Raw genomic sequence first — 72,089 nt, forward strand, 5'->3', positions numbered from 1 at the left:
ATTCAGGTGTGAGAGATTTTTTATTTGCAACACATGTAAACACGCCTGAAAAAAGCAGGTCTATTTTTTTGCCGCTTTTTTTTAACGAATCACAAAAAAATACGACCGCTTTTGAGCACTCAGAGACTAACACCCAAATACGAATGAATAGTGAATTCCCGTATTGTATAAAATAACAGCCGCGTTTGACCGATGGTCTATTCATTCGTATTTTGGAACGTTTTCATTCAAACCATTACGAATAGTCCAAACTCTGCCGAGATTGGTGCTTAGTGAATTCTCGGATTGGGACTTAGACAAAAAAACACAAATCGGCCAAACTCCGATTTTTAGTAAATACTGGCCATGGAGTGGTACTGTGGGGTTTTCTTTTCCAGCCATTTGAGATACCACTGCCCAAAAGCAATTATATATCAAGAAAAGACTAATTGTTACTGATAAATCTTCTCTATTCAACGTCAAACCCTGTTTTTGGACTAAACAGAAAGATGGATTTAAAGAAATGGACACGTCATGACAGTTACATTGGATACATGTCAAGGATTCACAGAGGACAACTGTGAAAGACTGTATAACTGAGGTTGATAACAGAAGTACCAAGATCCAGCATTGATGGAAAAATGGATGATGACCAAAGCACTCACAAGCAGGGGTTAAAGTGAGCTGGCACGTTCTCCAGTTCCACTTGGAGATGGAATGCAGTTCTGCCTCCTCTGGTTTACCTAACCCAATGTGTGCCTGTCACCACAGGTAGATGCCGGGTGCCCGCCGAGATTAATTTACCAGCGGGTCCCCGACTTCCTCTCCACAGTGGAAGCCGGCGTCAGGAGCTTACTACTGAGCTCCCTCTCCGACTCCGTGTGCGCTGTGGGAAAGACATCATGACATCTATCTCATATTGCTGAGGAGCAGATGCCAGGAGGATCACAGCGGTCGGACGTGATAGCGGGTCTTGGTAAGTATGGTGTTTTTTTATTTTTAAGCATACTATATGTTTGAGTGATTAAATTGGTATCGGGTTATATCGATGAGCGGGTTCGGTTCCTCGGGATCCGAACTACCCCGAACTTCACCTATTTTACACAGTTCCGAGGCAGCCTCTGATCTTCCCGCCTTGCTCGGTTAACCAGAACGCGCCCGAACGTCATCATCCCGCTGTCGGATTATCGCAAAATTTGTATTCTATATAAGGAGCCGCGCGTCGCCGCCATCTTTACTCGTGCTTTGGAGATTGAACAGAGAGGACGTGGCTGCGTTCTCTCCCTGAAAAGCTCCATAATCTGTGCTCAGTGTGCTGAAAATATCTGTGCTCAGTGTGCTGCAAATAATCTCTGCTCAGTGCGCTGAAAATATCTACGTTCTCTGCCTGAAAATGCTCCATATCTGTGCTCAGTGTGTTGCAAATATCTGATCAGTGTGCTGCATTGTGGGGACTGGGGAACACCAGTATATAATATATATACTTTTCTATAGCTTCTATACTGCTTGTCAGGACACATGGTCACAGTTACAGTGCTCTGTACTGATATATACAATAATATATATACTTTTCTGTAGCCTCTATACTGCTTGTCAGGACACATGTGTCACAGTTACAGTGCTCTGTACTGATATATACAGTAATATATATATACTTTTCTATAGCTTCTATACTGCTTGTCAGGACACACATGTGTCACAGTTACACCGCTCTGTACTGATATATACAATAATTTTAAATCATTTTCTATAGCTTCTATACTGCTTGTAAGGACACACGTGTCACAGTTACACTGCTCTGTACTGATATATACAATCATTTTAAATCATTTTCTATATCTTCTATACTGCTTGTCAGGACACACATGTGTCACAGTTACACCGCTCTGTACTACTACTGATATACAGTAATATATATACTTTTCCATTGCTTCTATACTGCTTGTCAGGACACATGTGTCACAGTTACACTGCTCTGTACTGATATATATACAATAATATATATACTTTTCTATAGCTTCTAGTATTACAGTGCAGCATTTTGGTGACCGACAGAATACATATATAGTACAGTACAGTAGGCCATTGCTATTGATATATTACTGGCATATAATTCCACACATTAAAAAATGGAGAACAAAAATGTGGAGGGTAAAATAGGGAAAGATCAAGATCCACTTCCACCTCGTGCTGAAGCTGCTGCCACTAGTCATGGCTGAGACGATGAAATGCCATCAACGTCGTCTGCCAAGGCCGATGGCCAATGTCATAGTAGAGAGCATGTAAGACCCAAAAAAAGTTCAGTAAAATGACCCAAAAATCAAAATTTAAAGCATCTGATGAGAAACGTAACTTGCCAATATGCCATTTACGACACGGAGTGGCAAGGAACGGCTGAGGCCCTGTCCTATGTTCATGGCTAGTGGTTCAGCTTCACATGAGGATGGAAGCACTCATCCTCCCGCTAGAAAACTGAAAAGACTTAAGCTGGCAAAAGCACAGCAAAGAACTGTACGTTCTTCTAAATCACAAATCCCCAAGGAGAGTCAAATTGTATTGGTTGCGATGCCTGACCTTCCCAACACTGGACGGGAAGAGGTGGCGGCTTCCACCATTTGCACGCCCCCTGCAAGTGCTGGAAGGAGCACCCGCAGTCCAGTTCCTGATAGTCAAATTGAAGATGTCACTGTTGAAGTACACCAGGATGAAGATATGGGTGTTGCTGGCGCTGAGGAGGAAATTGACAAGGAGGATTCTGATGGTGAGGTGGTTTGTTTAAGTCAGGCACCCGGGGAGACACCTGTTGTCTGTGGGACGAATATGGCCATTGACATGCCTGGTCAAATACAAAAAAAATCACCTCTTCAGTGTAGAATTATTTCAACAGAAATGCGGATAACAGGTGTCAAGCCGTGTGTTGCCTTTGTCAAGGTGTAATAAGTAGGGGTAAGGACGTTAACCACCTAGGAACATCCTCCCTTATACGTCACCTGGAGTGCATTCATCAGAAGTCATTTGTCACTGGCCTAGACTGAGGGTGTTGTGAACTCGGGGATTCTTCCGATGGTTGGGAAGAGGAACCACAACTGAGCCGGAAAAGGGGAGGCCTAATATAGGATTTCCTCATACAGGACGCTGACAGTGGAGTTTGATGAAATATTGAAGAATTTTATTGCAGGGAAAACAACTTAAAGTCAAATAACAAAAGGGATAAATGAGGGAAATGTCCAGACCCACTGAAGGGTTTTATGAGCAGGATTAGAGATGCTGGTAACTGAAGAAACTGTGGGTGATGTTTAAAAAGTCACTGATAACTTATAAATGATGATAAAGGCACAGATGGATAAAGAACTTGTGAGCGGTGACAAAGACGCTGATGATGTGAAGAACTGAAGTGCAGGGGTTTTAGACGCTGTTAATTTGTAGAACTTGAGAACGGTGACTGAGACGCTGATGATGTGAGGAATTGAAGTGCAGGGGTTTTAGACGCTGTTAATTTGTAGAACTTGAGAAAGGTGACTGAGGCCCGCAGCCACGCTGATTCCTAGGAGCACTGGTGACTGAACCGCAGAGAGATATACCGGCCGCTGAGTACATTAGAACCGGTGCAGCGAACTGGTAAACTGGAACTGCCGGAGACACTGGGGTACAACTGCAGAGATCCTTGCTGGGAACAAGAGCACTGGCATCTACGTCAGGGAAAGATGATACTCAGGCACTAAGGGTCCGTCCGGCGTCTGACTTTGAATTCCCCGCCACCGCTGGATTGGCGGAGCAGTCTAATGACGTCACCCGCCACCCGTCCATGTGAAGCCGGGCGACATGGCGGCGCCCATGCCCCAGAGAACCGCCGGGAGCCGCGCCAGCCAGGTGCCGGACCCCGCGGCCCACCGAAGGAAGAGGCCGCAACACCGACCAGCAGACATGCAGGGGTAAGCCTCTGGTGTGTGACATCATTGACAAGTTCAAAAACTTTGGGTGACAGTAGAAGCAGTCCACTGACAACTAAATCCCTTCCTCTTGTACCCAAGCTCGTGCAAACCAAACCACCAACTCCCTCAGTGTCAATTTCCTCCTTAGACAGGAATGCCAATAGTCCTGCAGGCCTTGTCACTGGCAAGTCTGACGAGTCCTCTCCTAACTGGGATTCCTCCGATGGATCCTTGAGTGTAACGCCTACTGCTGCTGGCACTGCTGCTGTTGCTGCTGGGAGTCGATCGTCATCCCAGAGAAGAAGTCGGAAGAGCACTTGTACTACTTCCAGTAAGCAATAGACTGTCCAACAGTCCTTTGCGAGGAAGATGAAATATCACAGCAGTCATCCTGCTGCAAAGCGGATAACTCAGGTCTTGGCAGCTGCAGTGGTGTTAAACGTGTGTCCGGTATCCACCGTTAATTCACTGGGAATTAGAGAATTAATTGAGGTGCTGTATCCCCGGTACCAAATCCCATCTAGGTTCCATTTCTCTAGGCAGGCAATACCGAGAATGTACACAGACGTCAGAAAAAGAGTCACCAGTGTCCTAAAATATGCAGTTGTACCCAATGTCCACTTAACCACGAACATGTGGACAAGTGAAGCAGGGCAGACTCAGGACTATATGACTGTGACAGCCCACTGGGTAGATGTATTGCCTCCCGCAGCAAGAACAGCAGCGTTGGCACCAGTAGCAGCATCTCACAAACGCCAACTCAGTCCTAGGCAAGCTACGCTTTGTATCACCGATTTCCATAAGAGGCACACAGCTGACAAACTCTTACGGAAACTGAGGAACATCATCGCAGAATGGCTTACCCCAATTGGACTCTCCTAGGGATTTGTGACATCGGACAACGCCACCAATATTGTGCGTGCATTACGTGTGGGCAAATTCCAGCATGTCACATGTTTTGCATACATTAAATTTGGTGGTGCAGAATTTAAAAAAATACGACAGGGGCGTGCATGAGATGCTGTCGGTGGCCAGAAGAATTGCACGCCATTTTCGGCATTCATCCACCACGTGACGAAGACTGGAGCACCAGCAAACACTCCTGAACATGCCCCGCCATCATCTAAAGCAAGAGGTGGTAACGAGGTGGAATTCAACCCTCTATATGCTTCAGAGGATGGAGGAGCAGCAAAAGGCCATTCAAGCCTATACATCTGCCTATGATATAGGCAAAGGAGGGGGAATGCACCTGACTCAAGCGCAGTGGAGAATGATTTCTACATTGTGCAAGGTTCTGCAACCCTTTGAACTTGCCACACGTGAAGTCAGTTCAGACACTGCCAGCCTGAGTCAGGTCATTCCCCTCATCAGGCTTTTGCAGAAGCAGCTGGAGAGATTGAAGGAGAAGCTAAAACGGAGCAATTCCGCTACGTATGTGGGACTTGTGGATGGAGCCCTTAATTCACTTTGCCAGGATTCACGGGTGGTCAATCTGTTGAAATCAGAGCACTACATTTTGGCCATCGTGCTCGATCCTAGGTTTAAAGCCTACGTTGTATCTCTCTTTCTGGCAGACACAAGTGTGCAGAGGTGCAAAGACCTGCTGGTGAGACACTTGTCAAGTCAAGCGGAACGTGACCCGTCAACAGCTCCTCCTTCACATTCTCCCGCAACTGGGGCTGCAAGGAAAAGGCTAAGAATTCCAAGCCCACCCACTGGCGGTGATGCAGGGCAGTCTGGAGCTAGTGCTGACATCTGGTCCGGACTGAAGGACCTGCCAACGATTACTGACATGTTGTCTACTGTCACTGCATATGATTCTGTCACCATTGAAAGAATGGTGGAGGATTATATGAGTGACCGCATCCAAATAGGCACGTCAGACAGTCCATACGTATAGTGGCAGGAAAAAGAGGAAATTTGGAGGCCCTTGCAGAAACTGGCTTTATTTTACCTAAGTTGCCCCCCCTCCAGTGTGTACTCCGAAAGAGTGTTTAGTGCAGCCGCTCACCTTGTCACCAATCGGCGTACGAGGTAACTCCAGAAAATGTGGAGAAGATGATGTTCATCAAAATGAATTATAATCAATTCCTCCATGGAGACATTCACCAGCAATTGCCTCCAGAAAGTACACAGGGACCTGAGATGGTGGATTCCAGTGGGGACAAATTAATAATCTGTGAGGAGGGGGATGTACACAGTGAAAGGGGTGAGGAATCGGACGACGATGAGGAGGAGGTGGACATCTTGCCACTGTAGAGCCAGTTTGTGCAAGGAGAGATTGATTGCTTCTTTTTTGGTGGGGGCCCAAACCAACCAGTCATTTCAGCCACAGTCGTGTGGCAGACCCTGTCACTGAAATGATGGGTTTGTTAAAGTGTGCATGTCCTGTTTATACAACATAAAGGAATGTGGGAGGGCCCAAGGACAATTCCATCTTGCACCTCTTTTTTTTATTTATCTCTGCATCGTGTGATGTTTGGGGCTAATTTTTTTAAGTGCCATCCTGTCTGACACTGCAGTGCCACTCCTAGATGGGCCAGGTGTTTGTGCCGGCCACTTGGGTAGCTTAGCTTAGTCATCCAGCGACGTAGGTGCAAATTTTAGGACTAAAAATAATATTGTGAGGTGTGAGGTATTCAGAATAGACTGGAAATTAGTGGAAATTATGGTTATTGAGGTTAATAATACTATGGGATCAAAATGACCCCTAAATTCTATGATTTAAGCTGTTTTTGAGGGTTTTTTGAAAAAAAAACACCCAAATCCAAAACACACCCGAATCCGCCAAAAAAAATTCAGGAAGGTTTTGACAAACGCGTCCGAATCCAAAACACGGCCGCGGAACCGAATCCAAAACCAAAACACAAAGCCCGAAAAATGTCCGGTGCACATCTCTAATATTAAGCTGGGGGAGGGACATGGAGTGGTACTGTGGGGTTTTCTTTTCCAGCCATTTGAGATACCACTGACCAAAAGCAATTATCCATCAAGAAAAGACTAATTGTTACAGATAAATCTTCTCTATTCAACGTCAAACCCTGTTTTTGGACTAAACAGAAAGATGGATTTAAAGAAATGGACACTTGTCATGACTGTTACATTGGATAAAAGCACAACTGCAAAAGACTGTGTAACTGAGGTAGATAACAGAGGTACCAAGATCCAGAAAAATGGATGATGACCAAAGCAATCACAAGCAGGGGTTAAAGTGAACCGGAACATTCTTCTGTTCTACTTGGAGATGGATTGCAGTTCCGCCTCCTCCAGTTCACCTAACCCGATGTGTGCCTGTCACCACAGGGAGATGTTGGGTGCCAGCTGAGATTAATTTACCAGCGGGAGCCCGGCTCCCTCTCCAGAGTGGAAGCCGTAAACAGGAGCTAACTACTGAGCTCCCTCTTCCGACTCGGTGTGCGCTATGGAAGAGACATCATGACATCTCTCTCACAGTGCTGAGGAGCAGATGCCAGGAGGATCACAGCGGTTGGACGTGGGAGTGGGGCTTGGTAAGTATGGTGTTTTGCTTTTTTTGAGCATACTATATGTTGAGTGATTGTATTATCGGTGCGTTTACTGGTGGCAAGCTACTGGGGGCAAACTACTGAGGGAAAGCTACTGAGGGCAGGCTACAGGGGGCTAACCACTGGGGGCAAACTACAAGGGGGCAAGCTACAAGAGGGCAAACTACAAGGGTGCAAGCTACTGGGGGCAAACTACAAGTGGGAAAATACTATGGGCAAACTTCAATGGGGATAACTACTGGGGGCAAGCTACTGGGGCAAACTACAAGGTGGCAAGGTACCGGGACAAACTACAAGGGGGCAAGCTACTAGCGGCAAGCTACTGGGGGCAAATTCAAGGGGAATAACTACTGGGGCAAACTACAAGGGAGTAAGCTACTGGGGGCAAACTACAAGGGACATAACTACAGGGTTGCATTATTGCTGGGGCATAACTACAGAGGGGCATTACTATTGGGGGCTTTAATACTTGGGGGCAAACTACTGGGGGCATAAGTACAGGGGCTAAACTACTGGGGGCATTACTACTTGTGGGCTAAACTACAGGAGGGCTAAACTACAGGAAGGATAAGCTACTAGGGAATAACTACAGGGGGCATTACTATTGGGGGCAAACCTACAAAGGGCCAAACAACATGAGGGCTAAACTACTGGGGGCTAAACTACTGGAGCGTTATTTCTTGGGGCAAACAACTTGGGGAAAACTACATGGGGCTAAACTACAGGGGCTAACTACTGGGGGCTAACTACAAGAGGTAAGCTACTGGGGGCAAGCTAAAGGGGCACATTACTACTGGAGGCATAACTACAGGGGCACATTACTACTGGAGGCATTACTACTTGGGGGCATTACTACTCATGGGCTAAACTACAGGAGGGCTAAACTACAAGGGCAAATCACAAGGGGGTATAACTACTGGGGACTAAACTACTGGGGGACAAACTACTTGGGGCATTACTACTTAGGGCAAACTACTTTGGGCAAACTACATGGGGCTAAACTACAGGGTCTAAACTTCTGGGGGCATTAATACTGTGGGGCTAAACTACTGGGGGCATAACTGCAGGGGTTAAACTACTGGGGGCATTACCACTGGGAGGCTAAACTAAAGTGGGGGTAAACTACTGGGGTCATAACTGCAGGGGCATTTCCACTGGGGGTATAACTACTGGGGCTAAACTACAGGTTGCAAAATGACTGAGGGCATTACTACAGGCAACATTACTACTGGGGGCAATACTACACAGGGGCATTACCATTAAGGGCATTACTAATGGAGGCACTACTAATGAGAACATTTGTAAAGGGGGCACTTCATAAGGGGCATCACTCCTAGGGACATAAGGGGCATTACTACTGGGGCATTGCATAAGGGGCACCACTACTATGGGCTCTATGTAAGGGGCATTACCACTGTGGGTACTACCAGTACAGTGGACATTGCATAAGGAGCACTACTACTGTGGGCATTGTAAAAGGGGTGCTACTGCTGTGGGTATTGTGTATTATGGGGTGCTACTACTGTGGGCATTATGTGTATTAGGGGTGCTACGACTGTGGGCATTATTACTATTGTGTGACCACTCCCCTTTCTTTTTGAGACCATGCCCCTTTTTTGGGGTGCGCGCAATACCTGTATTGCATGGGCAGTAGGTGAGGGGGGTGAGTTCCACCACTTCTCTAGGACCACTTTAAGCAATGCTCACAAGGTTCCCACTTGTACATGGAATCCAACTGCCTCCATATTGCAAATTTAATGCATCTCCAACAGCAAAGCACACAGATGACAGTCCTACCACAGCAAATTACTGCTAGCACAGTACAGAAGATGGACACAGATAAACAACAGTATAGCTATGATTCAGCTGTGGTATGGTGTTTCAGATGTCTGGGTGGGGAAGGTCTGTGGTGTTGCTTGGTGCCACTTTTCAAATGAATACAGAACCATAAGTAATGGTCATAATAAATTCACAAAAACATATGCTAAAATGGACAAATACCTATACATATCAGTTAATCTGTCAAATGTCAGATCACGGACAAAGGTGCATTTGTAAGAGAATATTTAATATCGACCATTTTAGATATATAAGACTACAAGATATGAAGGCTATAATCATAGAGCCTTGATCTAATCTAAATTAGGGTTCCCTGTAGTGACAGGAAACTATAGGGTCATTCAAAAGTCGCAGTACACCCTTTTGTTTCAAAAGCTGTGCAGAAAATAGGAAAACTGACTTAGAATCAAGATGGCATCCATGTTCGGTACATACCCTAAAAGATAGCCCACCTCACCCATACCTTACTGGAGTATTCAGTTTTCCCATTTCCTGCAAAGTTGTTGAAACCGAAGGGTGTACTGCGATTTTTGAATCACCTTGTCATTTGCGGTATTTTACAAGGCTGTCAATAGCCAGAGAATACTGGTTATTTCTAGATCTCACCACACTGAGAAAAAGGCAGTTAGATATATATATGGTATAGAGCATAAATATTAGGCTGTTCTCTGCAGTTTAGTTACGTGAGTACTGAATGTAGGATGAAGATGGAGGAGACACACAAGGCTGTGGGGATGGAAGTCAGATGGACTCGCAGGGTAGTAGATATGTATCATATGTTTCCCCTATATGATGTATTTTCCCTACTGTAGTAGTTATATAATGCATATAATATGTATCTTACCTCTCTCTTTCTAATCTCTTTCTCCCACTCTCTCTCTCTCACACACAAACACACACACACACACACACACACACACACACTTCTTTCATACTCTCTTGTATTTATTTCTTATATAGTTTAAACTTGTGCAAATATTGTAAGGTGATTAACAATGTGCAAATACTGTTTTATGATATATGTGAACTTTTTGAGCTTCAGTTGTAATGAAAACACATTCTTTCTAAATCATGTGTGCAAATCTTTCTTGATTGTAATTATCTTGATGATTTTAGAGGTACGAAGAAATGGGATTGTATCTGCACACACACAATTTTATTATACCAGATTTGGAACTATATAGAGCTCTGAAAAATGACCCCTATTGCATTTAGGTATTCACCATTATTTGTGGGGGTGCTACCGACTAAAGCTAAGATTAATCAAAAGAGAAAAAGAAAAAAGGACTGTATTGTCGATGCACAAGAAGAAGGGTGACCTAATTATCACAACCATCTGAAAAAAATCCTAAAATGTAACTTTTATTGATATCGAATTAAAATAGTGTGACGATAACTAACACACAAACTACGAGTATAAACGAAACATAGAGGTTAAAATCAAGACATATACAACATATACCACGAGTGCAATGAAATAATAAATGTGATTAAAGATTAAAATATGTGTCCGCGTGTCTGTTCTTATGTCCAATTATGTAGTATTGCTCTCAATCTTAACTCAGTCTGATAATCGTTGTCAGCAGTTGGTCTCCATATATTCACATGACCATTTATTAGTATCTATAATGTCCGGAATATCCCACTCCTATGTTTATAATTATGGCTGACAATATAATTCCAATAGTATCTATAATATATTCTACGAGTATCCACACTGTGTATATCTTATATTATAGGCAGAAGGATCTGTCTTGTTTCCCACTCCCAATGAAGTACTTTAGTAACACTTGGATAGGTCCCACTCAGTCTAGACTGTTCATGTCCAAATATGCAGCCTTATTAGGGTGGAATATCATTTACTGTATATATATCATTTATTCAGTACTAGATACATCTTTTCTGAGCCTTCTAAGGAGCATTCATGGAAAATACAGGTTGGATTCTTCTGCCTGAGAAATAGCACATTCACTATATTGAATAGTGCTTGTGTGTGGATTTTTGTTATGGACCGTGCTAGTAGGCTACAGTATACCAGTGTTTCTATGTAATTGTATTTGATGTACTCTTGGTTTTAATGAGACTCCCTGTAATCACGTAGTGCAATTGTATAAGAAATCATGCCATTTCGTATAGTGAGAGTGAATACCTTCCTCACGCCTCAGTGTAAATGTTATAGATGTACAGCAGTATACTATATTCTAGTGCCCCTCTTAAAGATGGCACCTTCTGTACTACCAGATTCAATATATCTGGGTTGGAGAGGGATAATTATGTCCCTTGTCGATTATGGGTAACCAGCTAATTATTAATTGTAAATTATACAATGTTGGCTTATATTACTGCCTCTAGAGATGTATACGTACTAAATTAACTGTGCTAATTATTTCTCAAATAGCACAGGTTCTGAGGTATTCCTTATAATGTCAATGTACCTGCTGCATAAGTTGATATTGAGACACTTGATCTATTGGCATTTATTAGATTGTATCATAAGTGTCTCCACATGCCTTTTAAATTATAGGTAACCAAACAATTGTAAGTTATGAATTGAATGTCGCTGGCTTGATTGCTGCCTCTAGAAACATAGGTATGCTAAATTTTCTGTGCTAGTTATTCTCAAATAGCCCAGATTCTGAGGTATTTCCTATGATGTTCATGTATCTGCTGCACAGGTTGATACTGTAATGTTTGATCTATTGGCATTTGTTAGATTGTATCATGCATGTCTCCACATGACTATCAGGTGGCCTGAAGAATTAGCTATGAAACATTGTTGCATTTCTGTCTGTTTAAACCACAGCACTATTAGTTACTACTTTCTCACTGACATAGATATACTACATATGTCTACTGAATTCAGGCACTAGCTTTCCCTTCATAGGAATACAGATCTCTATCATTAATTAATCCGTCTGCCTACTATTCAGTGCTGTAGGTGCTATTGGAATCTAACTAATCACATAATCAGAACTAGTTATACATTGAATTAATATATGAGCAAGGACATAGACTGACACGCGGACACACGCTGCCCACACGCGTGTTCCGCCGTTACTCTGACAGCTTCGTCGACGCGTTGGAGACATATACTGATCCTAATTCCAAATTGCTACAACCTCTATACACGGAGCGCAGAACGCTGAATCAATTGCAAACAACCGGGTCACGTGACCAGGAAGTCCGGGACGCGACTGTGCAACCAAGCAACCGCTGGACGAGAAGAAGAAGAAGGAGGAAGTCATTGGTGGAGCCTCGGTGACGAACGAGAAAGGACGGCAGGTGAGTGTCCGTAGGAGGCAGGAGGCTACACAGTGTGCGGCTCTGTAGAGCGCACTCCGGGTTTCCTCCCAGCCTCAGACAGGCTCCACTTACAGACCGACCGACACCCAGGGGGCGGCTGTACCAAGACGCACCACGGGCGGCGGGGTTTGGGAAGCAGGAGCTAGTCCGGATCCCCCTCCATCTCCATTTTTCTGTATTGTTAACCTGAGGCTCTGCTAAACGTGAAGACCGGGTGTTTAATTTTTTACAGCTGGAATCTCTTTTGCATCTGAAGGATTGATAGACTTGCCATCTAACGGATTTGCGGGACGCCGCAATCCGACATTTGAGATTAAGCTATATACATTTTTATTTAAGAGACTATTAGTTCCAAGCGGACTTTAAGCGGACTTTAAACAATAAATGAGCCATTAAACAGTGCTCAAAAAGGATCTGTATTGGTCAATCACTCATTTCTACATTTATATTCATATATATATGCTGGTCATTGGGATATCTCCTATTCACACATTTTGTGCATTATACGGTTCCTGGTTTAGGACACATACCACGACCTTCAGTAGAAGCTCATGACAACTTTTTTAGGTTAAGGGGGACGGAGAGATAAGGGTACACTTCCTGAAAGAACTAACACTAAAAACGACTAACACCCATTATTTCCATTCAAACATTAGGATTGAGCGCAGCACTAATAAATCTATGTTTGCTGTTATTTAGGTTGGTCACCTTTAAGTGCAGCAGCTCATCCGAACACTAGAGGGCCTCAGTGCGCAGTTAACTCCAAATAAATATTTTAATCTTTAATCACATTTATTATTTCATTGCACTCGTGGTATATGTTGTATATGTCTTGATTTTAACCTCTATGTTTCGTCTATACTCGTAGTTTGTGTGTTAGTTATCATCACACTATTTTAATTCGACATCAATAAAAGTTAAATTTTAGGATTTTTTTCAGATGGTTGTGATAATTAGGTCACCCTTCTTCTTGTGCATCGACAATACAGTCCTTTTTTCTTTTTCTCCTTTGATTTTAGAGGTAACCTTGCAAATACATTAAAAGTTACAAAATGGTATAAGAATAATACATTTGCTTTAGGAACATGAGGTTAATAATAGAAGGACGAGCCAGGACAAACTGCTGTGGTTATGGTTCTCAAAGACTTAGAGAATTAATAATTAAATGCAGCAAACCTAAATATGAATGCATTTTTAGATAATTTATTTGTCATATTTCTGAAGCAAATTAATGTAATTGGAAATTTATTTAGGTATTTTTTTCGGTTGAACTGAACTGTATTGTAAATATTTTTCAATGTTGTGTGCTGATGTAATGACACAAATTTTCTAATGCATGTTAGTAAAATAATGCTTTATATAGGAACTGGTATTTAACACCAATGTGAGACATGATTTGAATTTTTCACCCTCTGTTTTTGTGCTAAATGTTTGAGTACCAACGTAAAGGAGTGGCACTGCAGTGGCAGACAGGATGGCAGATTTAAAAAATAGGCCCCAAACAGCATATGATGCAAAGAAGAAAAAAAGAGGTGCAATGAGGTAGCTGGGTGACTAAGCTAAGTGACACAAGTTTGCGGCACAAACACCTGGCCCATCTAGGAGTGGCATTGCAGTTACAGACAGGATGGCACTTAAAAAAACTAGTCCTCAAACAGCACATGATGCAATGAAGAAGAGGTGCAAGATGGGATTGTCCTTGGGCCCTCCCGCCCACCTTTATGTTGTATAAACAGGACATGCACACTTTACCAAACCAATCATTTCAGTGACAGGGTCTGCCACATGACTGTGGCGGAAATTACTGGTTGGTTTGGGCCCCCACCAAAAAAGAAGCAATCAATCTCTCCTTGCACAAACTGGCTCTACAGAGGCAAGATGTCGACCTCATCCTCATCCTCCGATTCCTCACCCCTTTCACTGTGTACATCCTCCTCCTCACAAAGTATTAATTCGTCCACACTGGAATCCACCATCACAGGTCCCTGTGTACTTTCTGGAGACAATTGCTGGTAAAGGTCTTCCCGGAGGAATTTATAATTCATTTTGATGAACATCAACTTCTCCACATTTAGTGAAAGTAACCTCGTACGCCGATCGCTGACAAGGTTACCGGCTGCACTAAACACTCTTTTGGAGTACACACTGGAGGGGGGCAACTTAGGTTAAATAAACCCAGTTTGTGCAAGGGCCTCCAAATTGCCTCTTTTTCCTGCCAGTATACATACGGACTGTCTGACATGCCTACTTGGATGCTGTCACCAATATAATCCTCCACCATTCTTTCAATGGTGACAGAATCATATGCAGTGGCAGTATACATGTCAGAAATCGTTGGCAGGTCCTTCAGTCCGGACCAGATGTCAGCTTTCGCTCCTGACTGCCCTGCATCACCGCCAGCGGGTGTGCTAGAAAATCTTATCCTTTTCCTTGCAGCCCCAGTTGGGGGTATAAATTGAAGGACTAGCTGATGACGGGTCACATTCCGTTTGAGTTGACAATTTTCTCACCAGCAGGTCTTTGCACCTCTGCACACTTGTGTCTGCCAGAAAGAGACATACAACATAGGCTTTAAACCTAGGATCAAGCACGGTGGCCAAAATGTAGTGCTCTGATTTCAACAGATTGACCACCCTTGAATCCTGGCAAAGAGAATGAAGGGCTCCATCCACAAGTCCCACATACTTTGCAGAATCGCTCCTTCTTAGCTCCTCCTTCAATTTCTCCAGCTGCTTTTGCAAAAGCCTGATGAGGGGAATAACCTGACTCAAGCTGGCAGTGTCTGAATTGACTTCACGTGTGGCAAGTTTGAAGGGTTGGAGAACCTTGTACAAGACGGAAATCATTCTCCACTGCGCTTGAGCAGGTGCATTACCCCTCCTTTGCCTATATCGTAGGTGGATATATAGGCTTGAATGGCCTTTTGCTGCTCCTCCACCCTCTGAAGCATATAGAGTGTTGAATTCCACTCCGTTACCACCTCTTGATTCAGTTGATGGAAGGGCAGGTTCAGACGTGTTTGCTGTGGTCCAGTCTTCGGCACGCGGTGCCTGAATGCCGAAAGTGGCCTGCAATTGTTCAGGCCACCGACAGCATCTCCTGCACACCCCTGTCATTTTTCAAAAAATTCTGCACCACCAAATTAATTGTATGTGCAAAACATGGGACGTCCTGGAATTTGCCCAGATATAATGCACGCACAATATTGGTGGCAGACAAAAAAACAATTTGTGTTCCCTAATGCACACTGAGTGAGAAATAATAATACATAATAATCAGATAATACGGAGATCTTAGTTGCGTAATACTGCAGATATAGGGTTAAGCCCCCAGGCCGTTCACAAACCCCAGTGATGGAGACGCCTTGCCGAACGGCCTAGGGGCTTAACCCTATATCTGCAGATATACGCAATTAAGATCTCCGTATTATCTGATTATTATGTAGTGTTATTTCTCACTCAGTGTGCATTAGGAAATACAAATTGTTTTTTTTTATACAGAATTACCCCTCCCTTTTAGCACCTGAGTGACATCACAATCTAATTGAGCAGCAACAACAGCAGCGGCACCAGTAGTAGCATCTCGCAAATGCCAACTCGTTCCTAGGCAGGCTACGCTATGTATCACGGCTTTCCGTAAAGAGGCACACAGCTGACAACTTCTTACGGAAACTGAGGAACATTATTGCAGAATAGCTTACCACACTAGGACTCTCCTGTGGATTTGTGATATCGGACAACGCCACCAATATTGTGCACAAAATGGCAAGCTGCTCAATCAGATTGTGATGTCACTCAGGTGCTAAAAGGGAGGGTTAATCTACCCAGTGGGCTGTTACAGTCATATAGTCCTTAGTCTGCCCTGCTCCACTTGTCCACATGTCCGTGATTAAGTGGACACTGGATACAACTGCATTTTGTAGGACACCGGTGACTCTTTTTCTGACGTTTGTGTACATTCTTGGTATCACCTGCCTAGAGAAGTGGAACTTAGATGGGATTTGATACCGGGGGCACAGTACCCCAAACAATTCTCTAAGTCCCACTGAACTAATGGCGGATACCGGAAGCACGTCTTACACCAACATACCTGTCAAGGCCTCAGTTATCCGCTTTGCAAAAGGATGACTGCTGTCATATTTCATCTTCCTCACAAAGGACTATTGGACAGTCAATTGCTTACTGGAAGTAGTACAAGTGGTATTCTGACTTCCCCTCTGGGATGACGATCGACTCCCAGCAGCAACAACAGCAGCGGCAGCAACAGCAGGCATACCACTCATGGATCCTCCGGAGGAATCCTGGTTAGGAAAGGACTCCTCAGTCTTGATAGGGACATGGCCTGCACGACTACTGACGATCCTGACTGAGGACGAAGTTGATCTTGGGTACAGGAGGAAGAAGGGATTTAGGTGTCAGTGGACTGCTTATGCTCTTACCCAAAGTTTCACAACTTGACACTGACTTCCGATGAATGCGCAGCAGGTGATGTATGAGGGAGGATGTTCCTAGGTGGTTAACATCCTTACCTCTACTTATTACAGATTGACAGAGGCAACAGATGGCTTGACACCTGTTGTCCGGATTTGTGGAGAAATAATTCCACACTGAAGAGGTGACTTTTTTGGTAGTTTGCCCAGGCATCACAATGGGCTACTTCATTTCATAGACAACAGGTGTCTCCGCCGGTGCCTGACTTAAACAAACCACATCACCATCAGAATCCTCATCTTGAACTTCCTCCTCAGTGCCAGCAACACCCATATCCTCATCCTGGTGTACTTCAACAGTGACATCTTCAATTTCAATACCAGGAACTGGACAGTGGGTGCTCCTTCCAGCACTTGCAGGGAGCGTGCAAATGGTGGAAGGAGCCACCTCTTCCCGTCCAGTGTTGGGAAGGTCAGGCATCGCAACCGCCGACACACTTGGACTCTCCTAGGGGATTTGTGATACCATCTCAGAATGCACAGTTCTTTTCTGTGCTTTTTCAAGCTTAACTCTTAATTTTTATAGCGGGAGTATGAGGGCTTCCATCGTCATGTGAAGCTGAACCACTAGTCATGAACATAGGCCAGGGCCCCAGCCGTTCCTTGACATTCCATGTCATAAATGGCATATTGGCAAGTTTACGTTTCTCCTCAAACCGTTTAAATTTCTTTTTTTGGGGTATTTTTACTGAACTTTGGCTTTTTGGGTTTTACATGCCCTCTATTATCACATTGGGCATCGGCCTTTGCAGATGACATTGATGGCATTTCATCGTCTTTGTCATGGTTAATGGCAGCAGCTTCAGCAGTAGGAGGAAGTGGTTCTTGATCTTTCCCTATTTTATCTCCAAATTTTTGTTCTCCATTATGTTTCTGGAGTTATATAACACAATATGCAGCAAAAGAATGACTGATGGCTGATGGCAAGGACACTACCACTGGTCTGATACAGCACAACACAGCAACACTGTGAGGGACTTGTGGTTGTTATTATTATTATAATACTGTAGGAGAGGACATATAGCAGCAGTGTATACCATTGTGACTACCTGGTCACTCGAATGACTGATGGCCAGGACCAGAGGTGTCGGAACTGGGGGAGCAAGGGGCAAGCTCGCCCCCCCAAAATAGGAGAGGCGCCGCCGCCAATATACAGGAGGAGCAATGTGCGGTCAGCTGAAAGACCGCACATCACAACCTTCATACAGGGTCTGAGCAGCAGCGGCAGGATGCGGCTGTGTGAAGACCCTCCTCCTCCCAGACCCCACCGCCCTCTCACCCCCTCCCCTTACTAAGGCTGGCTCACGGCACGGAAAAGTGCCGCGATTCGCGGGTGATAAAGGGGGCATGGCTTAATGCCGAGAAGGGCCTGCCTTCCCTTCATTACAGACCTGCTGTGGCTGGGACTGGGTTGAGTCAGGTAAGAAACTCTCCCGCCCACTCCCACTCCCTCTCTCCCTCTCCACTGGCTAATGCAGGATTTGTAAGGGGTGGGGGGGATCCTTATATGTACATCATATAAAAAAAAAAATATATATATATATATACACACACACAGAGCTCAAAATGGGCCGGCCCTTCGAGCACTGACTGAAGAAGATCCCCGCCACTGCATCTGGATGTCCACAGACCTCTCTCAAACTGGCAGCCAATCAGGAGCAGCCGCGCAGCCGCTCGTGATTGGCTGTCGGTCACTGGCAGATTTGAAATAGTAGTGGCGGTCATAGGAACCGCACCAAAGGTCGACAACCACAGCCGCCTCCTCTGTTGCACCGCAGCCGCCCTCTGCCTCCTCCGCTGCATCACCGCTGCCCCCAGTCTCCTCTGCACCTACGCCAACTCCCACAGCCTCCTCCTCCGCATCATCTCGAACGCCCACAGCCTCCAACGCCCCACACCGACCACAGCCTCCTCATCCACCGCACTGCAGACCACAGCCTCCTCTGCATCGCCACTAATCAATAGGTAATTTTTACTCTGCTGCCTTTCTCTCTCCCTTTGTCCCTGCTGTCACTCTCCCAAACCCTCTCTCCCTGTCCCTCTGTCACTCTCTCTGTCCCTATGTCACTCTCCCTGTCCCTCTGTCACTCTCCCTGTCCCTATGTCACTCTCTCTCTGTCACTCTCCCTGACCCTCTGTCACTCTCCCGGTCCATCTCCCGGGTGATATGTAGGTTGCCGGCTGTTGGGATCCCTGCACACAGTATACAAATGCCGGAATCCCGACACCCGGCATACCGACATCTTTTCTCCCTCTTGGGGGTCCACGACCCCCCTGGAGGGAGAATAGATAGCGTAGCGTGCCACCGTGCCCACAAGGGGCTTGTTTGCATTCGCACAGCTTTCGGTATGCCAACGGTCGGGATTCCGGCTCCGGTATGCTGGCCGCCGGAAGCCCGGCCACCAGCATACCATACTACACCCCCCTCTCCCTGTACCTACATCCCTGCTGTCACTTTCCCTGAATTGTGTCTCATTCCGTGTGGCATAATGTGAATTTTGGCTCTTACGTGTGCTATAATGTGAATTTCGGCTCATACTGTGTGGTACAATGTGAATTTCGGCTCATACGGTGTGCTATAATTGGAATTTCGGCTCATACTGTGTGCTATAATGTGAATTTCGGCTCATACTGTGTGCTATAATGTGAATTTCGGCTCATACTGTGTGCTATAATGTAAATTTTGGATCATTCTGTGTGGTATAATGTGAAACTCGGCTCATACCGTGTGCTATAATGTGAATTTTGGCTCATACTGTGTGCTATAGTGTGAATTTCGGCTCATACTGTGTGCTATAATGTGAATTTCGGCTCATACTTTGTGGTACAATGTGAATTTCGGCTCATACGGTGTGCTATAATCGGAATTTCGGCTCATACTGTGTGCTATAATGTGAATTTTCGGCTCAAACTGTGTGCTATAATGTGAATTGCAGCTCACACTGTGTGCTATAATGTGAATTTCGGCTCATACTGTGTGCTATAATGTAAATTTAGTATCATTCTGTGTGGTATAACGTGAATTTCGGCTCATACCGTGTGTTATAATGTGAATTTCGGCTCATACCGTGTGGTATAATGTGAATTTTGGCTCATACTGTGTGCTATAATGTGAATTTCGGCTCATACTGTGGTGTAATGTGAATTTTGGCTCATACTGTGTGTTGTAATGTGAATTTTGGCCAATACTAATGCCTCATAAAATATATATATATATATATATATATAATATATATGTAAAAAATAATAATATGGCCTCCATAGACCGGCAGCAAGACCCCCCCTTCCTCCCCTCCAGGGACTGATAGCACACAGGCACCACAACCACCACGCCACCACATAGACAGTACACAGGCTGGCACCATGATCATTCCTCACTATCCCCCCCACCACGGTCCCTGCACTCATGCTGGTCAAGGAGAGCTTAATTCATTATTAAATACCGGCGCCCACCCGCCCCTGCCATGGACACATCACCTTGCTGCTCTGAAGTCAGCGCTGTGGTAGGGAGTGAAGATACGGAAGACTGCGCCACTACCATGCGCCAGGCTCTCACCTCTAAAGCTCCACCATGGGAGATCAGCCTGAGAGGAGTCCCCCTACATGCCATGATCGGTGGCCAGGGGGGCTTTTAGGTACTCAGATCCCACCCTGTGTGCGCGTATGCTCGCTCTCCCTAACACTCTCGCTCCTCTTGCACCTCTCTCCCTGACACTGTCTCTTGCTCCTCTCTCTCTCTCTCGCCGACACACTCTTTGTTTCTCTCTCACTCCCCTGTCTTTTCTGCTCCCCTAAGGGGAATTGTAGTGGCAGTGGATGGGGATGTATGGGGTCGAGGTGGGGAAGGGGGCCAATAGATATCTGTGTACTGGGCTCCAATATTTCTGTTGCCGTCCCTGCCTGCTCCCGGGGGCCAGCCTCACCTACACAATGGTGCTTGCCAGTGCAATGCTGCAGTCCCAGGCTCCTCCTTTCCCCATCGCAGCACCTCCGTCAGTGGGACTCCCTGCCTCCATCTACATGGTGCGGCCTCCTGCCCACCGTGGTGCTGCCTCCTTTTCAACCTCATAGTATCGCCTCCACCACCAGGGGCGCCAAATTGAGGATCTATCTTGCCCCCCCCAACCTAAAAATGTTCTGACTCCCCTGGCCAGGACACTGCCACTAGCCTAAAGCAGCACAACACAGCAACACTGTGAGGGACTTGTTGTTATTATTATTCTTATACAGCAGCAGCGAACATATAGCAGCAACGTATACCACTGTGACTGCCTGGTCACTGGAATGACTGATGACCAGGACACTACCACTGGTCTGATGCAGCACAGCAAAGCAACACTGTGAGGGACTTGTTGTTATTGTTGTTGTTGTTGTTATTAATATTGTACAGCAGAAGTGGACATATAGCAGCAGCATATACCACTGTGACTGCCTGGTCACTGGAATGACTGATGACCAGGACACTACCACTGGTCTGATGTAGCACAGCAAAGCAACACTGTGAGGGACTTGCTTTTGTTGTTATTATTATTATACGGCAGCAGTGGACATATAGCAGCGGTGTATACCACTGTGACTGCCTGGTCACTGGAATGACTGATGGCCAGGACACTACCACTGGTCTGATGCGGCACAACACAGCAACACTGTGAGGGACTTGTTGTTGTTGTTATTATAATACTGTAGCAGTGGACATATAGCAGCAGCGTATACCACTGTGACTGTGTGGTCACTGGAATGACTTATGGCCAGGACACTACCACTGGTCTGATGCAGGATAACACAGCACCACTGAAAGGGACTTATACAGCTACACTGGATATATGGCAGCACAGGACACCACCACTGTGACTGGTCACTGGACTGATGCTGCACAAAACACTTCACCTGGTCTAATGCAGGACAACACAGCACCACTGAAAGGGACTTATACATTTACACTGGATATATGGCAGCACAGGACACCACCACTGTGACTGGTCACTGGACTGATGCCGCACAAGACACTTCACCTGGTCTAATGCAGGACAACACAGCACCACTGAAAGGGACTTATACATTTACACTGGATATATGGCAGCAGTGGACACCACCACTGTGATTGGTCACTGGACTGATGCTGCACAAGACACTACCCTTGGTCTGATGCAAGACAACACAAAGCAAAAATGCAAGGGACTTATACAGCAGCCAGCAGCACTGGGGACATATAGCAGCAGAGGACACCAACAGTCCAACACTGTGACTGGCTGGACTGATGCAGCACAATACACTGACTACACTTGACTGGACTGAGCAGCACAACACATCACAAGACTCGTCACACCACTTTCCCACCCCCCACACAGACACTGAGGACGGAGACACATCCTCTCACTACACTCTCCGAGACTGGAGTGAAAGTTGCCGCGACGCGTGGCTCCTTATATGGAATCCAAATCCCGCGAGAATCCGACAGCAGGATGATGACGTTTTGCCTTGTTCGGGCTTCCGAGTCATGCGGGGAAAACCCGAGCCGGGCTCGGAACCAGACTCCAATGGTGAAGTTCGGTACGGTTCAATTCTCTGAGAACCGAACCCGCTCATCTCTATTTTACACAGGTATAAATTTGGAATACTTGGGCGGTATATAACCTGATCGAACAAAGGAATTGCATAAGTTCAGTAGCTCTTATGAAATTCTAGTTGTGATGCATTAGCACTGCAAGTGAGATTCCTTGTTTATGGTTGTGGGGTACAAGATGAATTTCATGCCTCTTAACCACTTAACTGACAATTTATTTTGGTGAAACCGCTCTGAAATTGTTGGGGGGTTTTATGAGTGAATTAGGTGAAGAACATGACTTTAACCCTATCCCAAATGATTTTAGTTAAAAAAGGGAAAACAAAGTATTTTTTTTTATTTAATTTTTTTTAAATAAAACATTTCAAATATCGAAACATCGAATGAGAACATAATGATCATCGGAACATTGGGAACATTGCGACCATTGCGGCTTTCATTTTGAAAGCCGGGACAGCCTGCAGGTATACAGGGGGGGTCTGGGGGTGGCTTGGGAGGGTTCATTTACTCTCCCCAGCGGCTGCCATTGTCTGCAGCCGCTGGAGGGGGGGGGGGGGGGGATCCTGCCGTGCTGACCGATCAGCAGTGATCAGCAGCATGGCAGAAACAGGGGGAGAGTGCAGGGAGGCAGAGAGAATTCCAGTACCTCTGACAGCAGCACCGGAGGGAAGTTTCTCTTCCCTGCCACTGCTAACACTCTCTATCTTACTGGTTGCACCCTGTGCGACCAGGTCAGATAGAGCACTTGCAGGCATGGTCGCATCTGATGCGACCGTGCCAGGCAAGAGGTCAAGTACATCTGAGATGTCACAGGTGCATATTTTTTTTAATTGACAGAAATAGTGAAATGTCACAAATTGCATTGTGTCCCAACATTTAATAATTGTGTACCTCTTCTGAGAATAAGGTTCAGGTAATTACCATGGAATTGTGGATACTTGATGGTTTTTGTCAAGGGCGTGTGATATGTAAGGATATCAAAAAGGCTACTAACACAGTCAGTTAACACCGTACTTTCACACCATAAAAAAATTAATCTAAGCTTATAATCAGGTGATGTTTTGATACGCCGAGTCTGATTGAGTGAACCGAGGGGGTCATTCCGAGTTGGTCGCTCGCTAGCAGTTTTTAGCAGCCGTGCAAATGCTAAGACACTGCCCTCTGGGAGTGTATGTTAGCTTAGCAGATGTGCGAACGAAAGGATCGCAGAGTGGCTACAAAAAAAAATTGTGCAGTTTCGGAGTAGCTCCAGACCTACTCCTAGCTTGCGATCATTTCAGACTGTTCAGTTCCTGTTTTGATGTCACGAACATGCCCTGCGTTCGCCCAGCCACGCCTGCATTTTTCCTGGCACGCCTGCTTTTTTCGAACACTCCCTGAAAACGGTCAGTTGACACCCAGAAACGCCCACTTCATGTCAATCACTCTGCGGCCAGCAGTGCGACTGAAAAACTTTGCTAGACCATAAGTGAAACTACATCGGCCGTTGTGAAAGTATGTTGCGTGTGTGCATTGCGCCGCATACGCATGCGCAGAAGTGCCATTTTTATTGCATCATCGCTGCGCAGCGAACAATTTCAACTAACGATCAACTCGGAATGACCCCCCCATATAGCAAGTTTTGCAATGGGTCCTGTAATAATCATATTATACAGTATACTGGAAAGCAGAATGTATTTGAAAAAGACTAAAAGGGACATTTACTAAGCAGTGATAAGAGCGGAGAAGTAAGCCAGTGGAGAAGTTGCCCATGGCTACCAATCAGCACTGAAGTGACATATATAATAATAATAATAATAATAATAATAAAAATTTTATTTACACTGCTCAAAAAAATAAAGGGAACACTAAAATAACACATCCTAGATCTGAGTGAATGAAATATTCTTATTAAGTACTTTGTTCTTTACATAGTTGAATGTGCTGACAACAAAATCACACAAAAATTATCAATGGAAATCAAATTTATTAACCCATGGAGGTCTGGATTTGGAGTCACACTCAAAATTAAAGTGGAAAAACACACTACAGGCTGATCCAACTTTGATGTAATGTCCTTAAAACAAGTCAAAATGAGGCTCAGTAGTGTGTGTGGCCTCCACATGCCTCCCTACAACGCCTGGGCATGCTCCTGATGAGGTGGTCTCCTGAGGGATCTCCTCCCAGACCTGGACTAAAGCATCCGCCAACTCCTGGACAGTCTGTGGTGCAATGTGACGTTGGTGGATGGAGCGAGACATGATGTCCCAGATGTGCTCAATTGGATTCAGGTCTGGGGAACGGGCGGGCCAGTCCATAGCATCAATGCCTTCATCTTGCAGGAACTGCTGACACACTCCAGCCACATGAAGTCTAGCATTGACTTGCATTAGGAGGAACCCAGGGCCAACCACACCAGCATATGGTCTCACAATGGGTCTGAGGATATCATCTCGGTACCTAATGGCAGTCAGGCTACCTCTGGCGAGCACATGGAGGGCTGTGCAGCCCCCCAACGAAATGCCACCCCACACCATTACTGACCCACTGCCAAACCGGTCATGCTGGAGGATGTTGCAGGCAGCAGAACGTTCTCCTTGGCGTCTCCAGACTCTGTCACGTCTGTCACATGTGCTCAGTGAGAACCTGCTTTCATCTGTGAAGAGCACAGGGCGCCAGTGGCGAATTTGCCAATCTTGGTGTTCTCTGGCAAATGCCAAACGTCCTGCACGGTGTCGGGCTGTGAGCACTACCCCCACCTGTGGATGTCGATCCCTCATACCACCCTCATGGAGTCTGTTTCTGATCGTTTGAGTAGACACATGCACATTTGTGGCTTGCTGGAGGTCATTTTGCAGGGCTCTGGCAGTGCTCCTCCTGTTCCTCCTTGCACAAAGGCGGAGGTAGCGGTCCTGCTGCTGGGTTGTTGCCCTCCTACAGCCTCCTCCACATCTCCTGATGTACTGGCCTGTCTCCTGGTAGCGCCTCCATGCTCTGGACACTACGCTGACAGACACAGCAAACCTTCTTGCCACAGCTCGCATTGATGTGCCATCCTGGATGAGCTGCACTACCTGAGCCACTTGTGTGGGTTGTAGACTCCGTCTCAAGCTACCACTAGAGTGATAGCACCGCCAGCTTTCAAAAGTGACCAAAACATCGGCCAGAAAGCATAGGAGCTGAGAAGTGGTCTGTGGTCACCACCTGCAGAACAACTCCTTTATTGGGGGTGTCTTGCTAATTGCCTATAATTCCCACCTGTTGTCTATTCCATTTGCACAACAGCATGTGAAATTGATTGTCAATCAGTGTTGCTTCCTAAGTGGACAGTTTGATTTCACAGAAGTGTGATTGACGTGGAGTTACATTGTGTTGTTTAAGTGTTCCCTTTATTTTTTTGAGCAGTGTATATATCGCTTTTTCTCCAATAGGACTCAAGGCGCTTAACAGCTACATAGCATACTATAGTACAGAAAATAATGAAGTACATTATGGAAATGCTTGAGTAAACAGGAAAGACTTGAGTCTACTTTTGAAGGATTCTATAGTTGGGGCCTCTCGCACTGTGCGGGGAAGTGAGTTCCATAGAGTTGGAGCCGCATGACTAAAAGCTCGACCCCCAGATGAATTACGGGAGATTCTAGGTACTGCTAAAAGTCCTTCATCTACAGACCGCAGTAATCGAGTGGGGCAGTATGGGGTCAGAAGCTGCTTCAGGTACCTTGGGCCCTGGTCATGTAATGCTTTGAAACTCAGTAAGCCAATCTTGAAGATGATTCGCCATCTTACAGGCAGCCAGTGAAGAGAGTAGAGGATGGGTGTTATGTGGCTAGAACGGGGCTAGTTGGTTAACAGCCTGGCAGCTGTGTTTTGCACCAGCTGTAAGCATTGCAATTCTTTTGCTGGGAGACCAAGGTAGAGGGCATTACAGTAGTCTAATCGAGATGAAACAAAAGCATGTATGACTTTTGGCAGATCATCAGAGGGAATTAAGTGCTTGATTTTGGCTATGGTCCTCTGGTGAAAGAATGAGGATTTGATTGTGGCTGATATTTGATGTTTAAGTGTCAAGCCACCATCCAGGACAACGCCAAGATTCCACACACGATCAGTGGTCTGTAATTCTGAATCCCCGAGTGTAAGTCCAGTTTGTTGGCTATGCTGCAGTCTTGTCCTTTGATGTTGCTGTCATATCATAAGGACCTCTGTTTTATCCGGGTTCAGTCGCAGCCAACTGGCGCTCATCCACTCCTGTAGCTCAGCTAGACAGCCATTTAGGGTTGCTATTGGGTTATCAGTGCCCGGAGCAAAGGACAAGTACAGTTGTGAATCATCTGCATAGCAGTGGTAGACCAGGCCATGGGGCCTGATTATTTCGCCCAATGGGAGCATGTATACTGCAAAAAGCATGGGGGATAGTATAGAACCTTGTGGGACTCAACATGGCAATGGCACTGGTGGTGATGAGTATAATCCAGATGATACTCTCTGTGACCTGCCTGTGAGAAATTATTTGAACCGGCTTAGGACTGTGCCATCCAGACCACAGAAATGTATCAGTCGTTCAATCAGAAGCCCATGGTCCATGGTATCAAATGCTGCTGAGAGATCCAGGAGGATTAATATTGAACAGTCACCTCTGTCTCTTGCCATCAGAAGATCATTTAACACACACACCAGGGCTGTTTCAGTGCTATGTCTTCTCCTGAATCCTGATTGGAATGGATCATAAATATCATGGGTTGTCAGGCGGGTTTCCAGTTGATTTGCAACCACTTTCTCAATAACCTTTCCTAGGAAAGGAAGGTTTGATACCGGTCTGTAGTTGGTCATGCAGTCGGGATCTAAATTAGTTTTTTTAAGAAGCAGTCTAACAATTGCTTCCTTTAGGGGTCCAGGAAAAATACCTGTCTGCAAAGAGCATTAAACAATTTTTGCAAAGACAGGACCAATTATATCCATACAACCTATTAGAAGCTTGGTTGAGGCTGGGTCCAGATCACAGGTGGTGGGACGCAAAATCCGAGCAATTTCAGCAGTGTCTTTTACATCCACTGGGTCAAAGCTGATCCATGAAGGCAGGTGGCTTATATTGACAGGCTTTGTAGTTTGGCACTCCTTTGATGGCACTGTGGAGATTCCAGCCCGGATGGTGGATATTTTATCTGCAAAGAAGTTTGCAAACTCATTGCATCTGGCCTGGGAGAGGGTTTCATCAGTCTGCAGGCATGCTGGCTTGCAAAGCATTTCCACTGTGCGGAAAAGTTGAGCTGGCCTATTGTTTGCTGCCGTGATCTCATTTGAGAGGAACTGTGATTTCTTACGAGTGATTGTCGATTGATATTCTTCGTTATGCTTTATTAATTTTATTTTGTCATCCACTAGGTTAGTCTTCCTCCATCATCTTTCCAGTCTACGCCCCCTTTTCTTGAGCTCACTAACACTGTTGTCGAACCATGGAGCTTGACGTTGTGGTTTATGAGGTCTTATACGCACAGGGGCGATAATATCAATTGCAGCCATAACATCCCTATTATAATAATGAACTAGGGAATAGGGATCTTCACAGGCACTCAGTATAGCAGAGAGATCCAGTTTTGCTGTTAGAGCCTGGGGAGTCATACCCCTCCTTAGACGATACCTGGTCAACTCCACGGGCAGAGATCTTATTTGAGGGGTTGCAACTGAGAACCAAAGGGAGTAATGGTCTGACCAGATGACTGGGTTTATTTTTAGGTCAGTGACTTCTAATCCAATCTGAAAGACAAGATCGAGAGTGTGACCACTTTTATGTGTGGCAGAAGGAATGACCTGTGTGAAGCCCAGACCATTCATTGTGCACAGGAGGTCTTGGCCAAGGCGTGAGAGATCATCATCCACCCATGCATTGAAATCCCCGAGGATGAGCCATCTTTGATGTTCCAGAACCAGGCCAGCAACAGTGTCTGCAATTTCTTGCAGAAATATCTTTCCATCTCCAGGAGGCCGGTAAATGAGAAGTACTCTGAAACCTAATCCTGTCGAACTCCAGGCAGCAATGCACTCGAATGAACAAGTAATTTCAATAGGGTGGACCCTAAGTTTAAGGTCTTTTGAAGCAGATAGCCACCCCGCTACCCCTGTGGTCCAATCTTGGGTTGTGGATGACAGAGTAGTTTGTTGGGATCGCAGCCTCCAATATAGGTGCTGCATTTTCATCTAGCCAGGTCTCTGTAATACAGGCTAGATCTGCAGATTCAATAAGTTCAGCAATTGTTGCAGTTTTGTTTCTTATAGATCTGGCATTACAAAGGACTGACCTGATTGGGCATGCCAGAGGGCCTTCAGTTTGCTTTATGTTAAGTGCAGGAGCTCTGGGTATGGGGGTCACAAAGCGAGAGTTGACAGTTCTGTTCTTCCAAACACAGGGACGTCTTTTGGGTATCACTTCTATATAATTGTTCTTTGAATAAGGGGGTGAGCAGGTGGGCAAAGGACTTTGGTGGTTACCGGGGTAAATAAATTTCCATCCTGCTCGCTTCCCACAAATGGTCCTGTGTTTCCTTTTTAAAATGCCAAGGGATTGGAGAATAGAAGCCTGTGATGGTGTGATAGGAACTGCGGAACGTGGTGGGCGGAGTGAAAGAATGAAGCTGAAGGAATACGTATGTTATGATTCCAGCACTCTGGTCTGGGGAGATCTTATAGCAAGGACCTGAGCACTGGAACGGAATGCTGGGAAAGGGAGCGGGAAAGGGAATAGCCCCTGGCGCCCTAACTCCGTTGTCTCGCCCATGCTGTCAGAAATCTCTTGCGAGACTATGGTTGCTTGAGCCCATGGCAGCCGCGTTTGAAGGGCGGATTACGTCTGCCCAACTCCGATGCCCCCTCAGGTCTTAATGGGAGACAAAGAGAAATCCGAGACAGGGTGATAACAAGGGGCCCTCTAACTAAACAACAAAGCCAGGGGCTACAAACTAACCTAAAACTAGAATATGTGCGGAAAACCGCCAGGGAAAAGGACAACCAAAATACCCACTTGTCCACTCTCCTACCCGGCACCGCCGAGTTCCGGAGAGGACTTGTGGAAGCAGAAACCTCCGCAAATGCTCCGAAACAGAATACAAAATGAAGCGGGCAAGGCCGCAGCACGCGGCAGAGCCGCAACTCACGAAAACCACACGAGATCCTCTGGCGACTATTGCGGGCAATTGAGGACCAGAAGACTCCTTGGGATGAGATGACAACTCCAAGATTCAGGAACTCTGAGGACAGGAATGACCGGACACAGCAGGACTGGAACAGACATTCAGCAAACCTAAGCAGCATGCAGGAAGCTATTACCGGCGTCTGTGTGAAGCACTGAGAAGGTATTTAGCAGGGAGTCCTCCAATCAGATGTTCAGAGCCTGATTAGCATAAATGCCGTGCAGCTGCATTGCTGCACGACCAGAAGACAAGTGTATGTGTGGTTAACTTGATTGACCCTGCAACGGGGAGCGCGGTCCGCCCGTGGCGTCCCCGTTGCTAGGGTCCAGGCGGCTCAGCGCGCCCGGCGTGCCAGCGTTGCTAGGGAGCCGGCGGCTCAGCGCGCATGGCGTCCCAGCGTTGCTAGGGACCCGGCGGCTAGCACGCTCGGTGTCCCTAGTTGCTAGGCGCCGGGCCGCGAGGACATCGCGGACCACGGCGCCTAACAGTACCCCCCCCTTGAGGAGGGGTCAACGAACCCCTAAAGCCAGGTTTCTGAGGAAATTCCAGAAAAAAATGCTCTCTTGAGTTTAGGGGCATGAAGATCCTTATCCAGGACCCAAGACCTTTCCTCCGGACCATAGCCTTTCCAATGAACCAAAAAATTCTAGATTAACTCACAATTATTCAATTAATCACAGCCAATCAGAAATTAGGAGGGACCATATAAAGAGTCCCATACAGCACTAATTGATACACTGCTCCCAGAGGAAGGCCAACTAAGGCTGAAACGCGTTGGAGGAAGACGACATAATTCTAACATTTAGCATCCTTCAAACATCCGCTGACAAGACCAATCGCTTCCCGATCCCGCAGTCTCCTTCACTGGATAGTGAAGTAGAGCCGCCGTCAGTGCTGCAGCGCGCCGGGGACTGAGCGCCTGTAACAGGCTAACAGTACCCGGAAGTGCCGTAGCCGCCGGTGATTCCGTCGCCCCGAAGGTCCGTGCTTCGGTGTGCAGGCTGCACACAGATTCTCTACACCGGCCGGGGAGCGAGACGGAGGGACAGACAAACAAACAAGCACAGCGGGGGACGAGAGGCTAAGACGACCAGAAGAAGAAGGGTAAGTATATGCACCTGAGGGTTACGGGACGCCGCACCCCCAGAACATATATCCCCCAACTTATATTTGCATTTGACATTTATATCTGCTGCGGTTAGCAGGAATAAAGACGGCCCTATTTAGGGCAGTGACAACACATTTAGCATTGTCTTTTGCGATCAGCAATTGGATCCTTTTATTCTTTATTGCAACTTTTTATTCTTAATTTTGATTGGATCATTTGGACACACTAATTATACGGACCTATGACAAGGGTCAGAGATTCTTGAAAATTAACGTACAGGAGGAAATTCACGCAATTGCATGGACTGAATTAACCCCGAGTAGTTGTAAAATTAACCCATATTATTTACTAAGTGCCTGGGAGGAGCACTGTGACTCCCCAATAAAAATCTAATTGGTACCTCAAGCTGACATTATTATTATTATTATCATTATTATTATTATTATTATTATTATTATTAATATTATTATTATTATCTCTTCAACATCAATATAAGTTATGATTTACACCTGTGATACATTAATATAATTAAGATTACACAGATAAAGTGAACACTGACACCCCATAAGTTCATCATCAGGGGCTGAGCGCTGTGTTGTATATACACTCTGCGAACCAAAAAATAAAGCCGACCCCGGGACATTCTAGAATCAAGAACTTTCTCTACCAAGAACTCCTGTTGTCCCTGCACATCCACTGGAGATCTACCCTGAGAGATCCTCCGAGGAAATCTACTGGAAGAAACATATTGTTTCAACAGGGAACAGTGAAAAGTATTTCCAATTCTGAGAGATCTTGGTAAACGTAGCCGAAAGGCAACTGGGTTAACCTTCTTAATAATAATAAGAAACGGTCCAATAAATTTGGGTCCCAGTCTAGCCGAGGATTGTCGAAACTTGATGTTGCGAGTAGACAACCACACCTTATCTCCCACCTTAAAAGTGAAAGGACGTCGGAGCCTGTCAGAAAATTTCTTCTCTCGGAAGGCCGCTTTTCTGAGAGCAAGGTGCACTTTTCTCCAAATTGCTCTGAGATGGGAGGTTAAGGTCAGCGAGGAGACTGGAGAATGATGAAAAAAAGAATTGGCTCTGGGGTGAAAAACTGAAAAGAATGGAGACTCTTTGGTGGAGGAATGACAAGAGTTATTATAAGCAAATTCAGCCAAAGGGAGAAACTCGGACCAATCATTCTGGAGTTTGGCTGAATACAAACGTAAATATTGTTTTAATGACTGGTTGACTCGTTCGGTTTGCCCGTTAGACTGTGGGTGATAACCAGATGTTAAAGACAGTTTCATCCTCAATGAGGCACAAAAACGTTTCCAGAATTGTGCGATGAATTGTGGACCCCGATCAGAAACAATATCAGTGGGCAAACCATGAAGCCTGAACACATGACGGAGGAACAAAACTGCCAACCCTTGAGCAGAAGGCAATCGGGGAAGAGCAATAAAATGAGCCATTTTACTAAAACGGTCCACTACCACCCAAATGACTCGGAATCCGGCTGAAAGGGGAAGGTCAACCACGAAATCCATGGAGATATGAGACCATGGCCTGAGAGGAACAGTTAAAGGCATGAGTTGCCCGATAGGCAACGAACGAGGAACCTTATGCTGTGCACAAACCTGGCAGGAATGGATGAATTCCTTAACGTCTTTAGAAAGACTAGGCCACCACACTGAGTGAGAGACTAACTCCAAGGTCTTAGTGATACCCGGATGCCCTGAGACTTTGTTGTCATGAAACTCAGTTAAAACAGTGGCTCTCAAAAATTCAGGGACATAAAGACGACCAGCAGGAGTAAGTCTAGGAGCTTGGTGTTGAAGCTGGTTTAACTGGGTAAATAAATCCTGTGTGAGGCCTGCCCGGATGACCGAAGATGGAACTATGGGGGTAACAACAGGATTGCTATTGTGAACCGGAAGAAAGCTACGTGACAGGGCATCAGCTTTCGTATTCTTGGAACCAGGCCTGAAAGTGATGATAAACCTGAAACGAGTAAAAAATAATGCCCAACGTGCCTGCCGAGCATTAAGCCGTTTAGCGGATTCAATATATTGCAGGTTCTTATGGTCAGTTAAAACCGAAATAGTATGTCTAGCTCCCTCCAGCCAATGCCTCCATTCCTCGAAAGCCCATTTTACTGCCAGTAACTCCCGATTACCAACGTCATAGTTGGATTCAGCGGAGGAGAATTTCCTGGACATAAAGGCACAAGGATGTAACTCCAGAGACTCCGGATCTTCTTGAGAAAGGACAGCCCCCACTCCAACCTCTGAGGCATCAACCTCCACAATAAAGGGCAATTCCGGATTAGGATGTCTGAGGACAGGAGCCGAGACAAAGGCTTGTTTCAAGGCCTGGAAAGACAACTCAGCTTCATGCGACCAATTGGAAGGATCCGCTCCTTTTTTAGTCAGAGCTACTATGGGAGCAACCAGGTCAGAAAAAGAATGAATGAACCGCCTATAATAATTTGCAAACCCTAAAAAGCGCTGAATTGCTTTTAAATTAGTGGGTTGCGCCCAATTAAGGATGGCCTGGAGCTTCTTCGGTTCCATGGAAAATCCCTGGGGAGAAATTATGTACCCTAAAAAAGATACTTCTGTGATGTGAAAATCACACTTCTCCAGCTTGGCATATAAATGATTCTCACGTAACTTTTGAAGAACCAGACGCACCTGGGTAACATGTTGTTCCATCGATTCAGAAAAAATCAAGATGTCGTCTAAATAAACGACCACAAATTTCCCTAGGAAGTCACGGAGAACATCATTAATGAGGTCTTGAAAAACTGCCGGAGCATTTGACAGGCCGAACGGCATCACCAGGTATTCATAGTGACCCGACTGTATGCTGAAAGCCGTCTTCCACTCATCCCCAGATTTAATTCGGATGAGGTTGTAAGCTCCCCTAAGGTAAATTTTAGAAAAAATCACGGCGGAACGTAACTGATCAAAAAGCACAGAAATGAATGGCAAAGGATATGTGTTTTTAACGGAGATCTTATTCAGAGCCCTAAAATCAATGCATGGTCTAAGCGAGCCATCTTTTTTCTCCACAAAGAAAAAAACAGCACTTAAAGGAGATTTCGATGGTCTAATAAATCCCTTCTTTAGGCTTTCCTGAATATAATTATTCATGGCCGTGGTTTCTGGCCCGGACAAGGCATATAATCTCCCCTTAGGCAAAGTGGCACCTGGAACTAGTTCAATTGCACAATCATAGGGCCGATGGGGAGGCAGAATGTCCATATTGCCTTTGGAGAAGACATCAGCAAACTCCTGGTATTCCACAGGAATGAGCTCTGGGATGACTGCTGCAACTCTGACTGGATACGAAATACATTCTTTAACACAAAAAGTACCCCATTGGGAAATCTCCCCGGACCACCAATCAATGGTGGGATTATGAAAGGCAAGCCACGGGTGACCCAAAACAACAGGAACTGCCGGGCAATGTGTAAGGTAGAATTCAATATCTTCAGAATGTAAGGCTCCTACTGTAAGTACTACTGGAGGTGTACGGTGAGTAATTACCCCATTGGAAAGCGGACCCCCATCTAAGCCGTGCATGGTGATACATCTATCTAACGGTAAATGTGGAATGCCTAAGGCCTTAGCCCAAGTTAAATCCATAAAGTTTCCTGCAGCTACACTGTCGACAAAAGCCGACACAAAAGAACTGAGGCTGCCAAAGGAAACCTTAACAGGGACTAATAGAGAGTTGTTTGAGGAGATAAGCTGCAGACCTAAGTGAACCCCCTCACCATTCACCTGGTCAGAGCATTTCCCGACTTGTTCGGGCAGTTACGAGCAAAATGTCCCTTATCCGCACAGTACAAACAAAGACCGGAATTTTGTCTTCTGGTTCTTTCCTCAGGAGACAGCCGGGAGAGACCTATCTGCATGGGCTCCTCGATGTCCTCTGGGAAGGTATAAACACAATGACTAGACCTTACAGTTGTTCCTCTTTCAGCCCTCCGCTCTCGGAGACGACGATCAATCTTTATAGCAAGCTCCATGAGTTTATCGAGAGTCTCAGGAGCGGGGTACTGGAGGAGACTGTCTTTAATAAATTCAGATAAACCGAGGCGAAACTGACTGCGCAGCGCCGGGTCATTCCAGCCACAGTCGTTCGACCAACGGCGAAACTCGGTACAATAAACCTCCGCTGGATTTCTACCTTGTTTGAGAGCGCGCAGATGACTCTCAGCGGACGCCTCTCTATCTGGGTCATCTTACAAGAGCCCTAATGACTTAAAAAAGGCATCTACAGATAACAACGCAGGATCCTCAGCTTTTAAACCAAATGCCCAGGACTGAGGATCCCCCTGGAGTAAAGAAATAATAATCCCAACCCGCTGAGATTCGGTACCAGAGGATGTAGGTCTTAAACGAAAATAAAGCTTACAGGCTTCTTTAAAATTAAAAAAATATTTTCTGTCACCGGAAAAACGGTCGGGCAAATGCATCTTTGGTTCAGGGACTACCTTCGGGGAGGCTCGCAAAAGATCTTCCTGCGATCTCACCCGAAGAGAAAGATCCTGAACCATCTGAGTAAGTTCTTGAATCTGGTTGACTAAGAGCTGACCGGGATTTGGCCCTAAACCTGTCTGATTCATGAGGCCGATAAACTCTCACAAAAACAGAATGAGAATAAACCCCGTTTAATTTTAAGTTTTGGTAGGGCCGGTAATAATGTTATGATTCCAGCACTCTGGTCTGGGGAGATCTTATAGCAAGGACCTGAGCACTGGAACGGAATGCTGGGAAAGGGAGCGGGAAAGGGAATAGCCCCTGGCGCCCTAACTCCGTTGTCTCGCCCGTGCTGTCAGAAATCTCTTGCGAGACTATGGTTGCTTGAGCCCATGGCAGCCGCGTTTGAAGGGCGGATTACGTCTGCCCAACTCCGATGCCCCCTCAGGTCTTAATGGGAGACAAAGAGAAATCCGAGACAGGGTGATAACAAGGGGCCCTCTAACTAAACAACAAAGCCAGGGGCTACAAACTAACCTAAAACTAGAATATGTGCGGAAAACCGCCAGGGAAAAGGACAACCAAAATACACACTTGTCCACTCTCCTACCCGGCACCGCCGAGTTCCGGAGAGGACTTGTGGAAGCGGAAACCTCCGCAAATGCTCCGAAACAGAATACAAAATGAAGCGGGCTAGGCCGCAGCACGCGGCAGAGCCGCAACTCACGAACACCACACGAGATCCTCTGGTGACTATTGCGGGCAATTGAGGACCAGAAGACTCCTTGGGATGAGATGACAACTCCAAAATTCAGGAACTCTGAGGACAAGAATGACCGGACACAGCAGGACTGGAACAGACGTTCAGCAAACCTAAGCAGCATGCAGGAAGCTATTACCAGCGTCTGTGTGAAGCACTGAGAAGGTATTTAGCAGGGAGTCCTCCAATCAGATGTTTAGAGCCTGATTAGCATAAATGCCGTGCAGCTGCCTTGCTGCACGACCAGAAGACAAGTGTATGTGTGGTTAACTTGATTGACCCTGCAACGGGGAGCGCGGTCCGCCCGTGGCGTCCCCGTTGCTGGGGTCCAGGCGGCTCAGCGCGCCCGGCGTCCCAGCGTTGCTAGGGAGCCGACGGCTCAGCGCGCACAGCGTCCCATCGTTGCTAGGGACCCGGCGGCTAGCACGCTCGGCGTCCCTAGTTGCTAGGCGCTGGGCCGCGCCTAACAACGTATACATTTGGTCATCAATGACAGATTACTATAAGTATGAGCTGCACATGATGATGAGAGAGGGAGAGAAAGCAGTGTTTTTTTTTCCTTTTTGTGTTTTGTTTTCCTCCAATTTGGTATGTGATCCAAAATTATAATGGGTTTCTGAACAAAGTTATTGCTATAATCTATTGGGTATATTTGAAGCAAGTGATAAATAAAATAACTGCTGATTAAGTAAATTATCCTAGGATAGGCAGTCTTGTGGAAATGTGTTAAAAGCCAATTTTTACTGTGTAGGTGTGAAAATTCTCAGTGTGAGTGGCCTTTGAAGTAGATTTCTTGTGGGGGTAGTGATAACGTGTCCTGGGGAATGGATCCTGATTTGAAACAGTGAGCCTTCAGCAATTTAGAGCCTGAATATACTGATATTAGTTGATTAATGCAATAAGTCAGTTATTTGTTGCTCAGAGAACAGAGGTGGATGATGTCTAAGTGAGGGGCTGGATAGAGCCAAAGATAGGTTGTAGTTCCTTATCTGGGATATCCAATGCAGAGTACAGCAGCTGCCAAACTGAAGGACTTCTCAGTGGAGAGTTGCAGAGGATTCAATCTAGTGTGTATCTCAGCGCAGGAATGCAATCCATTGGTTTTGATGAGATGTCCGCATAGAGTAGTACAAGTTACAGGTAAGTCCTTGGATATTTATGATGATTCATAGGTCAGTTGTGGTGAATTTAAGCTGTTTTATGGAGATGATCAGGAGCATGCAAAAGGTGAGGCAGCCATTTTGGGCGCTGATAATGTCTATTATCTAACAGGAATGAAAAGCTATACCTTCTATACACTCTAAACACACTTTAAACCTTAGCCGCTGCGGCCGCTATACTTGGTACACACGCTACGTACTTTTTACACTAATAGCATACAGAGTCCCGTACGATGTACGGACTCTGTGTACAAACGCCGCGCTGTCGGTACAATGCACCCGCAGTGCGTACACACCCAATGAATACGCTTTAAACCTTATACAGCAATGCAATGCGTTACTAATACACTTTTAATCCATAGCGGGGAAAGGAAGACGCAACACCGATTTGTAGTTAAATCACTGGGTTCCGACACCACAGCGTAATATTGCTGAAAGGGGGTTACAATATTTACAATACAATATAAGACAATATAACAGAATAATGGCTACAGTCAATGGTACATACGTGAGTATATTCGCGTGCGCTTCCCGATCCGGTCCTCCGTAATCTAATAGATAACGTTGTGAGTCTTGTGTCAGACCAGGCTGCAGCAGGCTTTATTTATACAATTCTTCCAAAAGCAATACAATGGATACTGTAATCCCTTTGTCCATTGGACACAGGAATTCACTTTTACAGTACAGGAGAGGTCATAGGTCGGTTTGAATAGGTAGGCGCTGTCTTTCCCAACTGCTCTTGTGGGTGGTCTCCTCTGGATTCCCGCCGCATACATAATGTACAGTAAATACAGTTTATATCTATATTCTGCTTCTACACATAACTATCCGCAGGAACATGCGATCTTCCTCAAACCAACACCGGAATGTTACCCTTAAAATACCCTACAGCTGGATACCAAAGACCACCTTATGACCTTGTTCTGTCCCCTCCTATTCTGTAAAGGTGAATCCCTTTGTTCTGAAACCATTTAAACTGTTGTTATTTTCTGGTGTGGTGCAGGGGGACTATGTGTACATTGTGCACTATTTGGATTAAATATGTAATGTGTTTTGATAGCTCTCCATTCATTCACAAACTCTACCGTAAATACCCATACCACGCGCTGATGCGCACGACCGCAGGAGCAACCATACGCAAATTGCGAATATGTGCACGCACAGCAGAACAAGTACACGCGCGGAGGCCATCTGTGTGTTGTTTGTTCATGATGTGTGTACTGCAATATTTTTCGACTTTGACAGTCCACCCTTTGGCAGTCACCAATAACTGCCACTATCTAATCACTAAACAGAAAAATATCTACACAATATCTACAGAAGTTTGGATAGTCGGGAGAGAGGGGTAGGTAGGAAATGTATGACCTAGTGGGATAGTAAAAAGCATGTATGTATGAATCCGTGTCTGAGGGGCATGTATCATCGTGCCGTATATGTTCTAAATAAGCTTCGAGGTATTGCGAAGTATACATTAAATCCTTCTCATCCCGTATTAAGGGTCTGTAAATGGGCCAACAAACACTACTGAGCTCTTTTCGGCTTCTCGTTCCAACAAATGGGGTGCACATTTTGTTGATGATACATGGAGGGGGAACATATGTGAGTGCTAGTATATGTGGATATCACCTGTCGACTATGTGTGCTATTTAACTGGAGGTTGTAGAGATGAAGATAAGACACATATCTAAAATACATTCACATAAACATTTTCATAAACATTCTTGGGTAGGGCTGATGTCTTTTCCGGATGGGTGTATCTGGGCAGAGGGGGAGACAAAAGAAAAACGGGTGATAGAAACAGGCAATGTAATTCATTTGCAATCCTTATCATAACACTGTCTCTATGGATGGGTCATAAATTAAATCTGCTGCTATAACAATGCCCTCGCTCCTTAGACTCATCAACTTTGTGCCGTGCTTTCGCCGTGTCAGAATTCGAACACACCTAAATATCAAGCCAATAATTATGACGACTCCCAGGATACAAAGGAGAAACTTCCCTACACTCATAATCCTGAGAACCAATTTCGTGGGTTTCAACCATGAGACCCAGCCGGTCAGCTCATTACCCACAGCCGTCAGGGTAAGGTTGGGTCTTCTCCGGAACTCCCACTTCAACTGCAAGGTATCGTCCATCTTTTGATCGATAATCTCGGTTGGGTCATCAGTGCTGTTTGTAATATACGTACAGCACTTCACACCATATTGAGTTGCCACAGTGACACAGTACCCACCCGTCACGGCCGTGATGTAATTAAGGACCATCCTGTGCTAGATCAGTTCCTTCTTGTAAGCTTGTAACTCCCTTCCCATATACCTGAAGGTGTCGTCATACATCTCAGTGATATTATCTATCAAGTTCGCTAGCGCATGGATATACCTATAATTTATAATTCCTCTGGCAGTATGGGTGATGTCTAATGCGAGAAGGAATTGAATCCCGGTGGATTCGTGGATCAAACCAGAGGCTGCGTGCTCTGTCCTATCTATGAGGTGTTTCTTGACGATGTGTTCATAGTGAGTATGAGTACAAGGAGCCTGAGCACTGCGGTGAACCTCTCTCATCTTATCATGGGTTATGGTCATGACCTCTGGCAGTACTCTCCCAATATAACACAATCCCTCTGAGCTCGGGGAAAGCCACTTGTACGCCTTCCACCCACATATACGAAATAGGCATCATCCGAGAGAACATAGGGGACAGAATATGACATTACCATATTACAAACTTTACACGTGAAAAACCCAATCCCTAGTTCTCCCATCTGCTCAGTACAAGTATCGGGCTGGATGATATGAGCACAATACCCTGGCAATACTTTTCCAACCCACATGGTCTTGCTTCCACGAGTATACCTATACCGAAAATACCTTCCACTGTTGGCTATTTGGCGTACAAGTTCAGAGTTTATGGGTATCCTATTAGCTCTGTGTGAAAAGGTCATTGTCTGGTTATTCCACGTCACTTCCCAATTTCCCGGTTTTTGGTAATTGGAAATATAAAAACACAATAAGGATCTATCTACATGATACTGGTGGAGCTTCAAACTAGGGGGCCTAGAAATATTGAATTTCTTGTCCACCGGTCTCCCACCCTGCAATTCGAGTACCTCATCTATTTCTAAAGGGTACGATACTAATCCTGACTTGCTCTGACCTTGAGGTACTTGTGAGCACACCCAGCATTCTGTCTGGTTTAAGACCTTACCCACTAGTGAGTGGTAATCACTCAATGGATGACGGTCCATGTCGATGTTAAGGCTGGACTGACATCTCACAATTCCTACAAATGCAATTTTCCTCAGACAATAACCCTTCACAGTGCCTCCGAGCTCCCTGACTACCAGAGCGCTTTCTGATACCCGCCTTTGCTCGAGTGATGTGTTGCTCCTGAGATTCTTCAAATCCATCCTCGCCATCAGTACCCATTCCAGATCCTTGCTCGACCTCTCTGGGACCCTCACCAGAACAGACTGTCCTGGTCAACAACAGGATTAACAGGAAAACCCGAAACGCAGTCTCTTGGGGTAGATCCATCTTGTTAGGGGAAGAGAAGGGAGACAAGAAGGGGGGGAGAAAGAGAAGAAGAGAAGGAGGGTAGTGGGAGGTGGAAAAAGAAGAACTGGTGCGACAACCGTCTCTGGTCTTATTGTTCTCCGTGCTCAGGTGCCGTCTCAACAGTCCTGCCTCTCAGCTTTCCCGGAACAAACACTCTAGTGATACGAGGTTCTCTCCACTCTGCTCTTTGACATGAGTTTTCTCCGGGTCAGCGACCTTCTTGCAGTGGGACGAGTGGACCCAAGTCTCTCTTTCGGCAACCTTTAATGCTGTCGTGCTGGTTAGCAAGACTTGGTACTGTCCTTCCCACCTGTCAATGAGGCAACCTGAGCATAGAACATTTTGAATCATTACATAATCCCCAGGTTCAATGTCATGACAATTACTGTTTAGTAGGTCAGGAATCACCAACTTTAGATTTCTATTTTGATTTCTCAGCTGCTGGCTCATCCCAACCAAATATTTCAGTCACTTCATTATTGCATTTCAAATCATCCTTGGGGTCTATCATTACATGAGGTTGTCGGCCTAAAAGAATCTCAAAGGGTGATAGGTTAAAGGGGGACCTGGGAGTGGTTCTGATGCTGTACAATACTAGTGGCAAAGCTTATGGCCACAACAATCCAGTTTCAGTCATCACTTTGCTAGGCTTGTTCTTATTAGTGCTGTTCATTCTCTCCACCATCGCACTCGCCTGTGGTCGGTACGGAGTATGCAGCTTGCTATTAATTCCCATCAGTTTGCACATTACCTGAAAGACTTCACCTGTAAAATGGGTACCCCTATCGCTTTCAATTATTCTAGGGATACCTTATCTACACACAAATTCCTGCACAATTTTCTTTGCAGTGAACGTAGCAGTATTTGTGGCAGCAGGGAACGCTTCTACCCAATTGGAAAATACATCAATACAGACTAACACATATTTTAAATTCCTACAGGGTGGTAACTGTATGAAATCAATTTGTATTACCTGAAAAGGTCTGTCTGTCGGAGGGATATGGGATGGCTCTGTTGGTATTGACTTTCCAATATTCTTCCTCAAGCAAGTAAAACATGTCATTGCTCTCTTACCTGCATGAGAAGAGAATCCTGGCACACACCAGTAGGCTCTCACTATCTTGCACATACCCTCTTTGCCCAGGTGAGTCAGACCGTGTGCCGCCTCAGCTAGACCTGGAAGATATGCTCTGGGGGCCACTGGCTTACCGTGTCCATCTGTCCAGAGTCCTGAGGACTCCTGGCCATACCCCTTTGACCTCCAGACCGCCTTTTCATGTGAGGAACACAAATTTTGCATTTCAATTAATTTTTGTGTGTTGATTATATTGAATGTCATCAGTGATGTGATGTTCGTTTGTATGGGGGTGCTGGCTGCTGATTTAGCAGCTTTGTCTGCCCGGCTGTTACAAAGTGAAATTGGGTCTTGGTTGTAAGTGTGTGCTTTGCACTTGATAACAGCCACTCTGTCTGGTTCTTGTATCGCTGTTAGAAGCCTTTTTATGTGGTACGCATGCGCTACAGGTGTGCCAGCTGCCGTCATGAAATTTCTGAGGAGCCATAGGGCCCCGATATCATGCACCACTCCAAAGGCATACCTAGAATCTGTGTATATATTAGCTGCCTTCCCCGTGGCCAATTCACACGCTCTGGTTAGGGCGACCAGCTCAGCAACTTGTGCTGAGTGCGGTGGGCCCAGGGGTTCAGCTTCTATGATACCTCTGTCATCTACAACTGCGTATCCAGTACACAAGTCTCCCGATTCTGTCTGTCTGTGGCAACTACCGTCAGTGTAAAAGGTAAAGTCTACGCCATCCAGTGGGTTGTCACTGATGTCAGGTCTCGCAGTGAAAGTCTGATTCAGGTATTCCATAAAATCATGCGTATCAGTCTCTGCACTTAATCCTCCTTCACCATCATTCTCATCCTCCACCCTTTGTGCCTGTCCAGGCACACTTGGCAAGTAAGTTGCAGGATTTAGTGCGCTGCATCTCTTAATGGTGATGTTTACAGGTGCCATCAGTGATAATTCCCATTTTGTAAACCGTGCCGATGAGACATGTCTGGTTTGGGTGGAGTTTTGTAAGGCTAATACTGCATGAGGTGTATGGATTGTCAGGTTGTGTCCTAATACTATGTCTTTGCTTTTACTTACTAGCAAAGCTATCGCTGCAACACTTCGCAAGCATGTGGGGAGAGACCGCGCTACGGTGTTAAACTGTGCACTGTAGTAAGCTACCGGCCTGCTGGCATCACCATGTCTCTGGGTTAAGACACCTGCCGCGCACCCTGCACTTTCTGTACCGTATAATTCAAAGGGCTTCCCATAATCTGGCATACCTAATGCAGTGTGATAGGCACTGTTTGAGTCTCTCAAATGCCAGTTCGGACTCATCTGTGTGCAAGATCCGATCTGGTTTGTTCGAAGAGACCATTTCTTGCAAAGGTAAAGCCAGTATGGAGAACCCTGGGATCCAGTTTCGACAGTACCCACACATTCCAAGGAAAGTGCGGATCTGTTGCTGGGTTTGTGGCAGAGTCATGTCGCGAATCGCCTGTATTCTATCAGCGGTGAGGTGTCTAAGTCCTTGAGTCAAGCAATGTCACAAATATTTTACCCTGGTCCGGCACAACTGCAACTTATCCTTTGAAACCTTGTGTCCTGTATGGGAAAGATGAAACAGAAGCTGTTTCGTGTCTTTCAAGGACGATTCGAGTGAATCATAACACAACAATAAGTCATCGACATACTGTATTAGCACTGATCTACTCTCAGGTTGAAAGGATTGTATACAGTCATGTAAAGCCTGGGAGAAAATACTTGGGCTGTCAATGAAACCTTGAGGGAGTCGAGTCCAGGTGTACTGTACTCCCCTGTATGTAAATGCAAAGAGGTATTGGCTGTCAGGGTGCAGAGGGACAGAAAAGAAAGCAGAACAGAGGTCAATGACAGTAACATTTTTTGCAGTAGGGGGAATTTGCATGAGGATGACAGCTGGATTGGGCACTACGGGGAATTGGCTCTCAACTATCTTGTTTATCCCCCTTAGATCCTGCACTAGCCTGTAACCCCTCCCCCCACTCTTTCACAGGGAAAATGGGACTATTGGCAGTGCTGGATGTCCTGACTAGTATGTCCTGTTGTAGCAACCGCTCTATGACGGGGTACACTCCTAATTTTACCTCTGGCTTCAGAGGATACTGGTGTATATTTGGAGCTATCCTACCGTCTTTCACTTGCACTACTACCGGGGCTACATTCGCCATCAATCCAGTGTCTTGTCCATCTTTGGTCCAAAGGGAACCTGGTATTTGTGAGATTATTTCTTCTAACTTTGCTGGACACTTGTCTATAACAGCAGAATGCAACATTAGCCTTTGAGGGGTGTCTAATATATCTTGTACTTCCTGAACGTGATTCTCAGGTATATCCAAGAAGACACCCTCAGGAGTACAGTATATGACACACCGCATTTTACACAATAAATCTCTTCCAAGCAGGTTAGTCGGAGCCGCTGCAGCCAGCAAAAAAGAATGCTTGGTTTGCAAGGGCCCTATCGTAATCTCTGCAGGTCTACTCAAAGGGTAGTGTTGCACTGTTCCTGTTACTCCCATTGCCGCAATTGTTTTACCCATGGTTTTTATACCTACAGTCGAATTTAACACTGACCTGGCCGCCCCTGTGTCTACAAGAAAAGGTAATGGTATACCAGCTACATCAACCGTGACCTCAGGTTCACTACCAAGGCTAGCAATCAACTTCACTGGCTGCAGACTACAGGTGTGGCCCTATTGTGTGATGAGACCCTCCAGCAGCGCACTGGCAACTACAATATGTGAGGGGGGTAGCTGAGAATTTTCAGAGGTCTGCCAGTCTCTCCTAGGTGGGTACCTCCTTGTTTCCCCTGCGTGTGGCTCGTAACTTCTCCTATGCGGTCCCTGATCCCAATTATGTGTATTGTAGTGTGGTTCATATCCTGGTCTAGGGGGTTGGTATACATTATGTGAACCTTTATTCCTGCATTCCCTCGAGTAATGTCCTACCTTGTGACAATTATAGCATGTTGTTTCACGTGACTTACCATCAGGGGTCTGGGGTTTCAGCTGATGTCGTTTTGTGGTAAGTGCACCTATACTTACAGTCATCCATTTTTCTCCCTGTGACTCCCTGTGTTTAACGATGTTCCTATCATGCTCGATAGCGGACTCTCTCAATGCAGCCACTGAGATACCTCTCCAGTTTGGTAGAGAGGTCTGTACCCTTGTCCTCAGTGTGTCCGTCAACCCGTCCATTAATACAGAAACGGCTACCTGCCTGTGATGTGCATTGTCCTTAATATCCTCGACCCCAGTGTATCTAGCCATTTCCTGCAGTGCTCGATGGAAATATTCAGATGCCATTTCACCTTCTTTTTGTCTTATGGAAAAGATTTTATTCCATTTGACAACAGTAGGAAAATATACTCCTAATTGCAGATTGATTTGCTGCACATTCTCCTGAGTGTACTCCTCAGTGAGAGGTACCTCTGCGTCTCAGTTACAATCAGTTATGAACTTTGCGGGGTCAATATTGGTGGGTAAACATACCCGTAGCACTGTTCGCCAATCTTTGTTTGTGGGTTCGGTGGCGTTACCTAATTCTTTAATGAACCTCTGGCATGTGACTAGATCTTTTCTGGGATCAGGAAATTCTGACATAATTGACCTCAATTCTGTCGGGGACCAGGGACAATGCATGGCAATGTTCCTGTCAGGTGTTACTCCCTGAGCGTCAGTCTTCCCATTGGGGACTGCAATCACCCTGACAGGATTTAATTCAAGTACATCATTCTGGTTTGATTCTACAATGTGGGGTGCTATTGTCTCTGCATAATGTACGGTACCGTACTTACCTGTGTACACGACCTCACTTATCCCTCCGCTAGGGGGCCTGACTACTGCTCTTGTTGGTTGGGCCATGCCCACCTGAGTGTCTTGTATGGTGGCTGCTAGAGAGAGTGCCGATATTGTGCTGGGCTCATCTTCCTGCTCGCAGTCCTGAGGAAAATTTACAATGGGATACAACAGGTAAGGGTTAGCATTAGTACATTTATTAATTACACTCTTATCTTGTACCAATGTGCCATTGTCTGTAGCCACTTTCTCCCCCACAATATACGGTGGTGGTGGTGGTGCGGTCGCCATTATTTTCCCGCTAGGTTTGGAACCTGCTGCACGAGCTAATTCTCTTTGTATATCCCCCTCTTGTTGCCATAAATTTAAACAATCTGTATGTCTAATCCTTTGTTTTCTGGATTTTATTAAACATATCCTTATCCTTAAATTCTGCAATACCTCTGGTTCAAAACTGCCCACCTTAGGGAATGGTACCCTATCTTTGTCAGTCATACATACCCATTCAGACAAAAAGTCTTCAGTGTGTGATCCATATTTACCACACATAACAAACCTCGCTGACCCCTTGGGCCGCGGCACCTCAACCTGAACCCTGGCTAAATGTCCACCGCTTGTGCAATTGGATCCCATCGCGGACTTTTTCCTATTACGCAATCCCCAATGCACAATACGAATAGACGGTGAAAGTTCTTAAAGCGCTTTCACCCACTCCTTCTCCGCCGAGTACCACGACACAGTCCAAGAATGACCACCGCGTACCCAGTGAGGTCCCTATCTGATTTCTATTCACTGGAAGTGTTTAGGAGTGACTTACCTATTTTCAGTGAATATACACCATTGGAGATTTTCCTGAGAGAGACCAGCATAAACTCCCTATACACTTATACACAAATCACACTTGCGTATGCTCTATACAGTGCTAATGGTACCGCGATTTTACGCAAAGCACGTAAAGGGGTATCTAGTTGCGCTATATATATCGCATCCACAAATGCGCGGTCCAATCGCACAGCATATAGGTACTTGTTACCTATCTGCCGCACGATCACGGGTCGTTATACAAACTGGAACCCTCAGTCTGGAGCGTAATACCAAAAACCTTTTAACTTCAATACTTCGCAATACAATGCACTATCACGCTCCTTTACAAATCACCTCACGATTTGCATTTTAAACCTTTTACTAACGTGAGTCAGCCGCCTCACGCTACCAAGTCTCCACTCACTGGATATACCAAACGACGGGATCCCGAATTCCGGGGTTCAAATTTCACTCACTCCTACGTTCGCTCATTCAGGTATACTTGTTTTTTTCTGTACAGAAAATTATCATTCATTCAGACAAGCAGTTTTACTCCCAGAGGCAATACAGTAAATAAGAGTTTTATACTAAACTTTGGAAACTGGGCAATGTTGTTCTATTGTAGCGTGGCTACTGTCCCACCTTTAAACTAAACAAACTATCGTGTGGTTTTATTCTGCGCACACAACGCTACGCAAGCTTGCGTAATTACGCAACCATGCGTACCTCTATGCCACGTTTGCGACCTTGCGCCACGTGTACGTTTTTGTGTACGCTGTCCTCACGTTCCGTACCACGTGTACCAATGTGCGGATACAATAAAACAACTCACACAATTTCTTTAAATGTGAGAAATATTAACTATAATCGCTCACTTAACACGCCTCACAGTTTCTTTCTGTATAAACCTTTATAACTAGGCCAGACTGCGTTTGTGTTTTACACTTACTTCCTTCATATTTATATTATGAATCTAGCAATAAGTCATATGGCAACAATATGAGCGGGTGTACATAGGCCCTCATTCCGAGTTGTTCGCTCGGTAAATTTCATCGCATCGCAGCGATTTTCCGCTTAGTGCGCATGCGCAATGTTCGCACTGCGACTGCGCCAAGTAAATTTGCTATGCACTTAGTAATTTTACTCACGGCTTTTTCATCGGTCTGGCGATCGTAATGTGATTGACAGGAAATGGGTGTTACTGGGCGGAAACAGGCCGTTTTATGGGCGTGTGGGAAAAAACGCTACCGTTTCCGGAAAAAACGCAGGAGTGGCCGGAGAAATGGAGGAGTGTCTGGGCGAACGCTGGGTGTGTTTGTGACGTCAAACCAGGAACGACAAGCACTGAACTGATCGCAGATGCCGAGTAAGTCTGGAGCTACTCAGAAACTGCTAAGAGAGGTGTATTCGCAATATTGCGAATACGTCGTTCGCAATTTTACTATGCTAAGATTCACTCCCAGTAGGCGGCGGCTTAGCGTGAGCAACTCTGCTAAAATCGCCTTGCGAGCGATCAACTCGGAATGACCTCCATAGAGTATGGGTGTACGCTTTTGTTGTGTACGCATTTGGAGCCAAAAATACATTCACAGATTTTTTTTAGCTTTTTTTTCTGTTTACCTTACGAGTTCTACCAGCATCCCTACAAACCATACAGAGCAGACGTCATCTAATCAGCAAATAAATAGGGTTTCTCAGTGCATCCACCGATCTAGAATAGGATACGTAGGATACCTGTCCACCCTTTTGCTGATAGGTTAAGTCTGCTGTGACCTGTTAGGCTGTGGATATGTGGAAAACCGGACGATGCCCCCAATCGATAATGTCGATTATCTAACAGGCATGAAAAGCTATACCTTCTATACACTCTAAACACACTTTAAACCTTAGCCGCTGCGGCCGCTATACTTGGTACACATGCTACGTACTTTTTACACTAATAGCGTACAGAGTCCTGTGCGATGTACGGACTCTGTGTATAAATGCTGCGCTGACGGTCCAATGCACCCGCAGTGCGTACACACCCAATGAATACGCTTGAAATCTTATACAGCAATGCAATGCGTTACTAATACACATTTAAACCATAGCGGGGAAAGGAAGACACAACACCGATTTGTAGTTTAATCACTGGGTTCCGACACCACAGCGCAATATTGCTGAAAGGGGGTTACAATATATACAATACAATATAAGACAATATAACAGAATAATGGCTACAGTCAATGGTACATACGTGAGTATATTCGCGTGCGCTTCCCGGTCCGGTCCTCCGTAAACTAATAGATAACGTTGTGAGTCTTGTGTCAGACCAGGCTGCAGCAGGCTTTATTAATACAATTCTTCCAAAAGCAATACAATGGATACTTTAATCCCTTTGTCCATTGGACACAGAAATGCACTTTTACAGTACAGGAGAGGTCATAGGTCGGTTTGAATAGGTAGGCGATGTCTTTCCCAACTGCTCTTGTGGGTTGTCTCCTCTGGATTCCCGCCGCATACATAATGTACAGTAAATACAGTTTATATCTATATTCTGCTTCTGCACATAACTATCCGCAGGAACATGCGATCTTCCTCAAACCAACACCGGAATGTTACCCTTAAAATACCCTACAGCTGGATAAAAAAGACCACCTTATGACCTTGTTCTGTCCCCTCCTATTCTGTAAAGGTGAATCCCTTTGTTCTGAAACTATTTAAACTGTTGTTATTTTCTGGTGTGGTGCAGGGGGACTATGTGTACATTGTGCACTATTTGGATTAAATATGTAATGTGTTTTGATAGCTCTCCATGCTCTACCATAAATACCCAAACCACGCACTGATGCTCACGACCGCAGGAGCGACCATACGCAAATTGCGAATATGTGCACGCACAGCAGAACAAGTACACGCACGGAGGCCATCTGTGTGTTGTTTGTACGTGATGTGTGTACTGCAATATTTTTCGACTTTGACAGCGCCAACAATTAATATATAATTTTCATACTATAAAGTTATACAGAGCTGCTGATTAGTTGATGGGGAAACTTCTCCACTGGCTCACATCTCCGCTCTTATCACTGCTTAGTAAATGTACCCCTAAATCACAGGAAGGCAAAGTCTGTAATATAGGGCCTAATACAGATCTGAACACAGCAGCAAGTTTGTTAGCTAATGGACAAAACCATGTGCACTGCAGGTGGGGCAGATATAACATGTGCAGAAAGAGTTAGATTTGGGTATGTTAATTTGATTCTGTGCAGGATAAATACTGGTTGCTTTATTTTTACACTGCAATTTAGATTTCAGTTTGAACACACCACACCCAAATGTAACTTTCTTTGCACATGTTATATCTGCCCCTCCTGCAGTGCACATGGGTGGTCATTCCAAGTTGATCGCTAGCTGCATTCGTTCACTGTGCAGCAATGAGGCAAAATAAGGCACTTCTGTGCATGCGTATGTGGCGCAATGCGCACGCACGACGTACTATTACAACGGCCGAAGTAGTTTCACACAGGGTCTTGCGAAGCATTTCTGTAGCACTGCTGGCCACAGAGTGATTGACATGAAGTGGGCGTTTCTGGGTGTCAACTGACCGTTTTCAGGGAGTGTTCGGAAAACGCAGGCGTGCCAGGAAAAATGCAGGAGTGGCTGGGCAAATGCAGGGCATGTTTATGATGTCAAAATAGGAACTAAACAGTCTGAAGTGATCGCAAGCACTGAGTAGGTTTAGACCTACTCAGAAACTGCACATAAAAACTTTGTAGCCATTCTACGATCCTTTCATACGCACTTCTGCTAAGCTAAAATACACTCCCAGTGGGAGGTGGCATAGCGTTTGCACGGCTGCTAAAAACGGCTAGCGAGCGAACAACTCGGAATGACCACCATGGTTTTGCCCATTAGCTAACAAATTTGCTGCTGCGCTCAGATCTGAATTAGGCCCAAAGTCAAGAAAGGTTAAAATGGATATTCGTATCATTTAAGATGCAGCAGATGTCAGGATGTCTAAATCTTTCTTTCCTTTGGTAAATAGGTCATATGGTAGCTATATATATATATGTCTGCAGGAAACACACATTTTAAGAAAGCTATATACAGTACATGAAACAGGGCAGAAACTAGGATTTTCATCACCCGGGGCACGGCAGTAATTTGGCGCTCCCCCGACAAAAAATAAATAAAACAAAAAATAAAAAACAGCAAAACAAATTCTGTCAGACTAAAATAGTAAAAAAATTGGAAAAAAGGAGATACTTTTGGACAATATTACCCTATGTGCCTCAAATGCCCTAAGCGTCACATGCCTCACCAGCGTGTTCAACTACATGCTCCTCTGTGTGTTCCCATAGAGATGTGCACCGGAAATTTTTCGGGTTTTGTGTTTTGGTTTTGGATTCGGTTCTGCGGCCGTGTTTTGGATTCGGACGCCTTTTGGCAAAACCTCCCTTAAAAATTTTTGTCGGATTCTGGTGTGTTTTGTATTCGGGAGTTAAAAAAAAAAAAAAACTCAAAAAAAGCTTAAATCATAGAATTTGGGGGTAATTTTGATCCTATAGTATTATTAACCTCAATAACCATAATTTCCACTCATTTCGAGTCTGTTCTGAACACCTCACACCTCACAATATTATTTTTAGTCCTAAAATTTGCACGGAGGTCGCTGGATGACTAAGCTAAGCGACCCAAGTGGGTGGCACAAACACCTGTCCCATCTAGGAGTGGCACTGCAGTGTAAGACAGGATGGCAGTTTTAAAAACTAGGCCTTAAAGAACACATAATGCAAAGAAAAAAAAAGGGTGCAATGAGGTAGCTGGATGACTAAGCTAAGCAACACTACTGGACAGCACAAAGACCTGGCCCATCTAGGAGTGGCACTGCAGTGTCAGACAGGATAGCACTTAAAAAAATTCGCCCAAAACATCACATAATGCAAATATACATTAAAAAAAGAGGTGCAAGATGGAATTGTCCTTGGGCCCTCACACCCACCATTATGTTGTATAAACAGGACATGCACACTTTAACAAACCCATCATTTCAGCCACAGGGTATGCCACACGACTGTGGCTGAAATGACTGGTTGGTTTGGGCCCCCACCAAAAAAAGAAGCAATCAATCTCTCCTTGCTCAAACTGGCTTTACAGAGGCAAGATGTCGACTTCATCATCATCCTCCGATTCCTCACCCCTTTCACTGTGTACATCCCCCTCCTCACAGAGTATTAATTCTAATTCGTCCCCACTGGAATCCACCATCACAGGTCCCTGTGTACTTTCTGGAGAAAATTGCTGGTGAATGTCTACAAGGAGGTAATGATTATAATTCATTATGATGAACATCATCTTCTCCACATTTTGTGGAAGTAACCTCGTACACCGATCGCTGACAAGGTGACCGGCTGCACTAAACACTATTTCAGAGTACACACTGGAGGGGAGGCTACTTACTGTAGGTAAATTAAAAAGCCAGTTTGTTCAAGGGCCTCCAACTTGCCTCTTTTTCCTGCCAGTATACGTACAGACTTTCTGACGTGCCTACTTGGATGCGGTCATTCATATAATCCTCCACCATTCTTTCAATCGTGACAGAATCATATGCAGTGACAGTAGATGACATTTCAGTAATCGTTGGCAGGTCCTTCAGGCCGGACCAGATGTCAGCACTTGCTTCTGACTGCCCTGCATCACTGCCAGCGGGTGGGCTCGGAATTCTTATCCTTTTCCTTGCAGCCCCAGTTGCAGGAGAATGTGAAGGAGGAGCTGTTGACGGGTCACGTTCCGCTTGAGTTGACAATTTTCTCACCAGCAGGTCTTTGAACCTCAGCAGACTTGTGTCTGCTGGAAAGAGAAATACAACGTAAGCTTTAAACATAGGATCGAGCACGGTGACCAAAATGTTGTGCTCTGATTTCAACAGATTGACCACCCGTGAATCCTGGTTAAGCGAATTAAGGGCTCCATCCACAAGTACCACATACCTAGCGGAATCGCTCTGTTTTAGCTCCTCCTTCAATCTCTCCAGCTGCTTCTGCAAAAGCCTGATGAGGGGAATGACCTGACTCAGGATGGCAGTGTCTGAACTGACTTCACGTGTGGCAAGTTCAAAGGGTTGCAGAGTCTTGCACAACGTTGAAATCATTCTCCACTGCGCTTGGGTCAGGTGCATTCCCCCTCCTTTGCCTATATTGTAGGCAGATGTATAGGCTTGAATGGCCTTTTGCTGCTCCACCATCCTCTGTAGCATATAGAGGGTTGAATTCCACCTCGTTACCACCTCTTGCTTCAGCTGATGGAGGGGCATGTTCAGGAGTGTTTGCTGGTGCTCCAGTCTTCGGCACTCGGTGGCTGAATGCCGAAAGTGGCCCGCAATTCTTTGGACCACCGACAGCATCTCTTGCACGCCCCTGTCATTTTTAAAAAAAAATCTGGACCACAAAATTAATTGTATGTGCAAAACATGGGACGTGCTGGAATTTACCCACATGTAACGCACGCACAATATTGGTGGTGTTGTCCGATGTCACAAATCCCCAGGAGAGTCCAATTGGGATAAGCCATTCTGTGATGATGTTCCTCAGTTTCCGTAAGAGGTTGTCAGCTGTGTGCCTCTTATGGAAAGCGGAGATACAAAGCGTAACCTGCCTAGGAACAAGTTGGCATTTGCAAGATGCTGCTACTGGTGCCGCCGCTGCTGTTGTTGCTGCGGGAGGCAATACATCTACCCAGTGGGCTGTCACAGCCATATAGTCCTGAGTCTGCCCTGCTCCACTTGTCCACATGTCCGTGGTTAAGTGGACATTGGGTACAACTGCATTTTTTAGGACACTGGTGAGTCTTTTTCTGACGTCTGTGTACATTCTCGGTATCGCCTGCCAAGAGAAGTGGAACCTAGATGGGATTTGGTACCGGGGACACACTACCTCAAGAAATTCTCTAAGTCCCTGCGAATTAACGGTGGATACTGCACACATGTCTAACACCAACACAGCTGCCAAATCCTGAGTTATCCGCTTTGCAACAGGATGACTGCTGTGATATTTCATCTTCCTCGCAGAGGACTGCTGGACAGTCAATTGCTTACTGGAAGTAGTACAAGTGGTCTTCCGACTTCCCCTCTGGGATAACGATCGACTCCTAGCAGCAACAACAGCAGCGCCAGCAGCAGTAGGCGTTACACTCAAGGATCCATCGGAGGAATCCCAGTTAGGAAAGGACTCGTCAGACTTGCCAGTGACATTGCCTGCAGGACTATTGGCGTTCCTGTCTAAGGAGGAAATTGACACTGAGGGAGTTGGTGGTGTGGTTTGCAGGCGCTTGGGTACAAGAGGAAGAAGGGATTTAGTTGTCGTCAGTGGACTGCTTCCGCTGTCACCCAAACTTTTTGAACTTGTTAATGACTTCTGATGAATGCGCTCCAGGTGACGTATAAGGGAGGATGTTCCTAGGTGGTTAACATCCTTACCCCTACTTATTACAGCTTGACAAAGGCAACACACAGCTTGACACCTTGTGTCCGCATTTCTGTTAAAATAATTCCACACGAAGAAGTGATTTTTTTTTTGTAATTTGACCAGGCATGTCAATGGCCATATTCATCCCACGGACAACAGGTGTCTCCCCGGGTGCCTGACTTAAACAAACCACCTCACCATCAGAATCCTCCTTGTCAATTTCCTCCTCAGCGCCAGCAACACCCATATCCTCATCCTGGTGTACTTCAACAGTGACATCTTCAATTTCACTATCAGGAACTGGACTGTGGGTGCTCCTTCAAGCACTTGCAGGGGGTGTGCAAATGGTGGAAGGAGCCACCTCTTCCCGTCCAGTGTTGGGAAGGTCAGGCATCGCAACCGACACAATTGGACTCTCCTTGGGGATTTGTGATTTAGAAGAATGCACAGTTCTTTGCTGTTCTTTTGCCAGCTTAACTCTTTTCATTTTTCTAGTGGGAGGATGAGTGCTTCCATCCTCATGTGAAGCTGAACCACTAGCCATGAACATAGGCCAGGGCCTCAGCCATTCCTTGCCACTCCGTGTCATAAATGGCATATTGGCAAGTTTACGCATCTCCTCAGACACTTTTAATTTAGATTTTTGGGTCATTTTACTGAACTTTTGCTTTTTGGATGTTACACGCTTGCTTCTATGACATTGGGCATCGGCCTTGGCAGACGACGTTGATGGCATTGAATCATCTCTGCCATGACTGGTGGCAGCAGCTTCAGCACTAGGTGGAATTGGATCTATATCTTTCCCTATTTTACCCTCCACATTTTTGTTCTCCATTTTTTAATGTGTCGAATTATATGCCTGTAATATTATTTTATCAATAGCTATGCCTACTGTACTGTACAACTATATACTGTTGGTCACCAAAATGCTGCACTGTACTACTATATATACTGCTCACAACAATGCAGCACAGATATGGATACTTGCAGTGACACGGAGTTGCAAGTTACAGCAATGGACTACTGTATTGTACTACTATATATATACTGGTGGTCCCAAAATGCTGCATTGTACTAATATACTGCTCACAAACAATGCAGCACAGATATGGATACTTGAAGTGACACGGAGCTGCATGATACAGCAATGGACTACTGTACGGTACTACTATATATATACTTGTGGTCCCCAAAATGCTGCACTGTACTACTATACTGCTCACAAACAATGCAGCACAGATATGGATACTTTGAAGTGACACGGAGCTGCAAGATACAGCAATGGCCTACTGTACTGTACTACTATATATATACTGGTGGTCCCCAAAATGCTGCACTGTACTACTATACTGCTCACAAACAATGCAGCACAGATATGGATACTTGAAGTGACATGGAGCTGCAAAATACAGCAATGGACTACTGTACTGTACTACTATACTGGTGGTCACCAAAATGCTGCACTGTACTACTATATATAATATATATATAGTATATATTGGTCACACAACAATGCAGCAGATATTGAGCACTGATGATCAGGATACTGTCTAGAAGTGAGTCTGACACGGAGCTGCAAGATACAGCAATGGCCTACTGTACTTTTCAACCATAATTATATACTGGTGGTCCCCACAATGCAGCACACTGAACACAGATATTTGCAGCACAGTGAGCACAGACATGGAGCTTTTCAGGCAGAGAACGTAGATTTTTGCAGCACACTGAGCACAGATATGGAGCTTTTCAGGCAGAGAACGTAGATATTTGCAGCACACTGAGCACAGATATTTGCAGCACACTGAGCACAGATATGGAGCTTTTCAGGTAGAGAACGTAGCCACGTCCCCTCCGTTCAATCTCCAATGCACGAGTGAAAATGGCGGTGATACGTGGCTCTTTATATAGAATACGAATCTCGCGAGAATCCGACACCGGTATGATGACGTTCGGCCTAGTTCGGGTTAACCGAGCAGGGCGGGCAGATCCGAGGCTGCCTCGGACCCGTGTAAAATAGGTGAAGTTCGAGGGGGTTCGGATCTCGACGATCCGAACCTGCTCATCTCTACCATACATTGCATTATATCATAACACTTAATCATTGCACTACATTCCACTATCTATTGTACTACATCACTATACTACATCCCCTACATGCTGAACTACATCACTACACTACATTCCCCTATGCACTGCACTACATACCCTATATGCTACACTACATCCCCTTATATACTACACCACATCAGTGCACTACATTCCCCTATATACTGCAATACATTACTATACTACATACCCTATATTGTACACTACATCACTACACTACACCCCCTTATAAGCTACACCAAATCCCCCTATCTGGCAGGCAAAGCGGAGGTTGATACTGCTAACTAGGAGCACAGTGTGTTTCTATAGTTTGTACAGTGCACCGCACGCTAGTCGCAGCACTGTATGGCAAAGAAGAGAGTTTAAGACAGTAGCCGACATAGGAGAGATCCCAGGTACTGGAGCTCACCTGCACAGCATGAGAGCCAGCTGCGGGAAGACAGGTGGGTCAGAGACACTGCCGCAGGAGCTGCCTGCTGTCTCACTGGAGCAGCACAGCACTGCCGGTAAAAAAAAACTCTGCTCCTCTGTAACTTCTTTGCTCCCTCTCAAATCCTGCACCCGGGGCACATGCTCCCTTAGGCCCCCTAGTTATGGCCCTGCATTAAACAATGTTTCAAATTTACTATATGTACTGTAATTGTTCTTAAAACTGAGTATAGTACTATTACGTAAAACAAATAGGAAGATGGTATTAAAATCCTGCTCATTATAAAATCCCCGTTATATACAAGTGATTATAAGGGTATATGTATGTATATTGGAGTAAAATAATCTATAACCCTGATGTTTGAGGTTTCATTCACCCAAACAGGGGGATGACCATAGGTTATAGAAATGTGAACATTCTGATGAGTGAAACAAAAAGAATGTACGTTTTTCTAAAAAACACCTTTGGTCATTTTTACAGTAGGGTCTCTCACATGCCTTAGTGGTGGATATACACATCCACAACCCAGCAGAGCTGGTAATGCCTGCAATTTCTAAGAGTTTTAAATGAAAAAATCAACAGCTGGAAATGTTTTCTGGTGCTATTTTGCCTGGTTTAACATGTTTCTCTCCCCACAAGAATATTTTGCAGGTTCTCAAGATTCTTCAAGGCTATGGAATAGCACTGAACGTCAAGCTCCACAGCTGAAGTAACCCACCAACCTAAACATTTCACCAGGGAATATAATCACTCAATTTAAGGCAAACAGTAGTAATGTTCCATTTACTTGTTTAGATCAGACAATGCAGCTATCATTAATGGGGATTGAAACCGGATTGCCCCATAGACCACCCACATGATCCTGATATCAGGGGCATTTCTACAGAGGAGTGTGCCCCTGTGCACTTCTGCATGGGCCCTCTCCTCTGCACGGCACTGTAGAAACATGGAACCCGCCATGATCTGGAGACCAATTTTGCTACTGCGCATGTACATATCCATTTTGGGGATGATTTCCGCTGTGACCACAGTGCCCGGCGATTGACTCCAGAATGGTATTAAAATGGGTGCAGTGTGACCACCCTTGGACCCAGGGGTCCATGTGCACCACACACATTGAACTCAATATAAAAATGCCAGTGCCTGATATCTACAACTTGCTTTGTATCTGCAGTACAACTTGTGTAGTCTGTGAGGCACAAGATTACAATTAAAGAAAGGATTGGTATAGACCAGAGTTTTTGATCTTTAAAGACAAAGGGGGTAATTCCAAGTTGATCGCAGCAGGAATTTTGTTAGCTGTTGGGCAAAACCATGTGCACTGCAGGGGAGGCAGATTTAACATGTGCAGAGAGAGTTAGATTTGGGTGTGGTGTGTTCAATCTGCAATCTAATTTGCAGTGTAAAAATAAAGCAGACAGTATTTACCCTGCACAGAAATAAAATAACACACCCAAATCTAACTCTTTCTGCACATGTTATATCTGCCTCCCCTGCAGTGCACATGGTTTTGCCCAACTGCTAAAAAAATTCCTGCTGCGATCAACTTGGAATTTCCCCCAAAGAACCATAAATATGTACCTTGCACAGCATGCTAAAGTCAGGGCAGAATGGATAGCAATCAATGTTTGTAATTGGCTTTGATATTCATTGTATTTCTTTTTGTTTGAATTTCAGGGTAGAAGTACAGCTTGCACCACATAGTAGTGTACACAATGCAAGTGATTGTCAGCATAGCAAAATCCACAGCATCTAAAATACTGACACATGGACATTTAAAAAGAAATTTCTAATTCACAAGAAAGGGAAACACTTCTATTAACCTTTTAATCACTACAATTATGAGATATGTTTGTCTTTGTGAAGATACTTTAAACACATATACGTATATACATCTTCTACAGTGTACAGTACATTGTATCACCACAACTATAGAGAATTGTTTTTATATGTACCTTTATGCACATACAGTAACTTTACATATTGCATATTATGAAAATATACCTTGTAAACATGTTACATTTATGCTTCCTTTGTAGGGGCTTCAAAAAGAATTAAATATCTGATAAAGGATGGTATAACCTATTTTATCAAAATGGGACAAATTATTAATTGGGCGAAATTGCCCTCTTACTACAGACTGCAACAAGTCTAAGAGGAGTAATTTTAGCACAGAAGGGGTAATTATAAGCAGATTGCATAATGCTAAGTTAGGCTACATATATTTTATACCATTTGTAATAGATATTTAGTATCTGTATGGAGCATACTGTATACATAAGCATTATTTTATTGATAGGATGTTGCCATATAAGCCACTTTGTACTTTAAATTGAGAAAACTTTTATATAGGATTATATTGGTACAGGGTTATTTCAGTTCAAGATATAAAGACAGTATATAGGAATGAGACCTTAGTGGTGATTTATTTAGAAGGTGAAGGGACAGTGAGTGGTACTGTGGGGTTTTCCTTCCCGGCCATTAGAGATACCACTGCCTAAAAGCGATTATCTATCAAGAAAAGACTAATTGTTACAGATAACTCTTCTCTGTTCAACGTCAAACCCTGTTTTGGGACTAAACAAAGAAGGGTGGATTAAAAGACATGGACACTTATCATGACAGTAGCATTGGATAAATATCAAGGATGCACAGTGTGCAACTGTGAAATGCTATATAACTGAGGGTGATAATAGAGGTACCAAGATCCAGCATGGATGGAAAAATGGATGATGACCAAAGCACTCACAAGTTTCCCAGCCCTCTGCACAGCAAATTGGCAACTTCTACAAGGAATCCAACTGCCTCCATATTGCAAATGTAACTTGTATCTAACAGGGGAGCATGCAGATGACAGTCCTACTGCAGCAAATTACTGCTGGCACAGTATAGAATATGGACACAGATAAAGGACAGAATAACTATAATACAGCTGTGGTATAGTGTTTCGGATGGCTGGATGGGGAAGGTCTGTGGTGTTGCTCGGTACCACTTTTCTCATGAATAGAGAACCATAAGTAATGGTCATAATAAAGTAACATAAACATAAGCTAAAATGGACAAATACATATACATGTCAGTTAACCTGTCAAATGCCAGACCATGGTTTGTGGATATTTATCATATGTTTCCCCTATATGATGGATTTTCCTTACTGTAGTAGTTATGTAATGCATGTAGTATATATCTATCCTCTCTCTCTCTCTCTCTCTCTCTCTCTCTCTCTCTTTCTCTCTCTCTCTATCTCTCTTTCACACACACACACACACACACACACACACACACACACACACACACACACACACACAAATACATAATCAAAAATCTATATTTCACATAGATGTTCCTTCAGATTGGTGCTGTCCAGCATTTATTACTAAGTCTAGGGTTTGAAAAAGTCTGTGGTTTGCCGAGCACATAAAATGATATTTCCCCACTAATATATGTATTATACACACACATGGACCTATTGTCTGACCCTCAGTGTAGAACAAATGTCAACCAGTTCTGATTAACATACAGTACTATTCTGACTTGCATTCCTGCTGTATATTTGCATACATGCTAGTCTATTCAAAGACAATCTTTATCAAAGCTAAACAGAAGCAACCCTAAAACACATATGCATCTATATATATATATATATATATATATACATACAAACTGGTTCACGTAATTATTCATTTAACATATTTCATTAATAAATAAACTTGCTTGGCCATATTGTACGATTATGAAGTCTGTGGAAGCTATATATACATCTAAAATGGTCAATATTAAATATCTTCTTATAAACTACTACATTCTCTAAATGCTATTTTCTGTTTAACTACTGTATGACATATTAGTTGCAGGGTGTTTAACACCAACTGCTGATGGATGCCTGAAAACTACATTGACAGTAAGTAGTATTATATTCATATGAAATATATACATTGCTTCAGTCTTTATTCCCTCTTCTCACCCTTCTTGCACTTATCATCTGCCCCCATTTATCTCATGCACATTATTTATTTATTTTCATGCTTTCCTGTGTATCCTCCTTTCCATCTATTCTCTCTCTCTCTCTCTCTCTCTCTCTCTCTCTCTCTCTCTCTCTCTCTCTCTCTCACACACACACACACAGAAATACATAATCAAAAATCTATATTTTACATAGATGTTCCTTTAGATAGCATTTATTACTAAGTCTAAGGTTTTAAAAAGTCTGTGGTTTGCCGAGCACATTAAATTATATTTCCCCAGTAATATATGTATTACACACACACACACACACACACACACACACACACACACACACACACACACACACACACACACACACATACTACTTTCATACTCACTTGTATTTATTTCTGATATAGTTTAAACTTGTGCAAATATTGTATGGTGATTTACAATGTGCAAATACTGTTTTATGATATATGTGAACTTTTTGAGCATCAGTTGTAATGAAAATACATTCTTTGTAAATCATGTGTGCACATATTTCTTGAATATAATTATCCTGATGATTTTAGAGGTAACCTTTTATAATTAGAGATTATTATTAAAAGTCACCAAATAGTATAAGAATAATACATTTGCTTTAGGAATATGAGGTTAATAAGAGGAAGGAAAATAAACTCCCCTTAATCATAGATAAACAATAAAAAAATGAATAATAAACTTACAGGTGATGTTTTATTCCTATTACATACTTACCTGCCCCCTGAGAGAGGGTTACACCAACCAGCATAAACACTATGAGGAGCATCATGTTGAACACCTGAGATCAGCACACAGTGTATGTGGCAGCCAGTATAATGCTCCTGTTTTATACTATTAAAAGCCGGTAACATCTAAAACATGAGCATGTCATCAGCTGCTGGAATGTGTCCAACCAATGGCGTACGTAATCTACAGAAATACTGCTCTAAACCTTACTGGCAGTAATTAAACTGTCTTTGTGGGCCCACATTTCTCCATTCAGGGATAAATATTAACATCAATAAGATAATGCATTGTAAAAAAAAATCCCTTACATACACATTACCCATACTCGATTCACTTGTTTAACCAAAAGTGCCAGCATGCCTGGACATCGTGCACTCGACCTGTAAAAAAATGAAAGAAAAGACAGTACACATCCACTGAATGTTTAAGTATATTAATAAATATAAGTACCACAAAATGGTATTGCTCGGTGAGTCCCCATACATTCCTATGGAGATTGTCCCCTTGTGTACTGTACCCTCTCATTTGCTATGGAGAACAGAAATTTAATTTTTATGTTATAACAGGATTCTGGGATGCTACAGGGACAGAAGAGGATGTCATCTCTGATATTTTGTATCTAGTAAATGTCATGAGTTGTGTGTGTGTGGGGTGTGGGGGGACTTAATAAAATACTAAAATACTTGATGTGTGTGTACTACTTTTGCTTAATTTCTTTTATAGATGGAGTACTGGTACCAGTGGGCTCCTAATGTCTGGTCAGCCTTGCTTGGACCTGTAGTCCACCTGTAAAGAACAATATTATTTATCCATTTAATTTTCATATTTCCTCGGCATCCAAAGCATTGAAGTGGCGGGACCCCATTTTTAAGGGTCCGTACTTCCCTAGGTATTCCACCCCTGAATTAACCTTTGGGGATGGTTATCATTATGGCAGGTGGGCCCCATGCTGTGATGTCCTCTGCTAGACCGTCAGCTGTCTGCGCTCACTCTACCTAGTGCTGGATATTCGAATGTAGCTGGTACTCTATGACAATTTTCACCCTATGGTCCAATACCAGCCTGGGCTTAGATGCCCAGTGACTGGTTATTGATTTATATGCCGCCACACAGACTTTATTTTTTTTATTTTACAAACTGTAAACTTTATTAATAAAACAAAAGCCTGCTTAGGTTATTGTAGTCTGTGTAGTGCTTTAAATCTGATGCAGATAGATGGCAGATTCCAACAGAACTGTTTAATCCAACTGTTTATTTAACAGAAAATAGGCAATGGACATCGCCATCAGACTTCTATTGATTCTTATATCAAATGGTTAGTAAATACAAGATTTTTAGATAGTGATTTGATGGCAGTATCCAATAGACAGCAAAACAGATCCTTAGTAAATGTATACATAAAAGTGTTTCAAATGTCCGCCAATACATCAAATGAGACCCCAACATCTGGTACAAAAATTAAATTAATGTATCATAGTTCATGAAAGTAGTAAAGTATATTCCAATGCTGCCTACTTAAAAACTATTAACCCATTTCAGATTTTAAAAAAATCCTACAAAGGGCAAACCAAAGTGTGTGACTTAATTAAAAAGAACTTTGTAATGAAAAATATGTAACAGAAAAATTTTTATTTTCAGGTATAGATACTGTATTATGCAATCTTCTTTCTGTTTGTTGCAGAATATATTTTTTCCAATCTAATATTAAACCTATCCTGATATCCAGTACATTATATATATTCACACATTTTATTTTAACAAATCTTGCATTAGACTGAATTTAGGCATTATTCATTGCTGATTAATTTCTGCACTTCTAAATTTTAATGGACAGACATTTCCATTAATGTTTCATGCCATGCAGCATTGTTCAGGTTTTTTTTAACACATTTTATTGATAGGATCACAGAAATAGGATAATAGACAAGACATGCAAAGAAACCTTGTCATTTAACATTACAGAAAATGTTTCAATAAATCATAACAGCAGCAAGTCAGATTCAATTTTTAAAAATAAAATATCAAGAAAGAATTCTCTTGGCAATCGTGTGTCAATCCGTTGTTAAAGTCATGCTCCCCATTTCTGGAGTGTATGGAAAAGCAGGTTTCCGCGACTTCATTTTGTGATGATATTCAGCATATAGAATTTATTATCAAAGAGGGAACAACGCCCAATATTCTTGCAGAGGAGCGTGGACCAAGACAGAGTTCATCAATGAGCCCCGTGCCTTCAGAGCATGGAACATACATATTTATACCTTCACAATATACAATTATTCATAACTGATTTACAAACAAGGTGTACATAAAGATAAAATAAGAGAGATACATTGGTTGATGGATAAAAAGGGGAAATGCCAAATATGTTCAGATTAGCTAATTGTAGAGTAGTTATCCAAAAAGATTGCAGACTTTTCAACGAATCTAAACTCTCCTATACATAACAATTAGGTTCTCCAATAGGCTTCTTTGTGATAAAGGTCATTCTTGTTCATAATAATGTGTTGTTGTTCAAAGTAAAGGTACATCAGATATTCCATAATATGTCCTTCTTGTTCTGCCACATAGTCTCGTACAATATCATTGAGCCGTAGTTATCTACATAAAGGCCTTGCTACACAAAGCATAAACACCTAACAGAAATTATGTTCAAGGGTTGAGGGAAAATACTACCCTGTGCATATTAACTCTAAAATAGAATATAATAATGGTTAAGGGAACACAGAATATCACGAATCATCGCACAATTAATACAGGATATTTGATTTAACATCAACACCGCCAAAGAGAGCTAATAATAGAGAATGGAAGAAAGAAGAAGAGTTGGAAAAAGGAAAGAGTAAAGCAAAGAGAAGATGGAGAGAATAAGTCAGACAGAAGGAATAGAAAAATGGAGAGAAAAGCAAAGGGGTGGCTTCTAGGCTCAAAAATTTGAAAGGCATTATCTTTAGTTTATCAGACAACAAATGGTGAGAATGCATGTTGGGATGCTAGCCAGGGAGACCAAACTTTATCAAATCATTTAGAGGAGTTACAAATAACAGCAGTCATATATTCCATTTTGTATACATACCATATTCGGTAGATTATAACTGGCATAGGGGAAGAAGTTAAGGTTTTCCAGTCCACTGCTATTTGACATGTCATGGCAGAAACTACATGCTGAAATAGATTATTTTGGTGTCGGGTGAGGTTAGGGAGAGTCAAGGGGAGCAGAAAATACTTGGGGTCAGGAGAAATGAAGGTCTCAAATAGATGCGAGAGTAAAGTAACAATCTCCCACCAAATATGAGAAATTATCAGGCAGGACCACCAGATGCCCAAAAAGATCCTTCATCTGTACACCCCCTCCAGCATCTATGCAAAGTTTCAGGGAACATGTTCTTTAACTGGGTAGGAACATAGTACCAGTGGTATAGCAATTTATAAACATTTTCTTTGATCTTAACAAAGATTGAACTGGAAGAAGCATTATCCCAAATGTCAGCCCAATCTTCAGTACCTAGAGTGTCCTAGATCATTTTCCCATGCTAATTTGTGAGGATCCCAGGCCGTGCTAGAGTATTCACTTAGCAGGGCATAGATGTTGGAGATTATGTTCTTAGTGTTGGAGTGTTTCCAGCAAATATATTCAAAAGAAGATACATTCCCATTAAGGAGAGTTAAGATGATTGGGAAGTGGAAGCATCTAATTTGAAGAAAGCATAATAAATTTGAATTGCTGTTCCATCGTGAATATCTGCAAACTGAGTAAAGGTAGCCTCAGTACTAATGTAATTTATGTACTGCAGGATATATTTCCCAAGTGCAAGTTGGCAAAAGAGGACCTACACATACCAGGGGGGAAGGCCGGATTACGAAATAATGAAATCAGTAGTGATAGATGTGAGATCAAATTAAACTATCTGTTTTCCAGGTCATAAGCAGCTAGCGGGCGATACACTACAGGATGAGAGAGGACCTCTCAAGGGCACAGGTTCCTATGAAGCCACATTAAAGAGGACATTGTGGCTAGACCCACCTCTTTAGTCTCAATCTCCACTCAGACTTTCCCTGCTCCAACCTCATTACACCATTGTATACGTTGAGAGACTTGCACAGCATAGAAGTATTTTCTAAAGTATAGGATACCCAGACCACCCCCTCTAGAGGGACATCGGAGTAACTTAAGTCTAATACAAGGGCGTTTACGATTGCAGATAAAGTGAGACTTTTGGCATTGCAAGGTTTTAAAAACATAGGAAGGGATAAATATCAGAAGGGTTTGAAACAGACATAAAGGTCAAGGAAGCACACTCATTTTAATAGAATTTATTCTGCCTATCCAAGAGATATAATAATTAGACAACTCTAATAAATCACCTTTGATATTTTCTAATAAACGAGGATAAAGTGTCTAAAACAATTGATGTGATGGTGAGTCAGGTAGATACCAAGGTATTTGATTTTATTTTTATGCTAGTTACAGGGTATCATAATTTCTAAATCATGCTTAAGCACTGTTGGAATATTAAAATCAAGAACCTCCATTTTTTCAACATTAATTTTATAGTCTGAATTCTGAGAATACAAGTGGATCTCGGATAAAAGAGATGGGAGAGATCGGGCTGGATCTGTAAGGGAAATCAGGACTTCATCAGCGTATAACGCAATTTTGTGCTCAGATGAGCCCACATTTACTCCACTAATAGCTGTAATACTAGAAATCTTTGCTGCCAGAGGCTCCAGTACTAATGCAAATATTAGAGGTGAGAGTGGACAACCCTGTCTGGTACCATTGGAGATCCCAAAACTAGTCATTGTAACACCGTTGACCAAAACCTGGGCTAACAGGGAGAAGTAAAGTGCTTTTACTTCATCTAAAATTCCATTTTATCAAGAACAGCAAAAGGAAATGACAATGAGGGCCAAAATAAAGGCGGGAAACTTCTGCTTTAGAATGGAATAAATTAAATCAATGCTCTTCTAGTATTATCTGACACCTGGCATCCCAGAATGAACCCAACCTGATCCGGGTGGATCAAGCCAGGCAACACGGCGGTCAGTCGATTAGCTAAGATTTTCACATAGACAATCAGGTGCACATTCAGTAATGAAATTGGCCTATAATTGGAGCATCTAGTGGGGTCTCTATCAGGTTTTGGGATTACCACTATATCAGCCTAGGGTCATCTCTGGAAGAAAATAAGCTCCTTCCAGGATATTATTGAATAATGAGGAAAGATGTGGGGCCAGCTCCTTTACAAACAATTTATAATATTGATCAGTAAATCCTTTGGGACCTGGGGCAGCAGATGGGTGCATAGAATAATTAGCAGCTATTGTCTCTTCATCTGAGATCCGACTGTTAAGTGCATCTAACTGGATGTTTGAAAGAGTAGGTAGGGGGATATTGGACAAGTATAAATATACAGATAGAGCCAAGCTAGACGTGGTTCTGTCTGTGCCTGGGTGAACCCGCCCAGGTGCACCTCTGGACTAGAGTGCCTCTTTCTGGGTGGGCATGCGTTCCTGTTATGGAGACATGCCCCATTCACTATGGGAGAGCATCTCTGTCCGGGCGGGTGCATGCGTCCGGACAGAGACGCTCTCCCATTCATAGATTGGGGACTGTTTCTGTGCACTCCTGACATGACTAGGCGGACAGATCTCCTAGTCATGCCAGGAGTGCACGGCTGTGATGGAGCCACCTCAGTTGAGCATGGCTCCATCTGTATGCCCTCGACCCCAGCAGAAGTCAGAGAGGGAAGATCCAGTAGATTATAAAGAAAACTGTAAAAAGACCTGACTTATTCGGTCACCACTTTGGGGTCATACATATAAGAACAAGCACCTGTTTACGGCACAATTTTTTGACCAGCAAGGCGTCAATTTTATCTATCATAAAAGCGTTTCCGAATTTTCTATAGAATTATCACTGCACAATAAGAAAGGAGGGTATTAAGTTGACCTCGTAAGGATTCTATTTGAGAGAGCAGTGAAGCGCTGGGGGATGTTTAATGTAAAGATACTGTAATAAGGTGGCAATTTGCGATTCAAGCAACTGGAGCTGTAGTGCGGCTTTTTTCCTGATTGCTGATGATTTGGCTAGAAGGGCACCTCGTATGTTGGCCTTATGAACCTCCCAGAGAACAGTAAAGGAGATGCCGGGAGATTAATTTTTTTTGTGAAATAGCGGGTTATTGCCAAACTTATTTTAGCTAATGCAGAAGGATGTGCAAGAGAGAGTCGTTCAGACACCATTTATACCTTCTAGGGAGTGAGCGGTATAATTATCTAAAGATATAGACACCTGCATGATCTGTCCATGTCAATGGAGTAATGCCTGTATCAGTAATCAGTGGAATAAGAGTAGAGGAAACATGAATCATATCGATCCTGGAAAAATGTTGGTGTGGGGTAAAAAAGTAGGTAAAGTCTTTAGTGTGAGGATGTTGAAACCACCAGGTATAATAAAGGCCATCTTCCCTCTCTCTTGGCACCAATGGGCATTTCAAGGAAGCAACAAGAGTACAAGAGGCTCTGGGGAGGGACATCGTAGAAGCATGAGGAGGAGGACTGGTTCTGTCTAACAATGGGTCGATGATTGTATTAAAATTGCCACCCCTTTAAAATATGACCTTTCACCTCTTTCTCCAAGCGCTTAGACAGGGAATCAAAGAAAAGGGATTGGTCTTGGTTGGGAGCATAAATTGAGACTAAAGTGAGGTTTAATGAGTGTAGGGTGCATATTACCATAAGAAACCGCCCATCAGGTTCTATTACAGTTTTGGTGTAGACAAACGGGAAGTTACGGTTTATTAAAATGGCTATGCCACATTTTTTACAAGCCGCTGAGTCAAAGAAAGACTGAGAAAACCACTTACCCCTAAGTTGGGTATGTAGACCAGTGAGGTGCATTTCTTGGAGAAAGGCAATGTCAGCTTTTTCTCTCCTACAGGCTCCTGAGGACACAGTACGCTTCCTAGGGGAGTTCAAACCATTAACATTGACAGATTATAAAATAAGAGGCATGACAGTGTGTGCTACATATTATATATAATGACCTGATGAGTTCCAATTAGAGCCTGGAGGAGGCCACCCCAAAAGAAGGAAGAGAAAAAGGAGTGAAGAGATCAAGAAACAGACACAATAAAAAAGGGGTAGAGAAGAGAGCAGGAAAAGAAAGAACCCATATGGCAAAAATCCATGAAGTCGTGGGTCCCAATCAAGGACCTCTACAAGAAAAAGCAACATAATAAACAATTTCAACATTGAAATGGGAATGCTGGGGGGTAACTGTCATGAACCACTGCTGTGGCTCATTCCTGTTTATGTTTTTATGTTGTGAGTTTGTTGTATTCTGTTAGCATTCCAGGTTTTCCTATGTACTTTTTTGGGGTACTGTTGCCGGCTGCCTTTGGTGATTCTGTGTAACTGCAGCCTATCTCTTGTATGTGTGGTCTGTGCAGTCTCACCTGTCAGATAATTAGGCCATTACCTTGTGTCCGGCTTCAAGCCATCCTGATTGGGGCTTGATTCCTTTATTACCCAGCCTGCCCCTCATCTGAGGCCAGTTATAGCTTGAAGCTCCCAGTTCCTGTTTGTACTTGTGTCCGGTCCCTGTCCTATGGTGGTTTCTAGTACCTGTGCAGTTGGTGCTATTACACTGCTTGTCATACCCAGTCCAGTTAGAATCCTGTGTACTCTGTCCTGTCAGAATCCTGAGTTCATTAACTGTCACCTGAGTTCCTACTTGTGCATATGAGATCCAGCCTGGAAGTACTTTCAGACAGCTACAGCCCAACCTTGCTTTATCTTGCTTTGTCCTGCCTTGCCTGGAATCCAGGGGTCTCCTGCAGCTAAGTAATCTTGTTATCTGTATCTTGCCTTGCACTGCCAAGCTCCTTTAGGAACTCACAGCTAATTATTTATTATTCATATCATCCTGTGCATTGTTGCATGTACTGTATATATGGGGGTATATGCAATTGCGGTCAAATTCCCGAAATTGTCGAATTTCGGGATTTTCTCGCCAAAAAAAAAAAATCGTCAATGCAATTCAGTGCTTTCCGTCAAAAAAACGGACTTTAAAAATTCGACTTTTTGAGATTCGACTTTTGTCAAATTCGACTTTTCTGCAATGATACAAGTGCTGCAATTCGACCAAAGTGTATTCAATTCAAGTTTGGAAATTCGACAACAGTGCTTTTAGACAGTAAATTCGTCATTTTCAATCCGCCACACTTTGGAGGGTGAAGCCAATAAAAAAAAATTAAAACATGTTTTTTTTGGTCTTTTTTTTGGGGGGGAATAGCATATCTATTTTTATTAGAAGGGATTAGGTACTTGGTTTGTCTTTTTTGGTTGCACAGGTATTTTTTATATATTTTTAAAAATATATATATATATTTTTTTATAGCTGGAACGGTAAAATCAAGGGAAAAAATGGCGTGGGGTCCCCCCTCCAAAGCATAACCAGCCTCGGGCTCTTCGAGCTGGTCCTGGTTCTAAAAATGCGGGGAAAAATTTGACAGAGGATCCCCCGTATTTTTAAAACCAGTACCGGGCTCTGCGCCTGGTGCTGGTGCAAAAAATACGGGGGACAAAACGAGTAGGGGTCCCCCGTATTTTTTACACCAGCATCGGGCTCCACTAGCTGGACAGATAATGCCACAGCCGGGGGTCACTTTTATACAGTGCCCTGCGGCCGTGGCATTAAATATCCAACTAGTCACCCCTGGCCGGGGTACCCTGGGGGAGTGGGGAACCCTTAAATCAAGGGGTCCCCCCCTCCAGCCACCCAAGGGCCAGGGGTGAAGCCCGAGGATGTCCCCCCCATCCAAGGGCTGCGGATGGGAGGCTGATAGCCTTGAGAAAAATGTCTGAATATTGTTTATTTCCAGTAGTACTACAAGTCCCAGCAAGCCTCCCCCGCAAGCTGGTACTTGGAGAACCACAAGTACCAGCATGCGGGAGAAAAACGGGCCCGCTGGTACCTGTAGTACTACTGGGAAAAAAATACCCAAATAAAAACAGGACACACACACCGTGACAAGTACAACTTTATTACATACTGCCGACACACACATACTTACCTATGTTGACACGAAGCAGTCGGTCCTCTTCTCCAAGTAGAATCCACGGATACCTGAAAATAAAAGATAATTATACTCACCTTCCAGCGTCCAGAGATACATCCACGTCCAGAAAATATTCCAGGTACTTGGCAAAAAAAAACAACGCAATGACCCGATCCTGCGGACTGAAAGGGGTCCCATATTGACAAATGAGACCCCTTTCCCGAATGTGCCAAGACCCCACGTGACTCCTGTCACTGTGACTCCTGTCACTGAGGTCCCTTCAGCCAATCACCATATTCAATGGTGGGAACTTTGCCGTCAGTGGGGGGGTTACCCGCGGTCAGCCGCTGACCGGCGGGTGACCCAACCGCTAGCCGCAAAGTTCCCACCATTGAATATAATGGAGAGGCTTTGCGATGCGCTGTCACAGCACAGACAGCGCACAGCCGATCAGGTGAGCGCCACGTAGTAGCGCTTCCTGATTGGCTGAAGGGACCTCAGTGACAGGAGTCACGTGGGGTCCCGGCACATTCAGGGAAAGGGGTCTCATGTGTCAATATGGGACCCCTTTCAGTCCGCAGGATCGGGTCATTGCGTTTTTTTTATTTGCCAAGTACCTGGATTATTTTCTGGACGTGGATGTATCTCTGGACGCTGGAAGGTGAGTATAATTATCTTTTATTTTCAGGTATCCGTGGATTCTACTTGGAGAAGAGGACCGACTGCTTCGTGTCAACATAGGTAAGTATGTGTGTGTCGGCAGTATGTAATAAAGTTGTACTTGTCACGGTGTGTGTGTCCTGTTTTTATTTGGGTATTTTTTTCCCAGTAGTACTACAGGTACCAGCGGGCCCGTTTTTCTCCCGCATGCTGGTACTTGTGGTTCTCCAAGTACCAGCTTGCGGGGGAGGCTTGCTGGGACTTGTAGTACTACTGAAAAAAAACAATATTCAGACATTTTTCTCAAGGCTATCAGCCTCCCATCCGCAGCCCTTGGATGGGGGGGGACAGCCTCGGGCTTCACCCCTGGCCCTTGGGTGGCTGGGGGGGGACCCCTTGATTGAAGGGGTCCCCACTCCCCCAGGGTACCCCGGCCAGGGGTGACTAGTTGGATATTTAATGCCACGGCCGCAGGGCACTGTATAAAAGAGACCCCCGGCTATGGCATTATCTGTCCAGCTAGTGGAGCCCGATGCTGGTGTATAAAATACGGGGGACCCCTACTCGTTTTGTCCCCCGTATTTTTTGCACCAGCATCAGGCGCAGAGCCCGGTGCTGGTTTTAAAAATACGGGGGATCCGCTGTCAATTTTGACCCCGGATTTTTAAAACCAGGACTAGCTCGAAGAGCCCGAGGCTGGTTATGCTTTGGAGGGGGGACCCCACGCCATTTTTTTCCGGGTTTTTCCGTTTTTCCCCGTTTTTTAAAATCGCGGCAAAATCCGGCAAACCGGCTGTTTTTCGCCCGCGGGACTGTCGAATCCGTTTTTCATTGAATATGGTGAATTCCGGCAGCTACCTGCCGGAATTCACCTGTCGAATTGTGTCGAATTAAAAAACGTCGATAATTTGCCGCGATTCGCCGTGAATTGCATATACCCCATGGTGTTGTTGCTGATAACACCCTGTGCATTATTACATGTATATACGGTCTTGTTGCTAATAGCATCCAGTGCATTTTAACATATACATATTGATTGTGTTAAGTTTATACTCCAACCTGTGCATTTTTGCACTCATGTGCATTCGGTTATTTCTCTCTGCATGTGTGTAGCA

This window comes from Pseudophryne corroboree, chromosome 9 (assembly GCF_028390025.1).
Source record: "Pseudophryne corroboree isolate aPseCor3 chromosome 9, aPseCor3.hap2, whole genome shotgun sequence".
NCBI lineage: Eukaryota > Metazoa > Chordata > Amphibia > Anura > Myobatrachidae > Pseudophryne > Pseudophryne corroboree.